General features: G+C 44.2%; 1 protein-coding gene across 1 annotated transcript; it reads left to right on the top strand.

Annotated features, from left to right (window-relative positions):
- The first annotated feature begins 27,881 nt into the window (after nucleotides 1–27,881).
- LOC139050636 (lysosomal aspartic protease-like) lies at nucleotides 27,882–56,290 on the top strand. The gene is made up of 8 exons (XM_070527226.1): nucleotides 27,882–28,153; nucleotides 29,714–29,813; nucleotides 31,233–31,350; nucleotides 44,642–44,823; nucleotides 50,107–50,360; nucleotides 50,747–50,885; nucleotides 54,412–54,507; nucleotides 56,005–56,290. The coding sequence occupies exons 1-8, from the start codon at nucleotides 28,095–28,097 to the stop codon at nucleotides 56,161–56,163; spliced, it is 1,107 nt and encodes a 368-aa protein (XP_070383327.1). The 5' UTR covers nucleotides 27,882–28,094; the 3' UTR covers nucleotides 56,164–56,290.
- Nucleotides 56,291–58,463: the final 2,173 nt, after the last annotated feature.

Here is a 58,463-nt window from a genome sequence, read left to right as displayed (position 1 = left end):
TACTCTGCCCTAGCACATAGAAAACACGTTCCCTCCAACAGTTAATGCTTCTCGGCATTGAATCACTCTTTGACAATAAGTTAGTTTTAAATATTTTACTAGACATTGGTACGTTGTATGCTATAAGCCCAAAGTACATGTAGCACATCCTCTTATTTCAGGCTGTCGTTGCCATTGCATTTCTGTAACATACGTGCCTCCCAGTCATCGTGCTCAAGGGCGCACTCGTGAAGTACGAGTGCTGCTGTTACTCCCATGTTTGATTCATCATCCCTTCGAATTAGAACGTTGATGCTCATAGTGCGTATCACTAGTCGTCATTAGTGTAACCCCTGCATATTTGACTTACTTTACAGCTACTCATATTTAAGCGTCTGTACAGCCAAGTTGCGTCTGCCATTTGCTATCCCGATTCACCGCACCGACATTTGCCATGTTTCACCATCGAAGGTCCATTCATTGTCCTTTGCATGAAGCTCTTTGCAATACCTCCCACTTGCGCCAATAAAATGCGTAAATATTCATCTAACTTCATGCCACCATCGTTGCATCATCGTCATCACAAAGCCGTTGCCATGTGATTGCCGTCACGACGTCATTGTCACGCTGCCTTTTTACTACCATTACCATGTCACTCTACGATAATTATGTTGTCATCGTTCAATCGTCATAACGTCCCTGTTGTAATGCCATCATTGTCATTAAGTCATTGTCATAGAGTCACTGTCTTGCATCCATCTCATACAGTCATCATGCCGTCGTCGTCAAGAAATGTCATACACTCGTCGCGTTCCTATTGTTCTCAAGCCGTCATCGTGATGATGTCGTTATTGCATCGTCATAATTTGAAAATCGCTATACCGTTGTCGTCATGACTTTATTGTCACACCAGGTCTGTAGTTCTATATTGTCACAGCCTAGTATGTCACAGCAGGGTAAGCCGGTGCCGAGGACGTCGTTGTCGTCTCCATTTTTCTACTCGCGCCCTACTTCAGCGTCGTTTTCATAGCCTGGCACATACCCGCGGCGACCATAGAGGAGGTGGCATTTGCTCCTCCTTTGAAAAGCAGGCATCGTCCCGATGCACCAACGTCCAAGGGCTGTGCACAGACGGTGCAAAGTTGAGGTCATGAGGAAAAGTATGGCTTCATACGAAGCAGGTGCACAACCTCGGACTGATGCCGCCGGCGTTTGGAAAAGTTATTGCTGTGGGGGATAGCTTCATAATTCACATCGCTGATGCGGCGCAGAACTGTATACAAGCCGAAGTATCCAGACCAACGAAGAGTCCGGACCCACACCTGGTCACCGACGTGACGGGTCTGTACCGAATGTTGTAGTGTCGTGCATCGTATTGCGGTTGTTCTTGGATTCGGAAACACGCAAGGTGCCTGGCTTCCTTTGCGCGTTGCGTAAACTCCTCGGCACTAGTCTCGTCGTCACCGCACTCGTGTGGCAGCATTGCGTCCAACATTGTTGTCACTTGCCAGCCGTAAGCGAGGTTGAAAGGCGTCACGCGTCTTGTCTCTTGGCGCGCCGTATTATACGCAAATGTAACGTATGGTAAGATATCGTCAAGTTCTTGTGGTCGACTTCGATGTACATACTCATCATGTCTGGCAGAGTCTTATTCAAACGTTCTGAGAGCCCTTTGATTTGGGGATGACAAGCCATGGCCTTTCGGTGAGTGGTACCACTTAGCCGCAAAACGGTGTCCAGAAGCGCAGCCGTGAACGCAGATCCTCTGTCTGTTATGACCACTGCGGGAGCGCCATGCCTTAGAACGATGGCTTCGATGAAAAATCGCGCTGCTTCGGCTGCTGTTCCACGTTGGATAGCACCTGCTTCGGCGTATCGAGTAAGGTAATCTGTGACAACGATTATCCATCTATTTCCGGCAGCAGACAGTGGAAACGGACCTAAAAGGTCCATGCCAATTTGTTCGAATGGCGCTTGCGGTATCTGGACAGGATGCAGCAGTCCAGCTGGCTTGTCGGGTAGGGCTTTGCGGCGCTGGCATCCAGACATGTCTGTATGTAACGTTTCACGATCGACGCAAGCCTTGGCCAATAGTACTTTAGCCTAATTTTTGCCAATCTGCGGGTGTAACCCAAGTGACCAGTGGTCGGCTCGTTGTAACAGGCATGTAGGACTTCATCGCGAAGAGATGCGGGAATAACGAGTAAGTAGCTGCTGCCACTAGGTGAAAAGTTCTTTTTAAAGAGAACGTTGTGGCGCAAGCAAAACGAAGGCGGCCCTCTCGCGAATAACCTCGGCACGCTGCTTATTTTTCCCTCCAAGTAATCGAAAAGAGGAACCAGTTCTGCGTCCACGCGTTGGGGGCGTGAAACGTCGACAGTATCCACCACACCTAGAAAAGCCGCGTCATCATCGTCGTGCACTGCAGTCTCAACAGGAGACCGAGAATGGCAGTCGGTGTCGGTGTGTCGTTTCCCTGATTTGTAGAAAACCGTGAAGTCGAACTCTTGGAGCCGAAGACTCCAGCGAGCAAGGCGACCAGCTGGATCTTTTAAATTAGCCAGCCAGCAAAGTGCATGATGATCACTGACAACGATAAAACACCGACCATACAAATATGGCTGAAATTTCAGGACGGCCCACACCAGTGCGAGGCATCCTTTTTCTGTAGTCGAATAGTTAGCCTCCTTCCTTGATAGCGTCCCGCTGGCGTAAGCAATCACTCTTTCGGTGCCCTCCTGCCGCTGTACAAGCACTGCGCCAAGGCCGACATCACTAGCGTCGGTATGAAGAACCGTAGGAGCGTCGTCGTCAAAGTGTGCGAGCACGGGAGGCGCCTGCAGCCGTTGCCGTAGGTCGTGAAATGCCCGTTGCTGGTCTTCACAACACACGAAGGGGACATCTTCTCTGGTGAGATGTGTTAATGGTCATGCGATGCGCGAAAATTCCGCAATGAAGCGTCGGTAGTAGGCGCAAAGGCCCAGAAAACGTCGCATGGCCAGTTTATCTCATGGCCTTGGGAAATTAGTAACAGCAGAGATTTTATCAGGGTCAGGTCGGACACCTTCACGACTAACGACGTGACCGTGAAATTGAAGTTCTTTAAAGCCAAAATGGCACTTTTCAGGTTTTAAAGTTAGACCAGCTGAGCGTATTGCTGCAAAGACCGTCATTAGTCTCCGTAAGTGTTCCTCGAATGTGACGGGGAAAATAATCACGTCGTCGAGATACACCAGACAGGTTTGCCATTTGAGGCCTGAGAGTACCGTGTCCATTAGTCGTTGAAACGTTGTTGGCGCAGAACACAAACCGAAGGGGAGCACCTGAAATTCATAAAGTCCGTCGGGCGTCACAAAAGCGGGCTTCTCATGGTCTCTCTCATCAACTTCTGTTTGCCAGTAGCCGCTTTTCAAGTCAACGAAAGTAACGAAGTTTCGTAGCCTGTCCAGTGAATCGTCTATACGCGGTAGCGGATAAACGTCTTTCTTTGTGATGTGGTTGAATTTTCGATAGCCGACGCAGAAGCGCAGGCTACCGTCCTTATTTTTCGCCACTACGACAGGCGATGCCCAAGGAGTTTTAGATGGCCGAATAACCCCGCCCTAAAGCATCGTCTTCACTTGGGTTTGTACTGCCTCGCGCTCTTTCGGTGTTAAGACGATAAGGATTCTGCCGAATTTGTCTGGCGTCGATATCGGTGACAATTCGGTGCTTAGTGAGCGGCGTCTGGCTGACTCGTGACGTTGATGAGAAGCAGCTCTTAATCTCATCGATGAGTTCAAGAAGGCTGTCGCGTTCGACGGGCGACAAGGTGGGACTGATGTCACCCACAGGGGCAGGCAAAGCCACAGAGGACGTCGCGTGCTCCACTGAGAGGCAGTCTTGTACTGAGACAAATTTGTCGAAGTAAGCAACAGCCATGCCTTTAACACTGTGTCGACGTTCCTTGGTAAAACTCGTCAGTAGGAGTTCAGCACGTCCGTCGTGTACGTTAATTACGGTGCTGGCGATGGAAACGCCTTGACACAGTACTAGTGCGTCGATGTTTTCGGCGACGCCAGTCCTGGTGTTCAAGTTGTAGCAGATAACAGCTACGAGGGAACAGCTTCGCGGCGGAAGCATGACGTCGTCGTCGGCGATACGTAAGCGGGGTCGCTGGTGCTCCGCGGGGTCGACTTCGTCTGAGCTCGTAGCAAATGTGACGACGAGGTCACGGGCATTAATCACTGCACCCTACTACCTCAAGAAATCCATCCCCAATATAAGTTCCTTGCAGCACTCAAAGAGAATGACGACGGTGGCGACGAAGTTTCCACCGGCGATAACTATTCTGGCTGTGCATTTTCCAATAGGCGTCATCAACTGGCCGCCTGCAGTTTTGATGTTGGGCCCAGTCCACGGCGTCTTCACTTTTCTCAGTCTGTCGGCCAGCTTTTGACCTATTATCGAAAAATGGGAGCCAGTATCGACGAGAGCGGCCACTTGGTGGTCGTCAATGCAAACGATAAGATCGGCGCTGATGGCGTCGGTTACAGGGGGTGTGGTTGAAGTCGTCGGAGTTTTAGAGTCGTGGGTCGTCGCTGATGGGGGCTCTTGCAAAGTTAGATGGTTTGCAACCTCACCCCCGGAAGTCGCTGCTTCTAGTTACCCCGGCGAGGTAACTAGGGGATGCCTCTAGGGGACCTGCCCCTAGAGGCTACAGGAAAATCGCGACGGGTCAGTGGGGTGTAACGAGCCGGAAAAGGGGAAGGCGATCGAGGCGTCGCTGAACCTTCCAGCCGAAAGTTTGTAATATTTTCGTCGCAGGTACGTGCAGCATCAAACACAGGGTAATTGCAGTTGGGAAACCTTGGATACCCAGCTGCGCGGTAGTAGCACGTGCGGTAAACATGTCCTGCTTCGCCGCAATTATAGCATAGCAGCCTGCGGTCAGCGGTGCGCCACAAATCGGTCTTTCGAAGCGGGTAGCCGGCAGGGGATTCGCCGTAAGAGAGAGGCGCAGTTATCGGCTGGCGGCGATACGGCATAGCTGGCGGCGGCCATGACTGTCGAAAATAGGGCGTCGGGGCTGGCGGTGATGGCTGCGTCGTAGTGGTTGACGGTGTCAGCAGCATCGAAGTGGCGGGAGGTGGACGACAGACAGCTTCCGCGTAGGTTAATCGTCGTGGCACCGCCTGCCTGTCGAACTTCCTCCCGAACGATATCAGCGACAGAAGCTGCCGCTGGTGTTATAGGAGAAATCCCGAGCTGCCGGATCTCCTCTCGTACAATATCTCGGATGACTTCACGCAGAGACATGCTGCAGCTCTCAGATAGAATTGAAGCATTCAATGGTGAGTTCTTCCGATCATATTTCTTTGCGATCATGTTTCTTCGTCGTCGTGTCGTCTTTTCTTCGTGTGTCCGTTCCTTTTTAGCGCTACCATCAGTTTTAAAGAATGCATCACCAACTAGCCCAGCACAAAGTTTTATTGAAGTATACTTTATAGACCCATGTACAAAGTTAGCTATGCCGGAAAATTTAAGAGACAACAGAAAATTTGAGACATGGGTATACCGCCTGCGTCTTGGTACTGCATTTACAAAACACTTCTTGTACAGCATAAAACGTGTCTCTAGCCTACAGTGTTCTTGTGGCCATCCAGACGAAGATGTGAATCATCTTCTTCTCTAGTGCAAGAAATACGATCCACAAAGAAGGGTACTGCAAGCAAATTTGTTGATGTTAGACAGAAGACCATTCACTTTAAAAAAGATACTTGACCCATGGTCAACTGCGGGCCTTCAAAAAAGAGCGCTTCTTGCACTGAAAAAGTTTTTGAGGAAACCAGCATTTTGGGAAAATATTAGGTATCAGATGGTCTGAATACGCTAAATGAGTAACACAAGCGTTGTCCATGGTTCATAATTGGTTTATGTGGTGATCGCAATTTTTACGCAATATGGATAATTCTGTTCTGCACTTGCAGTGCATTACATGTGTTGTGTGTTTTGGCTGTGGAAAATATCTGACTTTATATATGCGTACGTGGACTGAACTAATGCAGAGAACGTTACGACTGATGTACTGTTGGACTCAATAATTTTTATTCATCCAGTGTTCTACTGAGTGCCATATTTCGTGTAGCTATTCTCCCGTCTTACGGAAATTTGTTTCCTTTGCCAAGTGACAAGGAGTAGCCGGTGCCACCATAAAGGCGCCAACCTCTACTAATATTCACTTCAATGAAAAAAAAAAACTCACCGTGAAACTAAATCAACAAAAATTCGTAGCAGCTCGCCATACATCTGATGAATTTGTATGCCGTACTGTTTTTCGTACTCTTCTGTGCGGCATTCTGTGGTTTAAGTTACTTTGTGAGCTTAAATTTAAACTTTTCTTAAGATATAACGGGTTTCATGAAACCACGTAACTATTCTACACTTGAATCAGAAGCGTATTTTTCGTGAATGCGGCCAAAGAAATCTTGAGCACGCAGAAAGTTCTTGCATGAGCACTATGATTGATAACGAGAGCTTCGTGCGCCTTTTTGGCTTCGTCATATTTTAACGGACAAATATAAATAATTGCTTTATAAAGCGCTGTGTGCACCTGGTGTTAGATACTGTACTCTTGTGTTGCGGACTGTTTCCTGAAGGAAGATTTCAAAAAATTCAGGAACGTTCAGAATATTTTACAGAAAATGACACTTCGTCACATAGCGAATGTAAAACCCGATGCGTGAAGAAAGAGCTATTTAAAGAATATGACATACTTCCTTCTACAATATATATTACATCAGCGAGCTAATGAAATACACGAAGAGTGTTAGGGAAGAGGAAAAAAGGCTACATTACATTATTTGTCTTAACACAATAATCCAACATTTCATATGTACTTAGAAATAGAAGCACTTGGCTGACTCCCCTTTCCAGAACACGTCGTGGAAGAAACTGGTTAAAATTGCTCATAGGTGCTCTTTTAGATGACCTGGCAAATTTCATTATGGAGATAGCGTGCTTGCCTCTCGAGAAATGGGAGACAAATGCGAAACAGTTGCTGCTCTTAGACACACGCAGGCTGTTAACTATCAAGATATTGTTACATCGAATTGAAATATTTATCTTGTGTTTTTGATATGTTTCTTTGTAGACTGGTTTATTGCTTCTGTAATGAGATTTCCGAGTATTTCATATCATGTACTTTGCATGTTCTATAGGCTGCTGTTCTGTGGCCTAAAGTTCATGGGAGTCTACAGTGCCATACTATAGGTTAACAGTGGCTTAGAGGTTTTTAAATGTTTACGAGAGCTTTGCGTTTCTTTTCTTCCTTACTTGACCACTTAAACTGTGCAAATATTTTTTTTGCTAGTCACTCTAATGTATATTTCTGCGCCCATTGTTTCCGCAAAACGAATAGTAGGGGAGGCTGAATTTGAAATTTGGGGTTGGGCCTACTTAAATTTGGAGGTAGGCAACCTTGAAGTTCGAGGGTGAGCCAGTTAGAATTTCGTGGTGGGCCAAATCAAATTTCAGTGAGAGCCACCTCGAAATTTGGGCGCGTGCCAAATGAAATTTAGGGGTGGCCTAACTGATCTTTGGAGGCGTGCCAACTTCAAATTTCATCGTTGGCCAGATGAAATTTTGGGCTATGTTTACGCATACCTTGGTGGCTCCAGTCAAGGTCCTGCATGCTTTTTGATATAATAAAAACGGAGTAATAGACAACGACTAAAATGTGTGTTATTTAAGCTTCTGTGTTAAGCCGTTCAAAAATACCGCGTTAAACAAACTGTTAGGAAACTAAAGCAAGAAATCAGACCTGCACGCGATAATTACGCTAAATTGTTGAGCTTCATTGTCTCAAAACAATTTGGGGTAATAACACAAGACGCTTAATGAATGTCCAGAAAACTCTCATTAGATAGCTTTTCTGTACGGTTCTGTGGTGTATCAGTCTACTACGGCGAGCAATATCTACTCATGCACTTGGCCACCGGAGCTTTCCGAAGTGGCCCGGTAAAAACTCTTTATGGAGAATACATTGTGAAGTCACTGCATATGCAAAGTTTGTTGTTCACTTCCATTTATGTCCTCAAAGCACACTTTAGCAGTCAACATCCTTAGAGCAAAACCGTAAAAGATGTGACCTGCGCCACACATGTCGACAATAGTCAAACAGCCAGAGAACCTTTTTCACTGCCTGTGAGCAATCTCATAGAAGCAGGGCCTGTTCCACTTGAAAGCCCTCTAATGGCTCCCGTCATGGCAGTACGAACGTGGATGTGGCGGCTGGTAATTTGTGACTCGTCTTTCGTAAAATACACAAAGAGGCCCTCACGAAACACACATAAAAATGCACTTCCTAGAACTTCAGTCAATGTACTCGTGCTCAGAATTTTATACTGGTGCTTCAAGATTGCATGCAGACGTTTCTTCTTCTGTAGTCGGTCCATCGTTCTCGGAATCTAGCTGCTCGCAACTGGAATCAAGCATGTTTATGGGGGAAGACACATGAAGGAAATGAAACTGCAGAAGGAAATAATATCTACTGGTGCATTAAGCATCATCAAAAGCTGAATTCTGTAGGTAAATAACTTTATTCAGTGCTCTGCGCTTTGTACGTATCTCTACAAAATATTATAATACGATGTGCACCTGGCCACAAGGCATCGCGGGTAATAAGCTTGCCGAAAATGAACCCCAATCAGTAAATACAAAATAAGGTTATTCTTCTGTAAGTGTTCATGTCATGGATTTAAAACCTTTCCTTCACATGAAACTGAGGGGCCACTGGAAACGTACGCGGGTCACTGTGGAATTTTTAAACTCAAGTTTATTAAGCCAAGCGTCGTAAACGGGCCACCAGTAATGCACTTGACAAACTAAGGATAATTTCTCCCATCTTAGGATAGGCCGCACCTACGACATTCACTCCTACCTTGTCACCGGTAATTGTCCTCTTGTCTGAGATAAGTGTGGGGAGACGCTAATCGTCGTTCATGCTTCGGGAGAGTGTCGCGTAGTCGAAGCTCAAAAAAAGTTATCTGCCTTGGCACATAGAAAACCCATTCCCCTCCAACGAGTTTTTTCACTTTGACAATAAGTTAGTTTTAACATTTTTACAACAAATTGGCAAATTACATGTTATCAGCCCAAAGTGTACGTTGCACGTCCTCTCAACTGAGGCGGCTGCTGCTGTTGCATCTGTTTAAATCGTATTTTCGTTGAACCATAACCTTCTGGAACAAGCTGGCTGATAGTGTCGTAACACAGAACTCATTGTTATTATTTGAGGTGCATATTCAATAATTAGTGATTTTATATTCTGTGTAGGTGTTCAGCCATGTTTATTGTTTGTAAATCCTGCATTGAAATTAATATTCTTTTATGGTCTTGCGCGTGTATAGTATTGGTGAACAATGTTCTCCTGTGTATATGCTTTTGAAACATTTCACTCATCCAAATATCTTTATTCAGAGCCCTGTGATTTGGTAGGGTGGGCCTGGACCCCGCCTAGGCTTCAGCCAAAGGTTCTTGGCCCTTGGCAACAGGAAGAACACATTCTATGCAGAAAAAGACAATAAAAACTTACATAATACGCACTCACATGTCGTAAGGGGCAGGCAGCGAATTCGATTCAGAAATAGTCCGCGGAAAGAAGGAGAACTTATAGCTGTCTATTCTAGCATAGATAGGTGTCAATGTATCCGGACGATGTTGTCGTGTATATCTAGTGGAGAGATGACTTACATATAGTGAAGGGTCCAGAGCCAATTTGTGATTAATAGATTATGTAAAGAATCTAGCCTGTGTTGCTGTCTTCTTTGTTCAAGCGAAGGAATGTCTTTAGCCAACATCAACTCTGGCGATGAATCCGAACTTTTGAACTTAGAATAAATAAAACGAACAGACCTTCTCTGTATTCTGTCAAGTTCTTTTAACATCGACTTTAGTACAGGGATACCATGCAACGCAAACATATTCAAGCTTTGGCCGGATATAGGATAGGTAAGTGATAAGCTTAACGTTTGAGGAGGCATTTCTTAGTTTGTGTCGCAGACAGGTTAGCTTGCGAAAGGCGGAAGAACATGTGTTGTCAATGATAAGGCTCCAAGAAAATTTTTTGTGAACGTTACGCCAAGGTACATGTAACTCGCCCCTTGCTTTAATGAAACAGATCCAATTTGATACGTGTACTCCAGGGGATTCTGTTTATGCCTTATACGAAGAGAGGCAGTTCTACCTATGTTTGCAGCCATGCCCCATTCTACGCACAACAGAAATATATTATTCAAGCTAGAGTTAAATTCCTTCTAATCATCCACGGACTTAATAGTATGGAATACAACATAATCATCCGCAAACAGCCTTATTTGTGTTCCTGGTTTGACGACGGTAACAATGTCATTATTATATAAGAGAAAGAGCAATGGACCCAGGACCCTGCCCTGCGGAACATTTGAAGTGACTCGTAGATATACCGAGTTGTGTCCGTCAACTGAAACACACTGTTGGCGATTATCCAGATAGCCTGTAATCCAGGTAATTTTGGTGTCCGGAAGGTTAATGTTCCTTAATTCTAAATTTAGCTCTTTACGAATTACCCTATCGAATGCTTTACTGAAGTCCAAAAACAGTGCAACAATTTGACCTTTGGCATCTAAAGCTTTGGCAATTGAATCAATTATTGTTACTAATTGTGTGATAGTGGAACAACCTTTTCTGAAGCCATGTTGAGCAATTGTTAGTATAGAGTGTTCATCTAAAAATTCATTAATGTGAGTTGCGATTATGTGCTCGAAAGGTTTGGAGCAAGATGACGTTAATGATGTGGGGCGGTAATTCTCGAGCAATGATCGATCGCCTTTCTTAAAGACCCGAACAACTCGAGCCATCTTCCAATCTTCAGGCACGTTCGCGCATAACAAAGATACTCTGAATAATACAACTAAGAATTTCTCAGGACTTTTGGCGTATCGCCTAAGAAACACATTCGGGAGGTTGTCAGGGTCAGGGGTTGTTTTGGTTTTTGAATTGAGTAACCTAGACAAAATGCCATGGAAAGATATAAAGTTCGCCTCACGCTCTTGAAACACTGCAGAATTCAAAGGTGGGCCTGATCGTGCACGGCAGAATGCGCTATGAAAATAAGTGTTAAAATGCTGTGCGATGGCACTCAAGTCGTTAAGAATGGTTCTATTAACTGCAATTTCTGTAATAGTCCTCTTGCTATTGCCAAGGTATCCCCAAAACTTGGGGATACCTTGGCTGGGCAATAAGGTTGGGCAATGTTGTCGAAACATAAAGACATTTTAAATCGCGCACGGAGCATGACAGCTTCTTTTTGGAGTTCCGTGATAACGACTGTACGTGGATGCTTCTTTTTTATTCGTTTGATTTTGCGCTTTAGTTGTACTATTCCACGCGTCATGCAAGGCATACCTTTATTGACTTTCTTAGTTTTAGGGGGGTATGAATGTATCTATGCAATGCCTGCACATTGTAGTAAACGCGGTCCAAAGTGGAGACACACTACTACCACTATCTGTCCATGTTTAGAGTAGTTTATCTACATGCTAGTTTCCATGCAGTCGACTATGCTGGCGTCATCTGCTCTGGTGATCTCTTTAAAAGATTTGGTATTGGAAGTTCTAGGAAGAGTACTTTTGACAATGGGCAAGGAAAGTGCAATAAGGTAATGGTCAGATAAGCCATCTTCAATTGACACGGTATGCTCGGAAAAGGTTCGGTTTAAAAAAATTACACCTAATATAGAACATGATGAACCTTGCACACGCGTGGGTTCATTAACCACTTGAATAAAATCATGTATTAGTATGATGTGAAAAATAATGTTAGCACTTGCATCAGCCTCATTGTTTGCTTGGAGGAGCTCCCAATTGATACCAGCAAGTTAAGATCGCCGATCAGAAAAAAAATTCTTATTTTGGTAGAGATACATGTGCTCTTTAAGTTTATTCATGTAATCTGGTGTAGCATCAGGTTGTCTATAAAATGCGAGCAGCACGAAGAATTGACCCCAGCACGATAACCGGATGCATAGGTAGTCTACTTCGGGAGTATTACCGATAACTGTGGCTCCGATTTGATCTTTAACTAGAACCACTATATCTCCGCCTCTGCGCAGTCGATCCTTACAAAATACTTCGTAATGGGGTGGAAAAACGAGTTCATTTGTTATATCGCTCCGCAACCAGGTTTCTGTTATGAATGCGATGTGCGGATCGTGTTGTAGAAATTGAATTTCTAGGGAATCCATCTCGTTCACCACGCTACGAGCACTAAAATTCACCGTACGCAGACGTTTATCCTTGGCTGAAACTGAATTGCTGTGGACGGCAGGCTCGAAGATTCCTAAACACGAAAGTTCTGAAACATTTTCTGGATCATCGGCGACTCTCGTGCCTATTTCTGCGCTTGCGCGTGATGACGGGTCGTTGGGCGCTATGATTTTTGTGCGTCGTTTTTTGTACCAAGAATTCTTTCATTTGTTTCCTCGGTACAAATATAAGCTGTCCTATTGATGTACAATTTGTCAAAAGCTAAGGAAACTTTATAACACTTCTCACGGTTTTCTTTAGCACTTGTCTACAGCTTCCTTCTAACTTCTCGAACTTTTCGCGAATATTCTGCACTTATTGATATAGTAGTGTCCTTCAGCATGTGGCATTGTTTAAATATTAAAGCTTTGTTTCTGGTATCGAACAATTTCAGGACGACAGGTCGTTTCTTATTTGTGGACGGACGAGCTCATCTATGTATTCGTTCAATAGCTATCGGGTTCAGTTTGAGAAGTTCTTGGAAGATACCTTTATATACGGCTGTTTCCAATGGTTCGCCGTTTTCACTCTCTGGTTCTGTTAGGCCAAAAATATTCAAATTAGTTCTTCTACTGTGGTTCTCTAATTGGTCTATTTTCTTTTCAAGGGTCAGAACAACTTCGTTATTATGTGAAAGACGATTTTGGCATAAAGTGACCTCGTCTTCAAGTTTCGATTAAGCATGTAGATCTTTTTTTCAATTTCTATCAGGCGGTTTCCTGTGATATTCCTATTGTCAGCGGCGATTTCCTTAAATTGTTTCAAGATTTGAGCAACTTCGGGCCCGGGGTTAATTTCAATGTCCCCTCCTAAAAGCAGTAACTTCGGGAGGCAAAAAACATCAAGCAAGCAACACAGCCATGGGCACGGCAGCACTGGTAGAAACGGATCCCTTGAACGGTAACACATGCCGTAATCCTTTATCACCTGCACAAGGAACTGCAGAACGTTCAACCGTATTCTTTCGGTGCCACTGTGCCCAATGGTCGCGTATTCCAATGGGTGGCCCTTTATACTGGTTCCGCATGGTGTCGCCACTTGCATAAGCTGCGTGGCGCCCTCTGAGCTTGTTGTCGTTGTATGATGAGGTGGTCTGATGGGTGGCAACAGAAGCTGATCAGCAGGTTGATGGCAGATGATATCGCCGCGCTCGTACGTAGCCGCCGTGACCACGTTGTGCTCCAGGCAGAATGTAGTGCGCAGGAGGGAGAACTGCACAAAGAACAGCAGAGGGTTTAACCGCATTCGTTCGGTGCCACCATGCCCAGTTAGTGTACAGTTATCCTAGGCCTTAAAAAAAACTTAATTTCAAAATCCTTATGTCATTGTCGTCATGCCTTCGTTGTCACACTGCGTTTGTCGTTCTACATTAGTCACTGCGTCGTAGTCCCGCTCACGGGCGACCTTAGCACGCGACTGCCACATAAAGGGGGCCGCTACCACTGGCAGCGTCCCTTACATGTTGCCAGGGCAACGGAAACCTCGGTATATCTATTGTGCTTCACATGTAGCTGAAGCAAGGGAATTCTTTGGAGGACCCCTACTGATTCTAAGAAACGTGACCTAAAGAACACACTGCTACCCCAATATATTGTTACTATATATTCTTATCAGTAGTTTATCCAGTTCTACGGATTGAAATCTACTCCTCTTAGTCGTGCCTGAAGGAAAATGATTTCATGTCTAGCTTTTTATCGTGTTCGCCGAAATACAGTGAAGTGATGCATGGCTCAGGTCACTGCCGCTACAGGAATAGACGTGCAGTTTTTATCACATCGCCAAATGTAATATTGTCTACTCTGTTCCTGACACCTGTCATTTTGTCATCCGCATATTAAACCGTGGACTTTCGTATATGTCTAAAAATAGAGCCTTGTTGGCCACCTCCGCTGCAGGAAATGAGGTCAATCGCCGTGTATATATTCAGCCGGGAGAAGCATAAAAGCGCGTAGTCAATGCTTTCCTGTCGTGAAGCTGTTGCCGTTAGGTACAATCCTCGGCGCCGGCCCACCGTCGCTTTCTTCAAACTGCGGACGAACCCAGTGGTATGTACGCAGAATTAAACACCCGGTCAGCGTGTGCTCGAAGGTGCGCCGCCATCGCGCGCTCATACTTGCACCCAGAGGCTGAATCCCTGTGCAGAAACAAGCACACTCTCCGTGAAACGATATCAACCACACCTCGGATCAGCTTGCCATTGACCTAATGAATTTATATGCCGTACTGTTTTTCGCGCTCTTCATCACGGCATCCGTTATTTTAAGGTGACATCGTTAATCTTCAATGGAACTGTTCTTTTTTAAATCATTTGTTGCGTTTAATAAAGCCACATAACTTTTCTGCCTTTGAATCACATACGAAATTCTCGTGAACGCGGCCAAACGAACATTGAGCACACCAAAGGTTTTAGTTCGAGCACCTTGATCTATCACGATCGTGTGGTGTGCTTTATTGACTTCGTCAGGTTCTGACGGACAAGGTTCAATTATTTCTTTATAAAGCTCCGCTTGCACCTGCCAATAAGTAGTGTACTCTTGCATGGGGAGCTGTTTTATGTAGGAACATTCATAAGTTTCTACAGGAAATGACACTATGTCGTATAGCGAATGTAAAACACGATGCGCAAACAAACAAAAATTTTTAAAGCATGGCCTAATTCCTCGAACATATTATATGACTAGAGTGTACTAATAAAATACATGAACAGCTTAAGGAATAGGAAAAGAAATCTTCATTACATTGCGTGTCGTGGCACAATCATCCGACATTTCTTATACACTTAGAAACTGAAGCACCTGACTGGCTCCCGTTTCCGGAATTGGTTGCGGAAGAAAGAGGTTAAAATAGCGCAGAGCTACACCTTTACGTTACCTGGTAAATGAAAACACTGACATGAAATACTTGCCCCCGGAGAAATGGGAGACAATTGCAAAACAGTTGCTTCTCTTAGACATACAAAGGCTGCTAAATATTGAAAAATTATTGCATCGCATTAAAATATTTATGCTATATTTTTTTAGATTTGTTAGTAGACACGTTTATTGTTCCTGTAATAATGTTTCTGAGTATTTGATATGATGTGCTTTGCGTTTTCCCTAGGCTACTGTTCTGTGGGCTAAAGTTCATGGTAGTCTATAGTGGCTTACTATAGCAGAACAGTAGCTTACAGGTTCTTGAGTATTTTACATGTGCCTCGCGTTCCTTTTCTCTGTGACATGACCATCTAAAATATTTAAATATTTCTTTTGCTAGTCACTGAAATTTATTTTTCTATGTCTTTGTTTCTGCCAATTAACGGAGCAAGAGGCCACTCAAGCACTAGCTCCGGAGCTTTTACTTCCTCCCCTTGCACTACTCCACCGACCCAGCAAACGAGCTAGGCCTCTGATGACCCAGTCGAGGCGTGAAATACGAACAAGGCACCTGCAAGGACGGGCATCCAGCGCTCCCAGGACGCAATCAATACAACACCGGCGCCGCAGGTGACGAAAGAGCAACGCGGTTTTCAGGACCCCGCCAAAATGGAGAAGCAAAGGTCATGCGCGCAGACAAGGGTACATGAATAAAATTTGCATTACCTCTTAACTCAGAGAACACACATTCACTACAATGGGCATGCAGAATGGAATACGAGGACACTTATCCGGGGTCCATTGACACAACTGAATTATTATCTTGATATGCGCCAAAGACGTTCTGTTTCCAGGAGAGACATATAAATTCGAGACAAATGAATTTTCCCCGGCAGTGCGCAATATTTAACAAAGTCCACGACAACGCTGCTGCCTCCTCTGGTGGGAGGCCAATTATTGTCAACAGGTCTGTCGCTTGCGAACATATAGCTTTTCAAACGCCTCTTGAGGCCGTGTACGTGCGAGCAGTATTATTTAGAAAGGTCCTAACAACTTGCTCCATTCCTGTGCCGCCCAATTATGAACTTGCTAAAACAAAATTTCACAGTCTCATTGACCAGCTCCCAGAACAATACGTGATCACCGGCACCGTTAATGCTCATAACACAATATGGGGAAACTTTCAGTACGACACCAGAGGCCGCCTTATAGAAAACCTTCTTGGCTCGCCTGGTATGTGTCTCTAACAAAAAAGAGCACGCGTATTATAATATACTAGATAATTCTTATTCCTCAATAGATTTAGCACTAAGCTCTGTAACCAGCTTTCTGTACTTAGAATGGAGTATCAAGAAAAATTCCTCTGAATAAGAAATGCCTTTGGAAGTGATCACTGCCTTATACCGCTACAGCTGATACAGCAACACGAATGCCCTCCAAATCACCCTTGCTGGAAATTTTCATCGGCCAACTCGTTTTATTTTATAAAAACAAGTTATTGACCACATCATGTTTTGACGACACCTAATATAGACGACTCGTAGAGTATTTTACCGCGTTTAGAATAGACGCAGCAGGAAAATACATCCCATAGAAAAATGGTCACTGATGCAAAAGATTAGTTCCTTGGTAGAATGATGACTGTGGACCGGCGCGTAAGAAATGAAAGCATGGGGAATTCTCCGTCGATATCCCAATGCGGAGAACCTTACTGTTTTTAAACGTAATAAATCGGAGGAAAGAGGACGCGAAGGCAAGCTAGGAGAGCAAGGTGTCAAAGGTTTATTTGCGGTAATAATTCTTGCACACAGGTACTGAAAGCCTGGGATGCACTGAGCAGGCTGAAGGGATAGCAAGTACATTCGCGGTCCTTGGTAAATAAAAAAAAATAATCTGAAGGACCAGGCCGACGATCTTCGTCACCACTTCGTATGGATTTCTAGCTATTGTGTTCTCTGAAATTCAAAGAAACAAAGGAAGGGAAATCACTCGACCGTAAATGTAGCCCGAACGAACCTTTTAACTATCCTTGCTGCGTTGCCAAAACACGTCATAACTCTGCTCCGGGTCCCGACAAAGTCAGGCGCGAGATAAACACCTTCACCGAGACGCAAAAATCACCCTACTCACACTTTTTAGTGCTCTTAGGACAGCTGGTCATCTTCGATCCTCTTTGAAAGAAGCTATTGTGATTCCTGCATTGAAATAGGGTTACGATCCCGGCTCATTTGCAAACGATCACCCAATAGCGCTAAGAAGTTGTTTCTGCAAGCTGTTAAAAAAATGATAAATCATCTCCTTCTACATCACCTTGAATCGAACAAAATGCTTGATCTGCGCCAATGCGGACTTAGAGAAGGTCGGTCAACAACCCACCACTTCGTGCCTTTCGAGGCTAATATTCATGATGCATTTGTCAATAAACAATTCATTTTCTATACATTTTTTGACACGGAAAAGACTTGAGGCACCCCGTGGTGCTATAGAATTCTCCGAGAGCTATCGTGACCGGGCATCAGGGAGTAACATCCTAAATGTTATTCCGAGCTACCTCTGTGAACGTACTTCCGGCGTAAAAATATGGAACACACTCTCGCATTCATTCAAACCGGAAACAACAGTATCTCAGAGAGGTGTAATGAGCGGTACGCTTTTTATTTGGAAGAGGAACACAATTCTTTATTCGCGACCTCCAGCCGTTTTCTAATAAATTTACGCAGGCGACGTACATATAGGTTTAAATGCTGTAGCCTTGTAATCAGCGAGAGGCATGTTTAGCTCGCACTGAAGAATGTACCCAAATGGGTCGACCAAAACTGGTTTATTTATTTATTTATTTATTTATTTATTTATTTATTTATTTATTTATAGAACCCTCCAGGCGAGCACGAAGGATTACAGAGGGGAGGGGCCAGTAGATACAGCTAACTATATGAAAAACAAAGCTATAATATTATAACAGTGCGTAGTCCAGTGTGAAAATAACGCAAGTTAGAGCGACACATAAGCATATCATAAAAATACATAGATAATATTATACAGACAGCTAAAACACATGAAATATAAATGCGTGGTACACATACTGGTAGAGAAATCATAATACAATGTATACTGTTTGTAGATTAGGTAGGTAGTACAATGGAAATAATTTTCAAACACTAATGGTGACAATAAAGCAGAGCGACTCTAAAGTTTGAATATATTAAAGTCAAGGCATACTAGATAACGTTAGTAAGTGCCTTTCGGAAGTCGCAGGTGTTAGTAATACAGACATAGTGTATCCGGTAGGTGATTACATTCCTGGCAACATGCCAGGAATATAATCAGTGTTTCAATGAAACGGTTTACCATAGGTAGACGTTCGGTAGGATGGGATTTTACGTTTACGACGATGGTCCAAGCGTGCAGAAGGAAATGTGATATATCGTGATTTGAGCGTGGGAATCATATGATATATTTATGGAACGAACAAAGGCGAGCGATTTTTCCATGTTTGATGAGGGGATATATATTGAGCGCATGTTTCATGCTAGTTGCGCTTGCTGTGCACTGGTAATTATTAAGAATAAAACGAACGGAATGATTGTGTATAGCTTCTAAGGTGTTAATTAGTGTTCATTGATGAGGGACCTATATTGATGATGCGTATTCTAGATTAGGTCGAATGTAGGTAACGTATAGCTGTTGCTTCAGAGAAGGAGGTGCCAGCGGGAAATTTTGCTTGAGGTAGCCCAACATGCGATGAGCTTTGGATGTAATATGCTCAATATGTCGCATCCTTGAGAGGTTATTGGTAATGTGCGCTTCGAGGTACTTATGGCCTAATGCTGATTTCAGTAAGATGTTCTTAACGTAGTAATTAGAAGTTACTTGGTTACGGGAGGTTCTCATGATTTACGTTTTGAGGCGTTAAAATTCATGTGCCAGAGAGAGTAACAGCTTGTTGCGTTATATAAATCTGATTATACTGTAACCATGTCAGAATAATTACCTATCTTCCGGTAAATTACGCAATCTTCGACAAATAAACAAACGAAACTGGTGATCTGATTAGGCACGTCATTAATATAAATGAGGAAAAGTAAGGCCGCCAATAGAGAGTCTTTAGGTACACCCGATGGCACTTGAACCTCTGTTGAGTCATTGTCATTAATAGTTACATATTTAACACGACTAGAAAGAAAGCTACAAATCCATTTGAATAATAAAAGGGCAATATTTAGAAGGCATCGCTTATAGCTAAGTAGCTTGATTGACTTTATCAAAGCTTTAGAATAGTCTAAAAAGATAGTACGTCGCAAAACCGGAATCCAAAAACCCATGCAAATCATTAGTAAATGTTAATAGTTGTGTTTCACAAGAATATGATTTCCTGAAACCGCGTTCACGACAGGTAAAAAAATTATGTGATTCAAGGAAGTTTGGAAGTTGAGTGAAAATTATATGTTGAAAGATTTTGCCATGTAACGAGGTTAACAAAATATGTCTGTAATTCTGTGGACTATGTTGGTTCCTCGATTTAAAAAGCGCGATGTGCTTACCGGTTTCCCAGTCAATGAGTAGGGCACTGTCCTTAACTGATCTACTAAAAACGAGGGTAAGTATGATGGAGGTTGTATTTACAGTACTCTGGAGGAAGCTCGAAGCCAAAGTCAAAGAGTTTATTCAGACAACGTATGGTACAGTTGCCTACGGCGCATACCAGAAGGCAAGTGGATGTCTGACAAGCAGTCTGCGCCCTTCTTGCTCCCATTGGAGAGCACAAGACATTCAGCGCATAAAATAAACACTAAATGAGATGGAAATACAGAGTGGTTGGTTAACATTTTAAGTGGAGTTATTTCATATTGAACATATATGTAAAATTGGGAAAATACTGTAAGAAACAGCAGAAAAAGGACAAAAGGTGTGGTCATGCCTGCACTAACAACAGATACATAGTGATGCTATATTTGAAAGCCTTCAGCGAGTTACTTTCGTGGATAATGTTTACAGCGGGATGTAATCGTTTAAAACACTGGGGATTCTGGAGCTAAGTTTCTGGGTGCCGTAGTTCGTACTTATTTCTTCCTTATTATAACATATGTGCAGGGTATTGAAGGTGTGTCTTTTCGTTAGGTACTGATTAAAAAAAGCCGAAGGATCGGAATGTATTCGTACGTAACTAGCAAGCGCTACCTTTTTGTTTATAACATTCCACAGTGTAAGAATTTGGTGTTTTTTAAACAATGGGGCACTCTGACTAAGGTATGGTGCATTATCTATTAGGCGCAAAAATTGTTTGTAATAAATACATGCTTCCTATGCTTGTTTTAGGTGCTGTGCCTCAGAGAGGAAGACAATAGTGGAAACGTGAATGTATGAGTGTGTACTATTGTTGTTGCATTGCCCAGATAAGCAAACGATCCTTTATTTTATACAGGATACCAATGGGCCTAGAGATAGCAGTGCGAACTTCTTTAATGTGAGGTGGCCAGTCAAGATGTTCGTGAAATATGACTGAGAAATTTATGTGTTGCTACACGCTCCATAGATTCACCGCGAAATTCTATAAGTATTTCTTGTTCTATACACTTGTTACGAGTGCGAAAAGTGATGTACTTAGTTATTTTAGTGTTTTGGTTCATTACCCTGGAGCCACGTGGACAAACTTTCCAGTTATACATTGGTTTCTGCCTGGAGGACTTCTAGAATTTGTCGGCAGATGAGTACATTGCTATGATCTGCGTACAGTATTATTTCTGGTGTAGAGGGCACGTTAATTATATCATTTATACAAAGCAGAAATAACAGCGGCCCAAGTATTGATCCTTGTTGAACTCCTTAACGTATCTGACCTAAGCTGTACTTTGTATTCGTAATATTGGAATTGGAATTAACTTGGAATTATCAACATGGTATTAGTACCATCGATGCCACTGGAATTAACGCCAACTTGGTATTGATGCCATCAATGTCACACGACGATGACTGCTTTATCTTCGAAATTCTGGCACGGATGCCTGCTGGGTGGTGGGTAATGGGATCCATCGCCAGAAAGTTTACTGATGGCAAAGGTGGATAGTCACTGATCTTTGCTGTGCAGAATTATTGGGAAAACGTGCCGTTAAGAAGAGAAGCGCAAAGTTGATTCGGAACTTAGCCTCTGAATCGGTTTCAAGGTCAATCTACATAGAAGATCATGCGTCCTTTGAAGAAGAAGAGGGCTGCTCACTGATCTCAATAACGCAATGCAAGGAGGGCACATCCATGTGAACAAAGAACTCAAATACTTGGGCGTCATTGTCTAGCACACAAGTTGTGGTAGTGACAGAAGATGCTTAATGATTCTCTAGAACACTTTGATAAGATAGCTTTTAGACTATGGTACTACGGTGCATCAGTCTACTACAATTAGTGCGCTAAAAATGGTTGATCTTATTCATCATTCACCCATACGCCTCGCCAAAAGAGTTCGGCGAACTAGCCCGGTACAAAGTGCCTATGTAGAATTCAATGAGTGGTCAATCCACCTGCAAAGCTCGTTGGCCAATTCTATGTATTTCCTGAGGGCACACTTTAACAGTGAACATCTTTGTAACAAAATCGGAAACGATACGACCAGGGCGCCAATTTGTCACAGCCGTCCCACAGTCAAAAAACTCACTTCACTGCGTGTGAGAAATCTCAGCAAACCAATACCTTTTTCACTTATTGAAAACCCTCTTATGGCTCCAGCCATGCCAGTACCAACGTGGATGTGGCAGCTGGCAGATTGTGACACGTCGTTTGTAAAAGTTAGAAAGAACGCCATAAATGTGCGTATAAATGCACTTCCTAGATATTCAGTCAATGTACTCGTGCCCAGAATTTTACACTGATGCATCAAGGTCGCATGTCGGCGCTGCTTATACTGCAGTTAGCCCGCCCTTCTCGGAATCCGGTTGCTCGCATCCGGAAACAAGCATATATATGACGGAAGCCTACACGCTATTGTCGGCTCTTAGGCACGCCAATGAAATAAAACTAGAGAAGAGAATAACATGTACAAGTTCCTTAAACATCCTGCAAAGCTAAATTTTTATTCTCTAAAGAATAAAAATTTTGTGATTACTGAACGTTAATCAATGTCCTCAGGGCTTTCTACGCATCTCAATATATAATATGCTGGGTACCTAGACACACGGCATCGACGGTAATAAGCTTGCCGAATGTATAGCCACATAAGCAAATAAAAAAAATTCTTAAATTCTTCTATAACTGCCCCTTTCATGGATTTAAATCCCTTCCTTTGAATGCCATCACGTGCTCATTCAACTTTGCCAATAATGCTAGCAGTCATGTTTCGCTGCGTTAACACTTGCTCACCAAAATATGTGTACCCCCCCCCCCCCCCCTATGTAATACCCCTCGTGGGTATTTAAGGTAATAAAATGAAATGAAATAAAAGAAACTGATTGGCCATCAGAAACGTACCTGGGACACTAATAAATTATTAAACTCTGCGATTTTAAGCCAAGCCTGGTAAACTGGCCACCAATAATGTAAACACGACAAAATATGTTCATAATGTAAACACCACAAACTATGGTCGTTTTTTGCCATCTTAGCACAGGCCACACCTACCGCACTCACTTCTATTTTGTGACCGGTAATGATCCTGCTGAGCTAAATGTGGCGAGACGCTGATGGTTGTTCACGTTTTCTTAGAGTTTCGGGAAGTAGAAGATCAAAAAAGCACTCTGCCCTGGCATGTAGAAATCACATTCCCCTCCACCAGTTAAGCTTTCTTCACTCTCTGGCAATAAGCCACTTTTAACGTTTTTATGAGACATTGGTAGATTGCATGTTATCAGCCCAAGATATGCGTAACACATCCTCTCATTTGAGGCCGCTTTTGCGATCGCATTTCGCTAAAGAACGTGTCTCCCAGCACCTGCGTTCAAAGGCTCACTGGTAAGGCAGGAATGCTACCGTTACTCACACGTTTCATCATAATTCCTTTGTAATAGATGTTTTATGCTCATAGTATGCATCACTAGTTGTTGTCAGTATATGATTTCCTGTACATTTTACGGACTTTACAGCAACTAAATTTCAAATCTCTCTCAAGTCAAGTTACATCTGCGATTCGCTATTCAGAATCAGAACTCAGACATTTGTCACGTTTTACTATTGAGAATTATTTCATTGTCTTTTGAATGGCTCTCTTGGGCCACACCTGACCCTTGTGCCAATAAAATACATAAATTTTCATCTTACTTCATGCGATCGTCGTCACATCGTCGTCGTCACAAAGCCGTCGTCACGTGATTGTCGTCATGACGTCATCGTCACGCTGTCCTCGTACCATCATTACCATTTGAGAACTGAGCACCCCATTGTGATCATGCTATTGTTGTCATACCGCATTTGTCGTTCCGTCGACGACGTTGCTTCTTTGTGGTTCTACCGTAATTATGTCGTCATCATTCATTCGGAACAATGCAACTGTTGCAGTGGCATCGCCGACATCGAGTCGTCATCATACAGCCGGTGTTGAGCATCCATCTCACACAGTTGTTATGCCATCGTCGTCTTGCCATGGCCATCATTCCAGCTTCGTCATGTGCTTTTCGCCGTGCCGTCGTCATCATAAATAGTCGTCATACACTTATTGCCAACCCATTGTTCTGAACCCGTGATCGTCAATATGTCGCTGTACCATCATCATCAGCCGTTAACAGCATGGTATTACTGATCACCCACTTTCCAGAGTCATATGCTGCGGGCATCTGGGCCTCTGAATTTCTAATTACGTTTCTTGGAGTAAATGTATTGATACCGCTTCCGCTAATTCTCTTAGTAAAGTGTTATCTTTAAGGTGGCCATTACGGCGTCCTACCCCTGAAGCTCGCCTACTTGCTTACAAAGCTGTTGCGCGACCACTCTTAGATTATGCTGTGATAATCTTGGAGCCCTTCTCTAACGCTAACATTTACAAATTAAGACGCGAAAAAAAACAAGGAGATTTATCCGTAATTCCTATGAACATCCATCCATCACGGTCCTTCTAACAAGAAGCGGTTTACCGTTAGTTACTCAGAGGAATCGTATTTATCGCTTGATATTGTTCTTCTTTTAGGTGAACGGGCACTGAAATATCGGAACTTCTCGAATAATTTGTTATTCCAGTGGTTACGCTACACGCATGCAACATTCTCTCACTAAAACCATTATTAGCAACAACTAACTGCTAGAAATATTCCTATTTTCCTAGAAGCATAACCGAATGGAACAACCTTGCTGATAGTGTAGCGATTGTAGCGAAGAGAGACGCTAGTGGGTTCAGCGCTACTGGCTCTAAATGGTAGTGGGTCGACCGCTCCTGCTCAGCAACGGCTCTCGGATATATTGGATTTATTGTTATTGTTATTGTAAAAGATTTATTGTTATTGTTTGAGGTGCATATTCAATAATTAGTGTTTTATATTGTGTGTAAGTGTTGAGCCAGATTTTGGTGCTTGTAAATCCTTCACTGAAATTGATATTCTGCTACGATCTTGCGCGCGATAATATTGCTGAACAATTTTCTGCTATGTATATGTGTTGTGAAGCCTTCGCCTGAATATATTTCATTTCTGTATCAATTTGTTACTGTACAATTATGTAAACCCACCTGCACAGACATTTATCTATTTATTTATTTAGTTAGTTAGTTAGTCAGTTACAAATACTGCAGCCCAATGTAAGGCTATAGCAGGAGTGGGAACAATATACATTAAATTAGGAAGTACCTTACAAAGAAATAATTCGGGATTCCGTCTGAACCGGTACACTTTTTAGTATGGGGTTTTAATATTAGGTGTAAGACACCATGAAAACCTATTACCATAGCGTCTAATTAATTAGTTTGCGCATCATACCTCGCCTTTGGAACTACATTATTATTGAGGGTGAAAACAGATTGGAAATACTAGTTAAGAGTATTCGAAACTACGGTGGCATCGTTAGTAATAGCGTCATTAATCTTCAAAGAGGTACTGCACATTGGGCTATGTAAAATTGATGTCCGAAATCTGCGAGGATTTGATTCAAGTAGTACAGGTAGCTGATTTAAGTAATATAGGTAGTTGCACTGAAAAATGGGATATTTAGCATTTATTTTACGAGCAGAAAATTCCTCCTTGGCTTTTTCAAAAGGAACGCACAGTGCAGAATTAGAATGCTTTTATTTACGTAGTCTACCTACACGGCGTGACTTGTTCAAGATAACCTGGTTATTCCAAGGAACGTTATAAATTATCTTTTTTTGTTTTAGATGGAACGTAATTACTAGTGCAATATTTCACTCACGTCTCTAAACAATCAACAAGACTGTCAACATGACATCCGGTACTGAGTAACAAATAATGGTCAAAGTTATCTGCCAGAGTATCAGTCATAGACATATCTTCAGCCTTCTTAAAATTATGAAATGTGGAATAGCTAAAGAGTTCCCGTGGAATAGGACAGTTAATGTGTATGAGAACTGCATTATGGTCTCAGATTATTTCCAGGATATCATATATAAAACCTCAGGGAACAACACTGTCACTGATAAACACTAAGTACGGAGTTCTGCCGCGTATTCTTATCAACTAATTGTATCAGTTTAAAAGACAAAGAAAACGTTATTAAATATCTACAAACAGAGGCACTAGTGACGCAATATGTAAGGGAAGGCCAGTGAATGCCGGGAATGGTAACGTCACCAAGAACGATTAACTGAGAACTGTCAAGGCTATGGTCATGTATAAAATGCGAAATGTTATCGAACAAGTCACTAGGGCTATCAGGGTAGGGGGAGCTATAAAGATAACCAATTGTTAAATTCTGCTTATGCATTAGTAACTTCCGCCAAATAGATTCTACATTGGGAGGGCTTGGTGGATATTTAGAGGTAGAATTCTCACCTCCTGGTAGAACCAGGAGGTGAGAATTATGAGCCGTGAATATCTTCATGGCGCCATTTTTCTGTGATACATATAACACGAGAAGAACATGATGAAATTAGCGAGAGAAACTGCGGAAATTTTCAGTTATGCTTCTTGCAGAAGCGGAAGATCTGTGGCAGAGTGATCAGATTGTCAACCTAGTGAAGCTGATAATTTTGGAAATATTGCGATAGAATCAAATGCAGGAGCTATTAATAAACTATTTGAGGCGCTGTCCCAGCTGTAGTGAACGATACCTATAAATAAATGATTGAACCTCATTTTATTATATGAGCCGTCGTTCCGCAGTTCAACCAAAGCGACCCACAGCTTTTTACGTACTGCGCGTCCTCTGGACGAGACGTTAGGAAAGTTTCAGGCCGGAATTCTCCAGCTTATAAGCGTTTTTAGCATCACTAGCTTATCGCTAGAGTCAAACATTCCCAAAATGATAGGGGAGAACGCCCCGGCCGCATTATGCCTAACCTACGGAAGCGTTCGACACGCGGACAGTCAAGGGAAGGCCTACTGAAAACGTTCGCAACCTTGGAGAGCATTGTGTTACGATTCTCGTTGGTATCCTCTATATGCCATGAAGGATCATGGGATTTCTTCGTGAACGGTTTTGAGGTCATCATATTTAGCAGTTAGTTCGGCAACAGCGCGCTTTAGGCAAAGCGCCTGAGAACGAAGCTGATTAGTCTTGATCCGACAGTGCCTTCGAACATGAGGTTTTGAGAGCAGCCACAAGTAATTCCAAGGCATCGAAACGTGTATTCACAGCATTTTTTATTTCAGATATGTCTCGTGACATATTTTTCTGTCAAGCAACTCAATTGCAAAGAACCTTCACAAGAGAAGGATTGTCACAACTACACATTGCCGGCTCAAGGGCGTTAAATACGCTTCCTTGGGGTTCGTCAGGTTTGCCTGTTTTCGGCGCCGGTCGCCTGGGATCGGCGCTGAGCTCCACGTCACCGCTCAGAATAAGACTAACAAGGCAATCGACGACATAAGAAAAATTGCACATAAGTCTGCTACGCAAATAACTGCGTGCTCAACACAGCGTTCAATACAGCAGTATTCATAAATAATAGATACCTAATTTCAAGAATTGTTATGTCATTATCGTCATGCCTTCGTTGTCGCACTGCGTCTGTCGTTCTATATTAGTCACTGCCTTGTATTTACTCTCATAGGCGACCTTAGCAAGCGACTGCTTCGTGAAAAGGCATGGATACCACTGATGGCCTACGTTACACGTAGCCAGGGCAATGAAGCCTCGGAATATCCACTGTTCGTCACATATAGCTGAAGCAACGGAATTGTCGTAAGGACCAATACTGATTCTAAGAAACGCGACTAAAAGAACACACTGCTACCCCACTATATCCTTAGTTTATTCTTATCGGCAGTTCATCTAGTTCTACTGATTGATATTTACTCTTCTTAGTCGATCCTGATGGCAAAGGAATTTAAGTCAATTTTTTTTAGCGTTTTCACAGAAGTACAGTGAAAGAATGCATGACTCAGGTCACAGGCGCTACAGGTGAATAGACGTAGAGTTTTTATTGCATCGCCAAATATAATCCTGTCTACTCCGTTCTTGACACCTGTCATGTTGTTATCCGCATACTAGGCTCTTGACTTTTGTATATGTCTAAAAACAGCACCTTGTTGACCCCTCCACTGTAGGAAGTGACGTCAATCGTCATTTATACATTGGGCCGCGAGAAGCATAAAAGCGCGTAGTCAACACCTTGCTGTTGTGGAGCTGTTGCAGTTAGGTGCAATCTTCCGTGCCGCCCGGCCGTCCACTTTTTCCTAGCTGCGAACGAAGCCAGTGCCATCTTCGCTGACCTAAGCGCCTGGCCAGCGTCTGCCTAATAGCGCGCCAACTTAGCGCGCTCGTAATTGCACACAGAGGCTCAACAACTTCGCACAAGCAAGTATACTCTCCGTGAAACGAAATCAACCTTATCTTGGAGCAGCTTTTGATTGACGCAATGAATTTCTATGCCGTAACGTTCCTCGCGCTCTTCAGCGCGGCATCCGGTGATACGAGGTAAGTAACTTTCAATCGAAGCTTTCTTTTATACTTTAATGGGTTTCGTGAAACCACAGAACTGTTCTGCTTTTGAATCACGTACAAATTTTTCGCGATTGCGGCCAAACAAACGTTAAGCACGCTGAAGGTTCTCGCATGAGCTCATTGATCTATCACGAACGTGTGGTGGGCTTTATTGGCTTCGTCGTGTTCTGACAGGCAAGATTAAATTATTTCTTCACAAAGCTCTGCTTGCACGTCCTATTAAATAATAACTGTAAATAATAACTGTTTCATGTAGGAAAATTTGAAAAAATACAGCAACACTCAGAAGATTCTACACAATATGACAGTACGTCATACAGCGATTGTTTGGGGGCGAAATGCGAAAATATCCGTGGTATTTAGAATTAGGTGCACGTTAAAGAACCCCAGGTGGCCGAAATTTCCAGAGTCCTGCACCACGGCGTGCCTCACGATCAGAAATTGGTTTCGGCACGTAACGCTTCATAATTTAAGTTTAATATAGCGAATGTGACCTACCTGCCAATATACGGCGATAAGCGCACACGTCTTATTTACGAAGCGTTCCACATTCATGTTAGCGGAGAAGCGGGTGTAAGCCTTCCCTCTATCGCTCTTTCCGAAAGAGATTGCCTTCCTCTCGCATTATTGTATTTTTCTCCCCTGTGCATGCTGAATTCTGTTGATTCTGTGCTTCGCGATAGCGATGAAGTATTTATATGCTGACCTAAAGAATAAAGGCACTTGGTTGTTAGTCATCGCTGGTGTCTGTGTCCCTATCCTCGTCCTGTTGTTTAGCGCTGTTTTACTGGTCGTAATGCGAGACATCCCATCAATGTTTTTATTGCTTCGTCTTGTGTGACGACATTGTCGCTGTCAGGTATATGAAAGGTCAGGCGGGCACAACATAAGAAGTCCGAAGAAACTTTAGCAGCTCCTAATGCTGACGGCTCCAGATTTCGAGTATGCCTCTAATCAGACTTAAAATTTCGCTCCCTTCACACTACGTACCATGCGTAATTCCACCTCAGCCACCATTTTGCAACACTGAAATGTTTGCGGAACCAATTATGCCGATTTGATTCACGACATGGGTGCCGATCGTTCCCAGCAACCACCTGACCCCTTCTTCGTTCTTATCTATTCGCCCAGCCACATCTCCCGTAACACACACACACACACACACACACACACACACACACACACACACACACATACACTTTTATATCTAGCAGTTTCTCGTGAGGTAGAGCACCATCCGATCCCAACCTCCTGATACGTATATGTGATTATGTGGGGTGCTAAAATATGTTCTTCTGGATGCTTCATCTCTCCTTTGTGGTCATGGTGCCAATTTTCTGCTTTCCACATGTTTAACCACAAGCTGTCATTTCTCATAAGTTACAATCGCAAGCAAACGAAAGAAGTATCTAAATAATAAAATAAAATATAAATAATGAACCCTTGTTATTCTACAGTTCTGCTTGAGATCGCCTCCGATAAACTCTGTATTTAACATACCAGCATTTCTATATTATTTGCCTTCGTCCCCAGGCCTCGACAGAGCAATGAAGTAATAATCAGAGGACATAACTACAGCGCGAACCAATGGGAACCTGGTGCCGTCGTGACTATACCTCTGAAAAGGAGCAATGTGAGTATACATAAAGTGCTCTTCACAAAAGCGCTACTCAGATTTACTTTGTTTCTTGTGTTACACGGTTTACATGCACAAAGGCAAATTGGTGAAAGGGCCTCACAAGCCAGTCTGAACCCAAGCGAGCACGAGCTTCATCCTTGCGCGTAGCGCCCGCAAACTGGGTTCCGCCGCTTTCTTCTCTACACTGGCACACGGGGAAAAGGAGAACCATCCTGATCAACGCGTAGTTAATATAGCTAGGTCGTAGTCTGGCTTAAGGCGACTGACATAGGCAATCTTTATTCTTCGAAGAAATAGATCAGGGCTTGGTGTCATAGGCTGGACATCCCATTTCATGGACGAGGAGAGGGTGACTATGCGGTAAGGCTTCAATATCGGCCAAGCAGTTTACTAGAAAGCGCACCACTGTTCGGTTAAACTTGAAGCTAACCGAGGGCACAGGTAGAGAAAGCAGGATGAAGCCGGTCACCGTCTTGTCACAGTTCTTGTCGACCATTGTTGTGTGTCGTTAATCAACGGCTGAGATGTGCACAGAACTCCGCTTACTTGGAGACACAGCAACAGGTGTGCATATAATGTGGAGTCAGGCCTGTACGAAAGCAAAGTGTTCAGCAGGCACGATTGCTCGCCTTCATACAATGCGAAAAAAGCAAGGAGCGGCTGGTCGCTTGCGTACGGGGGTTGTACACGTATGCAACGAAAGGGAGGACGGTTTGTCAGTTCGTCTGGTCATATGCAGTGCACATTGTCTAGTGTGAGGATTGAAGCGTTCCGGTAAATAACTAGCTTGTTGACGGGTGTAGGGTCGACGTGCCATGAAATATGTGGTAGACGTACAGTGCTTGCATACGGTATACGTTCAATGCTTCAATACCATAGTACAAGAACGCAGATTCTGTGTAGCTCAAAAGTTTATGGGGAACATCCTGCCGAAAAACTAAGTTGCATAGCATGAAGAAAGCAACTTCTCTTGCGGTTGATGCGATTAGAGCTACACTCTCAGCGTGGCGCGTGAGCTGGCTGAGGCTAACGGAGAATCTCCTGCTCTGAGGAGCGGTGGAAGGAAGCCGTCCATAAGGGTCAATAGCGACCTGGTCTGAAGTACGGCAAGTGCAACGTCCACGCAGACATCCGGCGGTAGCGCGTCGCGTGGAGCCTTCGATTATTGGCAACTGGTACAAACACGAACTTGCACACGAAGTCATAGTTATTTTTTATAAGGTATTTTGCAATATCGTCGATGTTTTCCCAGTAGTTTTAGGCACAGAATCATCAAAAACGTTGAATTTTATCAATATCTTCAAACATGTAATATATGTCGAAGGGGACTAATGCGAAGACAATGTATAACCATTTAGACTTTAATATTGGTTCACCTATATAATTGAAAAGTTGCTTTGCCACACTTTACAGAATCAATACTACGGGGTCATCAGTATCGGAACACCACCGCAAACTTTCAATGTTGTCTTCGACACAAATTCTAATGTTACATGGCTGCCTTCAGTTGGTTGCAGCAAGGCACAATGTGGTAAGTATATTTTGCTGCAGCGTTAAAACAATACGCTTAAACAAATATTTTGATGGAGCTTTTTTTATAATGGCCTCTTTCTTTCACATAAGACCCGTTGTAGCTGAACTGTAAAAGTACGCTTCTTCTTCAACAAATGACTTCTTCAACAAAATAACTTGTCGAATGAAAGAGCTAGCTTCTTTCCCGAGCTCGAGATCATACAATGAGCAATGCTGCTTCTCTAACAGTTACCCTGGCACAGTTGTCGTTGCCGCGGATATCTATTTTTTAATAAAGCAACTCTCGGTGGCTAGCAGATGCGAATAAATTGTTTGTGCACAATATTGTGCGCACTCGCAAATTGTTGCGCCTTGATAAGCAAAAAAACTGGCGGAACCCATCTCCCGATGAATGTCGACGTCACTGCAGTTGGCGTTGAGACAATGTAACGATACGCTCTATTGCAACCACCATAACGCACCGAGCATAATGCGTGTATTGACCGAGATGCACTCCCAAGCTTCCCTCTATAATGTCTGGGAAGAAATGTGCGCGCCTCTTTAGAACAGAGAACGATGCGAGAGGCGCGTTTCGTCTGTCATGTGCTGTTGGTCGGAACCACGGCGAGCGCTGAAGTTACCTTCCAATCACGCAGCTCGGCCGTGAGATCAAAGCCTGCCACTACTCGTCGACTATCTGGGTGTTCATGCCAAACTGCATTGTGACGCTATCTGACGCCGCAGGCGATTATTGTCGCGATATTGCATTTCGCATACGTGTCCATTAGGAACCTTGTGCCTGTCAATACACCCCTGACGTAAGGAGAACAGGTGCGGCGCTAAGCAGACGAAGATGCAATGCGAGAAACACAAGGCATACGGGTACCAACTTCCAAATGTTTATTCGCCATAAACCACGCCGTTTCATACATGACACAAGGTGCAAATTAATCATAGTAAAAATCAGCTAATAAGGGTGGTAGGAGCTAACATCCAATCGTTAGCCTGCGATCACCAGAGTGGATAACAACGTAACTGCAGTGACCTGAACTTAACTACCAAGGCAGGCGCATGCGCATTACAGGCGTAAACCGAGTAGAAAACCAAATGGTGCAGCTGCACGTTCTAATCTTTCCGGTGATTACAGGCTACCTTTTATAAATTACATTTCATTGTTCGATACTTCTTGTGATGGCATGCTAACAAACGTAGTGCCTTCCCTTTTTGTTAAGAACGCATCGATTACCTCAATTTTAGTGTGGTTTCTTGCTTTCCTTAGAAAGATTGGTTGGTCCAGAACTGGCAGACAACCATAGCGCTTGCAGTAGTCTGCCAAGTGCCCCCCCCCCCCCCATGTTGCTGTTAACTGCAAACCGGTGTTCTCTCGTACGATCGTAGAAGCACCGTTTGGCTTACCCACTATACACCCTGCCCCAGCGTATGGAAATATTGTAAACCAGATCGCTAACACAATCAGTGTGGTGGGCTTCTTCAAGCATGCAACCGGCAGCTTATTCGCCATCAAAGGGCAAACCTTGGCCACTTTCCACGGAGTGAAAAACACAGTGCGCACATTGTATCTGACTGCGACCTTCTTCACATTGTGTGACAGCTGATGTACCTACGGTATTACGAGCGTATTCATCTGTTTCTTTGGCTCCCGCACTTTTCTGTGCGCGTGTTATCTTCTGCAGTACGCTTTTGCGCAACCCGCAATATCATCTGTTTCGGAAATCGAGTTTTCCTCAAGAAGCTAATTTGATTCCTAAAACCTGTAACGAGATTTTGCTCGCATGACTTCATTAATGCGGAATTGGGGCATATCTTAGATACTCCCTTCTTGACCAGTTAATAATGTGCGATCTATACTGGTAGAAGGCTTTTCGTTGTCCTTGAGTTATGCATCCAGCACACGTGTACCTTTGTGAGGCTTGAAGTGAATTGAAGGAATTGAATTGAGTTATCCTGTTGCAATTGCTAGCTGAAACCTAGTCTGCCGGATTCTGCCAAGAAGGTGTTTGTTGATTTTTCCCAGGCAACGTCAAGGCTTGTGTCAGTTAGATTTATTAGCCCAAGATATTCAACCACATACTTATAAATCCTAACTGCATTACAATGGGTGATTTTGGTGTAAATGCATTTGTGAACGAATGAAAAATAAATAGCGCGCCCAACCAGAGCTACGAAGAGGCGATGCATATACCCGCTTTTCCGAAAGCATTCTCGAAATACTTCAAGCACAATAGGAAAGACGATATGAGCGTTCCTGCTTTGAGTATGCAGGATAAAATTATAAGCGCTGATCAAGAAAAAGCGGATGTTTAGAACGAATAGTTAAAATCAGTTTTTGCTGAAAATACACTTGACGAGATGACAGCAGTCCCATTTGCCCAGCCTTCAATGACAAACTTTCAGATTGATGGTAATGATGTTGACTGCTTGCTACGACAGGTAGATACATCAAAGGCAGCTGGTCCTGATGGATTATCGCTGGTTGTTCTCCAAAAATATCATAGTATTATTGAAGATTATTCGAGCATTATGTGTGAAATAACGCCTAATACTGGAATTGTTCCACATGATTGGAAAGTTGAAAACGTCATGCCGGTATACAAATGAGGTGACAAAAAAAAACGTCGAAAATGACAGGCCCATCTCGCTGAAAGCAATTTGCTCTAGGCTATTTTGCCCATCATTTACAGTGAAATGATCTAATATCTTGATTCAATTAGCTTCTTCGCAGTATCTCAGCTTGGTTTTAGGTATGGACGCTCATGCATTACGTAGCTAGTCGAATTTGAGCATTACATTTTACATTCTTAAGACATTAATCCCCATGTGGATGCAATGTTTCATGGTTTCCGTAGAGCTTTCGACACCGTACCACATAGCCTATTAGAATTTGCGATGCTTTCTGCAAAGCAAGCCTTAAAGTTATTATTTCGATAAAAAAAAATTACTTACACGGTTGCCAACAAAGTGTAGTTATTAACGCCTCAAAATCATCTGCGGTAACCATGACGTCTGGTGTGCCACAAGAGAGCCTATTAGGACCGCTGCTGTTCTTAAATTTTGTTAATAGCATCGTTCAAGATGTGTCCTCTGCCATTAAATCACGGAGAGATGCTGAAACGTTGCAGAGAGACTTGCGCCCGACATCGCAACGGAAAATGAGCCAGATCGTCCGCAAATGCTGCCGCATAGCATTCACCAAACGTATCCATAGATTAGAAACAAACTATACCATTAACAGTTCAATGATTCTGACAGCCATAAGTGGAATAACCACAAAGAAGTTTTAGTGACAAGGGCAAGTAAGATGGTGTATTCTGTACGAAGGAACATTAAGCAGGCTTCATCAACCGTAAAACAAGCCCTTACTGTTTGTATGTACGATTCATTCTAGAATATGATCGTGTTTTTTGGGACTCTCATAAGGAGTACCTAATTGAAAGAACGGAAAAAAGTGCAAAATCAAGCAGCTAGATCTGTAAGTAATAGGTATAAATATTTCCAAGTATTTCCGAAATAAAAAGTACGTTGGGATGGGTGCCATTACCAATAAGAAGAAAGCAACTGCGGTTTAAATATCTTCATAGTAACTATCATAATAATAAATACATTATTCTCCACCAATACCTCCCAGAACAGACGTACGTCTCGCTTCGTCGAGATAATTTCCGAAAATATTAGACTACCCGTTCAAAATACACAATTCTGGTAGTGCATTCTTTGTAAAAAGAATGCAAGTATGGAACCGCCTCCGAGACGATATCGTTAGCAAAACCAGTAATGAACTCTTTCTCCATTCCATATGATAACATCGGCATCGATAATGTCTACACGAACAGAAGTATTCTCCCGAAGTTTTTCTATTGTTTAGTATGTATGTTTGTGGTAATGTTTGTATATTCTGTATGATTTCGCATAAATGGCGTGCTATATTCTGGTTTTATCACAAGCCTTGAACAACAATTAATGGCTATTTGTGTTATGTTGTGATCCATGCACCCCCCCCCCCGCCCCCAAACGCAACGCGTTATGGTTATGGTTATGGCGTTATGGTTATGGTGAAAAGTGTAAAAAATAAATAGTTAATTAAATAAATCGATTATAGCAGCGGGTAAAATACGTAATGGTGGGCAGTGCGTAGACTAGGCAAATCTCTAAAAACTGATCAGAATTGATTGCCGTATTGTTCTGGAAGCAAACTGCGACAGTCGCTTCTATAGTTTCACAACTGCGTTAAACAAGCCAAGCTGAGGTACGGAATAAAAGAAATTGGCGCACGTCAATCGAAAAACCACTGGTGATTGCTAGCTTGCCTTCTTCTCGATCGTGAAGTAGATCTATCGGGCTACGTACCAACAAAGTTTCCTGTACGACCAGAACGGTAAGGATGCGTTGCAGGAAACTTCGAACGTCTTCTTGCCAAGTAAAGCACCTTTCTCGGATACAATCACTCTAAGCGGGCCCTCTGACTAATGTGTCTTACTCGTGAAGAAAGCTACAAGCCTATTATTATCACACTTATTACGCCGTATGGGTGGTCACTTGAGAGACCATATCAAGCGCTGGTGTTTTGCGCCACTCCTGCACGAAACTATCTGTCTAATGAAAGCAAGAGGCAGCAGTGCCAGGGATATGATCGAGGTGCTGCTTATCAAAAGAGCAGACACTAAGTGCGTTAGCACGCCATCACTAGCAATAAGGGACAAAGCAATGCCATTCATAAAAGATAACCGGTAATAGTCGCGAATTTTAGAACATGCTGCTGCCCTATTTGGTTTGCAATGTGGTCTGCACCGGAAATTCACGCGTATTCCTACGTGCTTGCCTTGATAGTTCAATTCACGTCCCTTCAGTGCCATTGTTATCCACTCTGATGATCACTGGCTCGAGACCGGGTGTTAGGTCTTAACACAATTGTTCTTGATATTTTTAGTGTAATTTGTTTGCCCTTATATTTTATGTGTAAAATTGCGTAGTTTCTTATGAAAAAAACTGTTCGAAGTTGGCGCCCGCGTATTTCGTTTGTGTCTCAGTTCGTCGTCGTCTGGTTATCACTTTACCTTTTGTCCTTAATTCATTAACCAACCGCCGTAGCGAGAGGTTTCGTTCAATAAACCAAGTTCTTGCCATCCTGCTGCAGGAATCACGATGATGGCATACGATTATGCAAGGAGCACGCCGTCTGCTTCGGCCAGCGGCGCGTGCAGTGTATTGTCACACGTCACTAATGGTCTAAAGTAACACCGCACTCCCAGCGTTATCTTCTGCAGTCATCCCATAGTAGAAGCTTGAAAAGATAATCAATATGGCCAGGACTCGATGGGTGTGATGGCTTGACGACGACTGCGTGATGACAATGAGGTTACAATGCTGGAAGAATGACGGTGACATGGAGATGATGCAGTGACAATGTCGGCGTGACGGCAGTGAGATGGCATCACTGGTATGATGCCCACGTCATGAGGACATTGACATGAAGAAGCTGGGTTGCTGACGACAGTATGACAATGAACGCATGGTGAAGATTATATGGCCATGACGGGAGGAGCATGACGGCATGACTACGATGGCGTGTTTTCGACGGCGGAGACAATGACATAATACGCTGGCAGAAAGGCGCTTATATCGCGACGAAGTGACGATGAAATAACGAAGATAGAGGTCGTTTGTGCATGTCCTGCCCGTGCCCATTTCTTTTTCTTGATTTCAACTAAGATGTCATTAACTCGCGTTTGTTCCCTCACCCAATTCGCTCTTTTCTTATCCCTTAACGTTACACCCATCATTCTTCTTGCCATAGCTCGTTGCATCGTCCTCAATTTAAGTAGAACCCTTTTCGCAAGCCTCCAGGTTTCTGCCCCGTACGTGAGTACTGGTAAGATACAGCCGTTACACACCTTTCTCTTGAGGGATAATGGCAACCTGCTGTTCATGACCTGAGAATGCCTGCCAAACGCACCGCAGGCCATTCTTATTCGTCGGATTATTTCCGTCTCATGATACGGATCAGTGGTCACAACCTGCCCTAATTAGACGTATTCCCTTACCACTTCCAGTGCCTCACTACCTATCGTAAACTGCTGTTCTCTTCCGAGACTGTTAAACATTACTTTAGTTTCCTGCAGATGAATTTTTTGACCCACCCGTGTCTGCTTTGTCTCTCCAGGTCAGTGAGCATGCATTGCAATTGGTCTCCTGAGTTACTAAGCAAGGCAATATCATCAGCGAATCGCGAGTTACTATTGTATTCTCCATTAACTCTTATCCCCAATTCTTCCCACTCTAGGTCTCTGAATACCTCCTGTAAACACGCTGTCAATAGCATTATAGAGATCGTATCTCCCTGCCTGACGCTTTTCGTTATTGGAATTTTGTTACTTTCTTTATGGAGGACTACGGTGGCTGTCGAGCCGCTATAGATATCTTTCAGTATATTTACCTATGGCTCGTCTACACCCTAATTACGTAATGCCTCCATGTCTGATGAGGATTCGACTGAATGAAACGCTTTTTCGTAATAAATGAAAGCTATATATAAGGGTTGCTTAAATTCCGCACACTTCTCTATCACCTGACTGATAGTGTGAATATGGTCTATTGTTGAGTAGCCTTTATGGAATCCTGCCTGGTCCTTTGGTTGACGGAAGTCTAAGGTTTTCCTGGTTCGAATTGCCATTACCTTAGTAAATACTTTGTAGGCAACGGACAGTAAGCTGATCGGTCTATAATTTTTCAAGTCTTTGGCGTCCCCTTTCTTATGGATCAGGATTATGTCAGCGTTCTTCCAAGATTCCGGTACGCTAGAGGTAATGAGGCACTGTGTATACAGGCAGGCCAGTTTTTCCAGAACAATGTGCCCACCATCCTTCAAAATATCTGCTGTTACCTGATCCTCCCCAGCTGCCTTCCCCCTTGGCATACCTCCCAAGGAGTTCTTTACTTCTTCCGGCATTACTTCTGGGATTATAAGTTCCTCTATATGATTTTCTCTCACATTATCTTCGTGCGTGCCACTGGTACTGTATAAATCTGTATAGAACTCCTCAGCAACTTGAACTATCTCATCTATATTAGTAATCATATTGCCGGCTTTGTCTCTGAACGTGTACATCTGATTCTTGCCTACTCCTGGTTTCTTCTACCTTGATATAAAGAGTTTTGTATGCCCTGTTTTGTTTTACAACATTTAGTACATTTTTTATATGAGCTTTGGCTCAGGTAGCTTCCAGCACGTGCATTTGATAGGAATATGTTTTCTTTAGATGCTTTCCTAAACGCGCATACTTAAAGCGCGTAGGAATCATTGAAATATGTTTATATTTTAATTGCCTTACAAGGGACTTCAGTTTATTAAAGACGACTTCTTTATGTATTAGTATTTCGTGCCCTTAGACATTTTACCACATGACGAAAACATGTCGACATGCCAGGCCATGATGTAGAGGCATATGGGCTCGACAAGCTGCCCACGGAACATTTCTCCGTGCTCCTCTCTATGAAACCGTAGACGCAAATGAACTTCAAAGTATGCATCGTAAATAAATATGCGTATTGTCGCGTGGTTCTTTGTCTGGCGTGTCAGTTTGGTCTTGGCGTCGGGCAGGCACGTACCCAAGGGGGGCCCAGGGGGGCCCGCCCCCCCCCCCCAAATCAAGTGGCACACCCCTCCCCTCCCCACCCACGCCACCACTCCTCACACATTCCCATAGCGCCACCGGATCAATAATGAGACTTGACAGCTGTTCATCGGTCAGCATTATGCTGCCTTTTTCACTCCTTTTAGACGGCGGTAGTTATCGGCACCTTTTGTAATGTGAAGGCCAGGATTTTCATAGATTCCGCACCCGCGCGATCAACTCGCGATGCGTTCAGTTGTCACCATCTATTCAACCATCGCGCGCATAGCTGTTGCTTTTGTTAGTTTAACCTTCTTTGTTTAGGCTGATCCTGGGACCAGGAGAGGGATGCGGCTGTTACTCAGCTGGTCTGTACTCTCATGGAACGGTTGCGGCCGAGGAAAACGCCAATTGCGTTTAACTTTTCCCTTTCCCTCATTATTTGCTTGAGTTACAGCTCGCCGCGACGCTGGCAGATGCCCGGAACCATATACACGTGGTATGGGTTAGATAAGGTGGGAAATAAAATAATGTGAAAGAGCGTCCATCATGAAACCCTGCAAAAATTGGAGGACGCTTAAGCTTCGCCTTCAAGAGTGGGACGCGACAGCGTTCCCGTCGACCCGCCAAGGGGTATATGACAATGCGCTACGGCACAGCAATCACTTACGATGCGCCCCGCATCGGACTTAGCGCCCACCTATCACGCGGTGAGAGTCGAGCAACGCAGCGTTGGGCGCGGCAACGAAACGTGCGCCTGAGCGAACGAAACGAACCAAAGAACTCGGTGTCTCGGAGGGGAAACGATCTACGCCAGCCAAACGTCGTGATCGGCACGGGCAGAGAGATAGATAGTAATCTAAACCGGAAGCACGGCGAAGCATCGTCAGGGGAGAGGGAGTCCCGCGACGCGCCTGGCAGCGGTCCCAATGCGCGCGCGGCGCGCCTCCTGTCGGGGCAGCGCCGTACATTGAGAGGAGGGGGTCTTCTGTGTTTGCCGCAAGATGGCTCTGCGTGTGCGGAAAGCGCAGAAGAAATGCAGCGGAAACGCACTTCGCAACTCGTGTAATTGTGACTTCTGTACGTTACATGTTCATAATTACCGATATACACCGCAGTATAACTTTCTACGGCTCGTTTCGAAGGCAACACCGCATTCACTAGAGGCGCGTTTGCACCGCTTGGAAGCATCGAACTCGTGGCTGAGTGGTAGCGTCTCCGTCTCACACTCCGGAGACCTGGGTTCGATTCCCACCGGGCCAATCTTGGAAGTTGCTTTTTATTTATGAAGCGCCTGCCGTGATTTATCGCTCACGGTCAACGCCGCCGACGCCGACGCCGACACCGACGCCGACGACACCGGCTTTTCTGCGACACGAGCTCTTAACGCTATCGCGTTAATAAGCCTCAAACCCATAAGCAAGATGACTGTCGCCCATTACCTCGTCTGATTTTCCCTAACTGTATAGCACTTTTCGTGCAAAATTGGCAACTGGAAAGAAAAATCGCAAGGAGTTGAGAAGTTAAGCGATATACTAAGGGACAGAGCCAAGGCAACAACCAAACTGCAAGGAGAAGCAAATAATAAAAAACTTAAGCGTTGTTTATGAGACTATTTATGGATCAACATCTTTTTATTGAAAAAGGAAGTAGAGAAAACGCCGCCGGAAGTTGAGAACAATTACTTGTTTTAAATGACGCTTCTACAGTTATCGGTCGAACCGCATCACATAGCCACTTCTCTGCTGTGCTTATTAACTTTTCCCTTTCCCTCATTATTTCCTTGAGTTACGGCTCGCCTCGTGTTTTTTCTAACCTTTCGCGGTGAGCGCAGTACGTCTAGAATCGCAGAGTCCTGCGCTTTACGCGGTTGTATGGGACTGGCGGCCGCACAGCGTTACGCAATTCGCGGAACTGTCAAAACTGATCAACAAGGCGAAAATAACTGTTATTCGAAACTATAACATGAGAAACATTGAAGAAGCCATGAAAAATGAACGCAGCCTGAAGTCAGTAAAAAAGAAACCTGGCATAGGAGAAACCATGGTGTATGCACTAAACGATATACAGGGGAATATCATCAGCAATCTCGAAGTTACTGTAAAAGCAGCGGAAAAATTCTAAGCTGACCTGTATACAGTACCAAGAGGAGTCACGATACCTCACTCAGAAACAGTAATGAACAGGATACAGAAACTGCTATTTGACAGAAACCACATTTGAAACCCACAGAAACCCAGAAACCCACATTTGACAGCTTCTCCAGAGTATAAACACCTGGCATTTCCCTGGCATAGCGAATCTTGTTACACAAAGATGCTTGCGGTCTGCCTCACGAAATTACGCTGCCGCATTCCCTCCCTAAATTTCAATTGATACAGGTCGGGCTTGGTTCCCTCTCCCCTTAGTTCTTTTTGTGAAAAAGAGGAGACGATACAGCACCTTCTTCTTTCTTGCCGCCGCTCTGCGGCGTTAAGAAAAAGAATGTTGGAGATACCTTTTCGAAGAATTGGCCTGGACTTGATAGAACCTGCAATTCTTTTCTTCGGGGCGTCCACTTTGGAATTCAGCCACAGGGATGCATGCTTCGCTGTCCAAACATTCCTTACAGAATCTAAATGAATGTCCTGCTAAATTCTATTTTTTATTACTTTTAAATTAATTATTCCTCCTTCAACAGCACCTTCCTGATTTTATTTTAGCCGGCAATTCAAACCTATTCAGTGCTATTCGCATAGCTATTAGGAAATTTATGCTCTATATTATTTTGGAATAATCCACCCATTTCTTGGCCAATCCCCCATCGTGGGTAGGAGCCACACGTGCCTCAGGCTAAAACAACAACAACAACAACAACAAAAACAACAAAGGAACAAGCCATGAGGATCGCCAGTCGGCCACTAGAGACTGTGAAGGAGCACATTTACCTAGGCCAATTATTCACAGGCAACCCTGATCATGAGAAGAAAATTCACATAAGAATAAAAATAGGTTGGATCGCATACGGCAGATATTCCCAGCTCCTGACTAGAAGCTTACCATTATTATTGAAAAGTAAGGTGTGCAATCAGTGCATTTTGCCAGTGCTGACATATGGGGCTGAGGCTTCAGAGCAAGTTAAGGTTCTTAAGTTAAGTTAAGGACTGCGCAAAGAGCGATCGAACGAAGATTGCTAGGCATAACGTTAAGAGAGAGAAAGAGCGGTTTGGATCAGAGAGCGAACGGGTATAGACGATATTCTAATTGACATCAAGAGGAAGAAATGTAGCTGGGCGGGTCATGTAATGCGCCGGATACATAACCGTTGGACCATTAGGGTTACAGAATGGTTACAAAGAGAAGGAAAAGGCAATCGAGGACGACGAAGGACTAGACGGAGCGATGAAATTAGGAAATTCGCGGGCGCTATTTGGAATCGGTTGGCGCAGGACAGGGGTAATTGGAGATCGCATTGCAGGGAGAGGCCTTCGTCCTGCAATGGACATAAAACAGGCTGCTGCTGCTGCTGCTGCTGCTGCTGCTGCTGCTGCTGATGATGATGATGATGATGATTATGATGTTGATGACGGAGGTGATGCCCCCCCCCCCCTCAGAAAAAATATCCTGGGTACGTGCCTGGCGTCCGGTCATGGCTGTGTCGTGTTGACCTGTGGCTAGACAGTCGCCTCGTTAGGTCTTCCTTTGTCGCTGCATTCTTTGTTACTTGCTCTGCTTTACATCCTCCGTCGCCGACGAAGGCGCCGCCATCCCGACGAAGCCAACCGTACCTCCACCGGTTGCTGGTTTTAGTTCTCCGGATATTGGCTTGCAGGCGGGCCCTAGGCTGATACATGTATGCTCAGCGTTGCCGCGACAGGTGGCGGCCAGGTGACGGCGAATGGACGGTCGTCGAGGTCTCCACTTTGTGGCGGCGAGGTAGTCGGCGATGCCACGGTCTTTGGTCATGGCGCGTTGATAGGGAACCCTCGTAGACCCATCTACCCGTATGGGCATCAGTGGTAGACATCGCCCGCTTCTCCGCAGTGATAAGAAAGCGGATGATGGTCGGGGGCGTGCTAAACGCCAGTCTTCCTTTGAATGCTGAGGAGGACAACGGGTTGGAGTGCTGGCGGCGGTGGCGGTTCAAGACGAAACTGAGGCCTTAGCCGGACCTGCTGCGGGCGTGAAGGGCGAACGCGACGGCCGGCTACGGCGGCGTACGTCAACAATTCCAGGTGACGCTGCGCTGATTGAGGGATCCCTATTGACTGCTCAGTCTCCTCGCCGAAGGTTTCGGCACTCGAATGCACTTGAGGCTGTGAAGGGAACAACTTGTTAAGCTTTTTCCTCACGACAGCTCTCATGGCCTCAAGCAAGTCGTCGGGGCTGCGATACAATTTTGGTGAGATCATGCGGCCCTTGAATTCTTGTTTCCAGGTTTCAAAAGCTTCCTTCATACTTGCGGCCTCGCGAAGAAACTCTTTGACGGTCTTCAGTGCCATTCATTACATTCTGGCTGAAAGTTCTTGCCTGACCCCACGCCTGAGAAGGCAAGCTTCCTGTTCCTTGGACATTTCCGGGTTGGCGTGGCGCAATAGACGGTTCAAATCTTCCTTCAAGATGGCAACGTTCGCTTACAACACGGCAGTGAAATGAACGCATGTCACTCCGTTCAAGCTTGTTTAGGGCCGGAACCCGACGACGGCTCCCTAAGTTCTGCTGCCGCACGTCACCGCAAAGAGAATCTCGATGTTACCGCCTATCAAAAGCGCGCCAAAGGAGCCTGACAGGTTGCCCGCCTGGGCATAAATAACCAGCACAGGACCAACATCCGACACTGGAATCTTCGACGCCACTGCATCGAGCATCTGCCCAGCGACCATGCTTGGGTCTGGACACCTAAACGCCGAGGAGGACTCAGCGAGAAACTGTTACGCCTCTATTTCATACCCTACCAGATCATCCGACGCATTGGCACAATGGACAATGGGGTCATGCGAGACGGCATTTCGCAAACGCAGCGGTGCTGCGCATGACCTGAAGTCATGCACGTAATGTTTTTAAGCCTTTATACGCCCGCTGAAGAACGTAGGGACTTAATTTCTTTGTTATTTTGTCATTATCTGTCCTTTTCGTTATGGGTGGTTTTGTTTTCACATTTGTGTTTTTTTGTAGCACCGGTACGATGTTCCATAAGAAGGGGTACTGACACGTGTACTTCTTCATCGGGTGACCACGGTTCACCGTTTAACAAATTTTATCGCTCAGCGCAGTACGCGCGTACATGCATACGAATTTCACGAATGTTATCAGTGGTTCTACGGCTTTCTGTCGTTGCCGACCTTGTGTAATCCGATTGCATGTATGTGGGACGCGAATTGTGTAGACATTTTGGAAGACATGCGGGCAGCAGTGATTACTCCCGAACATTCGATGAGTGATGTATAAAAGCCGTCGGGTTTCACCCGTTGATCTGATTCTGACGGTCGCCGCTGTCGTGGTGCTTTGAGTGTAACCTGCTTTTGTGAGCACAAGTTTCCCTAATAAAAGTTTGTTTCGTCATTAACAGTTTTGCTACTGCATTTTGACGGTCACATTAGAATATGTTGTGATGCAGCATTATTAAAATGTGTTCATAACATTTTTTTATAAACACCCCTTCATACAAGTTTTCAACTGAGCTTACCTCATCCCCGAATTTAGGAGATCGAAAGCTGTACGACAACCGCAAGTCCTCTTCGTACTCTCACTACGGTATATGGGTCGACGTCCCGTCTTTTGCTGGGAACGGCATCAAAGGAACTGCCGCACGTGAGACCATTGACATAGGTGGTATCAAGCTCACGGACCAGCTTTTTGTTGAAGCAACCGTCATCGATCCTAAGGTTTGCTATTCTTTTGGAATGAACTATTTCTTTCTGGGTCAGCCACTTCGGCAGTCTGGGCAGAAATAGATATTAATCACCTCTCACGGCAGAAAACGATTGAAAAATATTTGAGGCAATGTGTAGGAATAATGATTTACTTCATTTTTATAGGTTTACGTGCCAAACAGACGATATGACTATCAGGCACCCCATAGTGGGGAACTCCAGATTGATTTTTTAGCATCTGGAGTTTTTACATGTATATGCTGCCAAGTATTTGGGGCCAACATTACATCATTCCATTCCACGGAGGGTCATCTTACTTTAGCACTGACCTAGCGAAATTGTGTCCTGAGCTCAAGACTTATTTTAAGGTAACCCCTTTTCCACGTGAAGGTGCGTAAAACTGCCTATTAGTGGCTGCAGAAACCAAGTGGCTAGAGTCAAGTAGAACTAAGATTGTTGCTCAGAGTACCTGAAATGTTGTAGTAGTCTCAAACTGTGCAAAGGGAAAGACGAGAAGCAAAAACTTTACATTGATCACTTCCGCCAATATTTATAGCGTCATTAGCGCTAATAAGTTGTCCATGATGGAGTCTATAAGCGTGACTGAACGAGGACGTAGCAAGAAACAGATGCACAGAGACAGCGCTTCACTTTCAACTATAGATTTTATTTTCGCATGCATCGATGTATATATACCGTACGAGGGGAAACAAGCGTGACAGGGAAAAAAATAAGCAACATTCACTGGTGCGTATCGGTAAACCGTACCCGTGTGCAAGGCATGGTGAAAACATATACTGCAATGGTTACAAAGATAAACTGAGGAACCGTATCTCATTTTCAGATCGTGACACTGAAGGCTTGTTCACGCACCTTTTCTGTTTTTTTGCTATTTCGTAGGCTTCCACTATCTCCCTTGTGATCCTTCTTTGAGCCTTATACAGAATGGATGTAATTTCAAACATGGGTTTGCAGGAACAATCTCAGCAATCAATACACAAACGTACCAAGATTACCCTAGTGACGTTATATCGATGCTCTTTTATTCTCCCATTGATGCATATGCCGGTTTGGCCAACATACGTTCTTCGGCACGAAAGTATAATGCCATAGACAACGTTATGAGTGCAGGTTACAAATTGTTATCGATGCTGATTAGAACATGCGTGACTTTTGTTAATTTCAGTATTAAGCTGTTTGCATAGCTTCTGTAGACGTTCAGGGGCAGAGAAAACCACGTCCACCTCAGATTTTGCCGCTATTCTTCAGAGATTATGGGAAACGCAATGAATGTATGCTACCACAGCAGCTTTCCTTGCTCTAGCAGTGGCACGCCTTCCACTCGATGCGTTTTTACATTTCCTGCTGAAGCCTTCCGCCACAGAGGTGAGCATACGCATCGGGTAACCGGAACCTGCGAGGAGCTTGGCCTGATCTCTAAAACTGGCTTCCACTTTGTGGTCACATGACATTGTCAGATAATTATTGAAGCACGATGTTACTACTGCGCGTTTTACGAGTTCTGAATGAACAGAATGAAATGGTTGGACTGGCTTATTGCCCCTCGGCTGATAACTCCAGCAGGTCGTTTTTAGGAAAAAGCAAAACCCTAAGTCGAAACACCTTACGAAATTGCCTATGGGGACTTCATGTGTCAAAGAAGCGCTGTCTCTGTGTATCTGTTTCTTGCTACGTCCTCGTTCAGTCGCGCTTATACACTCTATCATGGATTCTAACCAACTAGCCCGCCACGTGTTTTGAAAAGTTATGCCCTAGCAGAAGGAGAACGTTACGACGCATTCCAAGATACATCCTACGGTTTGCCTGGGTTGGCCTTCACAAGTAGGGAGCCATCAATGAGTTCAATCTCTTGATCCAACCAACTGATTGAATTGGTGCTTACACAATCTGCGCCTTTCGGTGCGATCCGGCAGGGTTCACAGATTTATTTTGTCGGTTTAAATGCGTACTTTTGCAGTGTTGCAATGCGTACTCAAACCAGGAAGGCATCCACATTATTTCCAATGATTAGAGTGGTTGCTACTAGTCCACGATATTAAAGAATTTTTATGCTGCCGCAGTCTCTCGGTGCATCACCCGATGTTGTGCAATGTATAACTGGCCACACGATAAAGGGATGTCGTAGACGACTCCTGTACAGCAGGCGGCGTACGCACTCCGGCATATCTTGATGCCTAATGGGGTTTTTGGGCATCCAAATTTACTTTTCTGCGCATTTTTTTTTTGTGTGGTGTGGAATAGACCGCATGCACCCCTGCGCGGCACGCCGTCCTTTTAAGCTTGAAGGACACGTTGTGCGCACACGGAATCCAAACAGCGGGCTTCTTTTCGTCTGTCAAGGTGCGCCTCTGCACTTCTGCTAGGTTGCCAAGGAAAGTCTCTGCAATTCGTGCTTCAGTCAAGCCGGCGTTGTATATGATGCAGGCATGGAGGCACTAAGGCATTATTAAGGGCTGTCATTTGTATGCCTCACTTAACGACCTTCGAGAGAGCCGACGAGAATCGCAGCAGTCTTTTCTTTGACCTGGTGTTAAATCGTCTGCAGGTGTGCTGCTTTTTAAGCATTATCACAAGGTCATAGATGCGGAACCCTCCTTTCAGTAAAATTTTGGCACGCATGGTTTAAGTGGTAGCGGGTAACAGACGTAGAACACCGTGCCTCTAATCTGAAGGTCATAAGTTTCAATTCTCCTCCAGTCCCCCATATTTTCAAGCTTGGAGAAGTGCCTGACACCGGCAAGAAACTTATCGAGAGCCAGTAGGGCTATACTAGTCCAGGTGCAACCAAGTTAGCTTTTAATTAATGTTCAACAAAGGAACTGCCTTACCCGAACAAGAGTTGGCCGCCCTGGTGCAGTATTTTGCCACTGCCTCTCTCATGACTCCACCAATTAACCCACGGCCGTCAATCCCTAGCAGCGGCTGAGCACCTCACCAAGGAGATGGTCAGACCTGTGGTGCGCTAGAGGGTGCTAAGAATCTCTGTATCTAGACAGACCGCCACTGGAAATCACGGCAACGTTTTAACACGTAAACCCTCTCAAGTGAGGCTGACTTAGCAGGGCTCATTGAGGAATTATCAGGCAGTGCTTGGGATGTTATCGGCCTTAGTGAAGTTAGAACTGGTGAGGCTTATACAGTAGTGGCTAACGCCCGCGTCCTCTGCAACAGAGATTTTCCAGTTAAGAGAGATGAATTGTTAGCGATTATAATCCTTAAAGACACACCGGGCAATATTGAATAACTATACAGCAATAAATAGAGGGTAGCAGCCATCGTTATAAAGCTGAGTAGCAGGCATAGAGTAAGAGTATTGCAAGGAGCGTACGCTGCAACCTCTAGGCATTATGAAGAAATGGAAGTTTTATGAAGACGTTGAATGAGCATTGAAAAAACGTACAAGATTAGCATACTGTAGTCATGGGCGACTTCAGTGCAAAAGTGATGAAAAACCAAGCTGGGGTACAAGCACTGGCAAATACGTCATATATTCAAGGTACACTGGTGCGAGAGGTTGGGAGAATTCCGAGAAAGGAATAGGCTATGAATAATGAATGCCTTCTTCAGGAAGCGCATAAAACTAATTGGACCTGGGCAAGCGCTCATGGGGAAACAAGCAGCTACCATAGGTTAGTGGGGACTTGGATGTCTCTCAGTATGAAGAGATAAACAGGAAAATTATTCGAGAAGACCTACCTAAACGTAGTAAGGGCAAACCCAGATGACTTCGGGCTGGTGTTCATAAAAATGTGCAGCTTTAGAACAGGGCGATGAAGACGATATAAAGGTAATGAATGAAACCATATAGTGACTGATTTCATAAAGAGCAATTGAGGTGGAAGGAAAGACACCAAGTCGACCAGTAGGTTTACTCTCCCAAGTAACGAAGGACGTAATAATGCAACGACAAAGCATAAAATTGACCACCTCATGGGATTCGTTAGAGTTCAATAAACTGTCAAAACTGGTCAACGAGAAGAAAGTATGGAATATTCAAACTTATAACGTGGGAACATTTGAGGAAGCAGTCAAAAGTGGCAGCAGCGTGAAATCAGTGAGAAGAAAGCAAGATGTAAGCCCTGAACGATAAGCAGGATAATGTCATCAGCAATATCAATGACATAATAAACGCAACAGAAGAATTCTATACTGACCTGTCCCTGTACACCTCTAGAGTAGCCGTGCTACCTTAATTCAAAGGAGTGATGAACAGGATACTGAGAGTATTTCTATAACTAGCGATGAAGGTACGAGAGGCTTGCATGACATGACAAGAGGAAAAGTGGCAGTAGAAGGTTTAATAACGGCCTATTTATTGGAAGGTGGATGACATCCATTGCTTGAAAAGCTTGCGGCCCTTATACGCAATGCCTCTCGACTTAAACTGTACTAGCGAGCTGGAAGAATGCCAACATGAAACGAAACCTTAAGAAGGGAGAGGTCAGGCAGTTGTAGAAATATACGCCCACTATCTTATTCTCAGTAGTGCGTAACATATTCACCAATGTAATCCCCCATATCATAAGGGCAACACTTGAATTCAGTCCACCACGAGAACGGACTGGCCTCAGATTACGGAAAGAATACTCTACAATGAATCACATCCATGCCACCAATCCGGTAAACGAAGAGTCTGCGCAGTACAATAAACTTTTCTATATTACTTTCATAGATTACGAAAAGTGATATAATTTAGTAGATATATCAGCAGTCATAGAGGCATTGCGTAATGAAGGAGTACAAAAGACATACATCAATATATTCGGAAATATGTGCAAAAATTCTGTGCGTAGTGAAAGTAATGGATACCTGAATAAACAATTCACAGCGACATCGGCCTTTTTAAATTGATATTTCTAAGTTCGTGGGTTTGCTCTAGGGTGTTTGGCATATGCGGCCGTTGTCTGTTTTCCCAAGTTCTCGTCAGGTAACAAACGACAATAGTAGAAGAAGCAGTCAAGAGCTCGCGACAGGGTTTGCTTCGGTATATGGGCGTTTTGCTCTGATTTCCTACGTTGCGTTCTTGTTGTATTGCAGCTGTCATCAGCCGTGTGCTCATGTGGGTACTGCCCGTCGTCATGTAGGGCCCCTTGTTTGCTTCGTGTGATAATAGTTGAGGAGTTTCTGTAGTAATAAATGCGTTATTTCTAAACACACTCGTGAGCACTGGTGGGAGTCGGGGAAGTATCCGGCATCGGAGTACTTGAGTTCGCAGACGCACAATAGGCGGAAGGCTGCAAATTTTCTTATTGCACTTCTAAATCCATATTACAGATTTACAACGGTCTACCCTTCGATGGTGTCGTAGGGCTTGGAACCGAGCCTGAACTTCCTGAGCACTGGTCCGTCTTCGATACGATGAACCAGCGACGCCTACTGTATATGCCCTTATTCGGTTTTTACCTTCATAAAACGCCTGACGGCGCAGATGGAGAGATTAAGTTCGGGGACTATGACCCGGATCATTATCAAGGAGATCTACGTTTGCTGCCTCTTCGTGAACAAGAGTGGTCCATTCGCATGTACTAGTAAGTACTCGCTTGGTATTGTACCCTATGTAAGGTATGTCATTTCAATAATTGCCCTACCAGAGACATGTATTGCTATACCAATTACTAGCAATTTCCTTTGTGCTTGAGTGATAGAATGCCTGCGCGAAATATATTAAGTGATTGCTCTTCAGTTTCTGCATGAGATGGTAGTAGATGAACAGCATCCCACCTTTAGCAAATAAACTGTGTATAAATAAAGGGAGGTAAAGGTATTAGGAGTCTAGGATGCGCAATAGATACCACTGATCCTAATCAGTATCATAAAACGTGAAGTCCAGCGCTTTAATTATTGTTATCTTCTCAGGTATCACCTTCTAAGGAATCACTTTCTGAATCACTTGTGTCTTGTATCTCATTCTCAGCGTAAAAATCACAAATTTGCTTTTAACGTCGACATTCACTGCCAAGCCTGCTTCCGCACTGCCATACATCTATGGGCCAGAGAAGTTCATTAAGTATGTCCACTGGGCCCTTGGAGCAACACGAAGCGCTCAAGGTGAGGTGCGTATCTCATGCAATCTATTTATTAGCTTCACCGTAAGACTGGCAGTAAATAAGCAAGTGGTATTAGGTGTCGTGTCACTGCCAGCGAATTAAACATACATAAAGCCCTTTGCTTGACTTGACTATGAAGAAGCAGCGTAGTATATCGTAAATAATCACTGGATCAAATTTCAACCAGCTGAAAACATGAACTAAAGTGAAATGAAACATACAGAATATCGTATTTGATAGCGCCGAAGAATATACGTAATTGCATCTATTATAATGGAGAGAAAAACAGATCCTTCCAAAGTCCTTCTTCTTATTTTATTTCAAGTACCCTCAAGGCTTACATGAAGCATTACCGAAGGGAGGGGCTAATAGATACAGATAACTATACAATGAAGAAAACACAATAATCAGATAACAGTGCATAGTCCAACCTTAAGATAACGCGAGCTGCCAGCGGATCGAGAAAGAAAGATATCATCCAGGTATAAAGTCGTAATACAGATATTTCAACCTGAATGACTCGACACAACAATCGGGTAATATATACATACGAAACACTCCACTGAAAACAAATATGTAAATAAAGGAACGATTACGTATCCACGCGGACACGTCGATTGAGCGCATGATACCTGATAGTTTCTGCGAATGTGCTTTACCTAATTGTCTTACGCGCTACAGCAAGGTATGTTGATTCTATTTGGTTATTGACACAAAGTTGTTTTTCTGGAGTATAAATCTCTGAAACGATCTGTTGCGAAAGCATATTTGCAAGCTAGACGAAGATATGCGAATCCGTAGTGCACCATAGTACCACGCTCTGTCATGGCCGCATTGAGAAACCGGGAAAAGTAACGGAAGCTAGGAAAAGGAACTAAATTACGCAATGTACATTTTGTAGCTCCTCAGAGTTTAGCAGTGAGGGCTTAAATTTCTGTCCCTAGATTCTCTTAGCTAAATAACCATTGAGTCTCACCTTACGGGGCAACAGAGATAGGGCTGGTCACACACATAAGATTGCGTTCTTTGCGCGACAAAAAATCAGAAGGAAACACAACTATCAGGAAAATAATCTGGAAGACAGGTGTAAAAAGAACTCTAAAGAAAATCGCATTTCTCGTTGAGTCGTTAACGATGGTTAGATCATTGTCGATTTAAGCCTTCAGCGGTTCTTGTTGACTAAATCAGGTAATTAGCATGCACGGCTTCCCGTCTATGAAACCACATGAAGGAGGTCATGATCTCCGCCTAAAATTAGAATCCCCAGATATTTTTGCTTTCTTACTGTAGCGACAAGCTCTGAAGCGCCGCCGACAAATCTTATTGGGCGACTTTCATTTCCGACAGCCATGTTCTTCCTGACGCTGTTCCCCTCCCGCAGTCACTTGCTAAAGCTGCTGAGAGCGAACTTCAGGGCTGGCTGGCGAGCAATTATAATGAGCAGTCTTTCTGTGCGCGTTTATCTTGCAGTGTTTTTACGTTTCCGAAAGATATTCTGCGGTTGGCACGACCATTCTTGGAAACGCCGCGTTGCACGTGGAACCTGGGCAGACGTGTGACAGCGTTTGGCGTTTCATGGCGTATGCACTTCCTATGAAGCGCCTCGGTTCTTACACATTTGGGATTCCTGGGCCCTTATAACAAAAAACTATTCCAATATATTTTATTCCAATCTTCTGACGTCAAATTTGCATAACCGCCGACGCAACCATTGGACGGTGACACTCAGGGTTGTTTAAGGAGACCAATCAAATGATTTCCTCGCTTATACGAGGTCACTTGGAGGTCACCTGGAAAAACCTGGAGGCTTACGAAAAGGGTTCTACTCATATTGGGGAGGATGCAACGAGCTATGGAAAGAAGAATGATAGGTGTAACGTTAAGGGATAAGATAAGAGCAGATTGGCTGAGGAAATAGGCGTGGACAGGACATTTAATGAGGACGGAAGATAAGCGATGGTCATTAAGGGTTACGGTCTGGATTCCAAGGGAAGGGAACGTAGCAATGTGCGGCGGAAAGTTAGGTGGGCGGATGAGATTAAGAAGTTTGCAGGGACGACATGGCCACAATTAGTACATGACCGGGGTTGTTGGAGAAGTATGGGAGAGGCATTTGCCCTGCAGTGGGCGTAACCAGGCTGATTATGATGCTGATTAATGGCAAAAAGGCGTAGAATCAGAAATAACTATTTTTCTTTTGTTCTCTGCAGTCACGCATAATCAGTGTGATCACATCATATCAGATGAAAAGAAACCGCGGTTACACTACGGTTTTCGTGACGTCGCGTTACAGACAGACGAAGAGGGAGTTGGTAAAAAAAGTTGTTCGCCAATGGTGGAGCGATGATTGCAGAAATGAAACAGAAAAGTTTGGAATAGCTTTACCTCATAGCGCCCCTGACTGCGTACATCTACCGCAGCCGCCTTTTAGCACGTTTTATTGACGTGAAGCGTAGTTTCCCCATTCAGCACATAGTTTCTTAAGGGAAAGCTTTAGCTCGGGTGCTTCTATCTAAACACATGTAAAAGAAGAATTCCTTTTTGTCGCGAACCACCGCACCAAATTTTGAGACGAAGTGTGTTGCATTTAAACAAAAAAGCTTAAGATCTAGTGACTGCTTGTTTTGAATTTGTTATTTATGTCGTAAATCTTTAATAAAATTTGGGAAAGTCAGAAATTCTCAGAAAACGAAACCATAAAGTTTACAACTCTGTTTTTCAGCAAGGAAAAAGGTATCACAATTCTGTGAATTCAGTCTAATAGCACATCTAACGGGGTCAAAATTGATACCTCACACAGGAAGATAAGAAAATTTGCTAATATAAAGGTATAGCTTCTGCAGAACTCTTATACACAACGTAAGAATTTCACGTAAGGTATAAGATGACAAATCCAATTTGTCCGCTTTGAACGATCTAATGGATACCGTTTACAGAGCCGCAATATCTCTTCTTAATGCAGAGCTATAAATTTAAAACTTGATGTTTCTATTTTTTTTCAAACTTCCGAATACTTGATAATATTTTTTAACAAATTGAGGCCCCCAAACGGAAATGCCGCTTCCAACATTCACTAGAATTTAACCTTCTCTCTCAAATACAGCAAACATCATTAAAATCGGTCCAGCGGTTATCTCAGAAACACGTCTTTGCGTTTTTCATCTTTTTGAATAGGCAGCGTCGGAGTTGGACCCGAGCTAGAGCTTCCTCTCATGTTCCTATAATGCGCGAGTGCCACTCGGGCCGCGACTGCAGCGTGTCCCTAGAAGCGGCGTAGACTCCGCTTCAGGAGGTCGGGAAGGACATGGCGCACTACGCCGGCTGCGAGTGAGGGAGGGTCGGGAGAGGAGGTTAGATGTCGCTGCTCAGAAGAATGCAGATTTTCTAGGGAGTTTATTTACAATGGCATCTAATCGCCTTCACGAACCGCGGTATGGCTTAAGATGAACAACAAACGATGTTAGCTTGCGGTTTGTAGCGCTGCGACAATGTTGTTCGACTTCTTTTTAATTTTTCTTGTTTTTCATTACAGTACACAGTAGACTGCGAAAGAGTTCCAGAGCTGCCTGTTATCGGACTTGATGCCAGTGGTTCGATGGATCTGGGTCCCGAGGACTACGTGGTTAAGGTAATAGCTAGGTAATTGGTTGGTTTAGGGTGTGTAGTTGTAACTGTAACTTTTGTTGTCTGTTTATTTCTTGTAACACTCAAAAACTAGAACTGGTGAATATGCGCCCCCCACCCCGTTGCCAGTCAAGCTGTTTCAACCTATTTTCCACCCATAAAGAAAGAAACGAGCGTATTTAATACGCTCTGTGCAACTCCCAATTTAGAGATCTTTACACACAATTTTCATTTGGCAATCTAAACGCATGATAAAAAAAAGAAATTATTTTAAGGAAAAGTGCACACTTATTATGTGGACACAAACTGTCTCTTGAAATACAAGCTCCACAAGTGTCGCGCACGGATATATAGACGTGTTCTTCTTAAGTAAGATAGTTCACACAGGACAATGCGCCGTTGCCTTTAACTAAATGTCTATTGCGTCCACTTTATTTTGTCACGGCGTACTTGATTTTGTACGTGCGACGCATCTGGGTTAGGGGGTGAACTACACCACGAGATCTCAGCATCTGCAATGAATCGTAACATGGCCAAATGCACCGTCGTGCAAGTTTCTTTTATCGGACCCAGTAATGCATTGAATGACATCGTATTGTTTTCCCAGTGCATCGTATTGGGAAAACGGCTCCGCGGTTCTCAGTTTGTAAGAGCATCGCGCGCGTATAACAAGGACATGGGTTCATGCCCCATCAGCGGCCAGTTGCTTTTTCATTTCCATTGATGAACAATTTCTTTAATTCAAATACTAAGTGCTTGTAATTACCCAGATGCTGTCCCGGGTGTCTTTAGTTGTTGGCTTCTTGTGATATGAGTAATACGAAAATTGAGCCCCCGGTTTCATTTCTTCTCGTTCATCGCGCTGATAATTCAAAGGAGAGGTGCGATTGTTCAATGACGAGAACGTTGCCGACAACGTTTATAAATGTCATATATGATTTTTTCTGTAGACAACTTTGGCGTGCTGTAGATAAGGGCGGCACACTTCCGCGCAGCTTGTCCATTTATTTGTATCCACCCTTATTAAACAACAGGATGCCTTTTTCCCCTCTGACTTGATCAATTATTGTTGTCATCCGCACCTTTTTGAAACGCTGAACGGCACTGAAAGTAATTAAATCGACTGAAGTTGATGCAGATCAACACGTTAGATTTGGCTAAAAGACAAAGACGGAAGGAACAAACAGACCTAAAAGCACAGTGGAATAGATTGTATTCCTCTTGCTTTGGTAGTCACACTACTTTTACTGACAAAATGGCGTGAGAAAAATAAAAAGAAAGAAAGCTCCTTGCTCGTTCAAAAAGACTTCCCATCATGTTTTCTATATTACGGCGTCGCATAATTCTTGTGCCATTTGCAACCAATCAGAATTTGCTATAGAATATATTGAAGAGCAGAGGTGGTGAAAGTTCCATGAATCAGCTATAGTGCATGTAACACGTAACACGAGAGCACTGATGGATGTGTCTGACTTCTTACAACTTTACATGGTTATCGCAGGTTGGCACTGTGTGCTACAGTGGGTTCGGTGTATTACAACAAAAAGGAGTCTGGCTCTTGGGGCAGAACTACCTTCGCCATGTCTATATGTTCTTCCAGCAAGGCGGATCGAACCAAAAGGAAATTGCCATCGGATACGTCCAGAAACCAAGCAACTAAGCGGCGCTACGTCTACGTCGTCAAATGATAATTTGATATCAGTACTTCGCAAGTACCCGTTTGTATTCAAGGAGAAGGCAAGCTGGGGAATTTGGCGGCCTCGCATAAAAACATTTATTTTGCCGTAGTCTGTGTGATAACATATGTCTTAAAACAGAGTACAGCTGTTGGCATGAGTTGTTCTTAACTTTTTCTTCTAGCATCATGAAGCAGAGGTCAATGAAAACATACCAGTGGCAGAGCCGTAGTCATCGTAACCAATGAAACTTTCCACGCACACTTAATGACCATGTTATGTTTGTCCTGATGGCTAGGCACTACAAAATCGTAACGGCCGTTACATATTAGATTTCGTTTGCGTGTGGACTTATCCGCGGTCAACACAGCCTATAGGCCGAACACCCAAAAAGGCGTAGTGTTTGTAGGCCAGTGTATCAAGTTCACACATATTTCACCTGTCCTAAAAATCTATTTTATCTTGCGTGTTCCAGTGGAATACGCACGATCAAATAGTGCAATGTAACTTTTGTTTCAGATGCTCAGTATCCGAGCACGACGGATTACACGATACAGCTTGTGTAGGTTTGTCTCCCACTCATGCAAGCGCTTCCGACAAAGTCTTCAATCTATGCTGACAGACGCCTGCGTCGAGCCACAGAGGTCATCGTGGGCCGCAAACGCTCTCTTAGCAGGCGCTTAAAGGTTTATCCGGGAAGTATTATATTCTACAAACTGGATTACGAAATTTCAAACTATTACGCTTGCACATCGCTAATCTGGCGCCAATATATTTGCCTTCAGTCTAAAAGTGGTGATAGAACGCCGCCCGAAAAAAACATGGACCGTCACCGAAGGTAAACCAGTAAAGGTGGCCTGATAGAATACGTATCAGAAAAAGAAATCAACGAAAAGTAGGAAACGCTTACCTGTTGGGGAAATAAATAGCGGAACAATAGAAATTGTTCAGCTTGCCATTTTATAACAATCTGCGGGTCACACACCCATACTTTCCGGAAAACTACGGTTATCAGTGACCCCCGGTGCAAAAAAAAAATATAATGTTCATCTGGCAGGGACAGCAGCAATTACATACCTTATGCCAGCAATGCGCACATGCTGTCTCGAACAGCAGCGCCAATGAGTTCATCTTGCATGCGTTGAATGTACGCCTTCAATGGCCAGGTGGCACAGGTAGGTGACATTTCTACGCATACCCTAGTCGGTCTGACGTGATATTCATGCTGTCAGGTTTCTGTTCGAGACCATAGACTCATAAGAAAGCCGAGTGCTGGGCCCGATCCGGATGCATCATGCCAATCTGCAAAAGTAACAGCGCCTACGTGAGGGAGGAATTCCCTTCATCACACACAAAAAAAATTACCGACGATTACGTTACTTCCTAATGCGAAATTTGAGCGCAGCATGTCGCCGGAAAGCATTTGTTGCACCCTGACGGTTTGCGAGCCTTTGTTTGCGTTTGGCCTCGGCCTCGGCCGCGCGAACGGTAGAGTCTTCTCTGCGACGGCGATGAGCTTCTGCTTCAGCCTCGCTTACTGCTGGTTGCTCTCGACGGCGGCGATGAGCCTCCGCTTCGGCGGCGCGAACTGCAGGGTCTTCTCGGCGGCGGCGATGAGCTTCTGCTTCAGCCTAGCTTACTGCTGGTTGCTCTCGACGGCGGCGATGAGCCTCCGCTTCGGCGGCGCGAACGGCAGGGTCTTCTCGGCGGCGGCGCTTAGCCTCTGCTTCGGCGACGCGTACTCCTGGATCATCTCGACGGCGGCGACGGTAAGCTTCTGCTTCGGCGGCACGCACCTCTGGATTCTGACGGCGACGGCGCTGGGCCTCTGCTCTGGCAGCTCGTTTAGCAGCAGCAGCAGCAGCAGCAGACGGAGGACTTCCATCGGTCGTCTCGCTCATGGCTCAGAAAGAACTGGCAGATAATTTCGCAGTGGCGAACGGCAGCGGCAATTTCGGCTCGGGCGGTGCACATATACAGATCCGCCGCCACCGATCTGGCTCTCTGATTGCCACCGCACAGGGCGAACGGCAGCGGCAATTTCGGCTCGGGCGGTGCACATATACAGATCCGCCGCCACCGATCTGGCTCTCCGATTGCCACCGCACAGGGGTTGCATCGGAGGAGGAGCGAAGAAAGGAATTAAGTTCGAGCCGGTGCTTTGACAACCGGAGACTCGCAGGAAGAGGGGGGAGGGGGGCGGCGTGTACACCCAGCGGCAAACGATGGGGGCAGAAGCGCGCGCAGCAAGCGGACAACACGATAAAGGGAGGAGGGAAGAGAT

Source organism: Dermacentor albipictus, chromosome 10 (assembly GCF_038994185.2).
Source record: "Dermacentor albipictus isolate Rhodes 1998 colony chromosome 10, USDA_Dalb.pri_finalv2, whole genome shotgun sequence".
Lineage (NCBI taxonomy): Eukaryota > Metazoa > Arthropoda > Arachnida > Ixodida > Ixodidae > Dermacentor > Dermacentor albipictus.
This window is presented reverse-complemented; position numbering and strand designations above follow the sequence as displayed.

What these genes read in the sequence shown, in the direction of transcription:
- LOC139050636 (XM_070527226.1), top strand. Translation starts at nt 28,095, where the DNA reads ATGAATTTCTATGCCGTAACGTTCCTCGCGCTCTTCAGCGCGGCATCC. An exon ending in GCGGCATCCGGTGATACGAG is followed by an intron (nt 28,154 to 29,713) that starts GTAAGTAACTTT and finishes CTTCGTCCCCAG; the next exon opens with GCCTCGACAGAGCAATGAAG. An exon ending in CCGAGGACTACGTGGTTAAG is followed by an intron (nt 54,508 to 56,004) that starts GTAATAGCTAGG and finishes TGGTTATCGCAG; the next exon opens with GTTGGCACTGTGTGCTACAG.